This window comes from Scomber japonicus, chromosome 5, assembly GCF_027409825.1.
Source record: "Scomber japonicus isolate fScoJap1 chromosome 5, fScoJap1.pri, whole genome shotgun sequence".
Classification (NCBI taxonomy): Eukaryota; Metazoa; Chordata; class Actinopteri; order Scombriformes; family Scombridae; genus Scomber; species Scomber japonicus.
In genome coordinates this window covers 15,793,452-15,854,399 of record NC_070582.1, presented here as the reverse complement: position 1 = coordinate 15,854,399, position 60,948 = coordinate 15,793,452, and the positions used below count along the sequence as shown (strand labels likewise).

Sequence of the window (60,948 nt, the reverse complement as noted above, 5' to 3'; positions counted from 1 at the left end):
TTTATTTATAGATAAAAGTTGACTTTGAAACTCCATGCAAGCAGTCTTGTTTCTCTATATTCAGCACAAAAGAAGTCTCTGATACATTTACTGACTCTATTCTGTGTTAAGACTGAACTTATACTGTACAATAATTGTCAAATACAGTATTTGTCTGTTTGTTAATAATGTAATGTGGCAAAAACATGTTGTTAATGATGCTGTTATTTAAGAGCATTTATTAATTTGTGCAAAGGTCTGGATGATGTGTACAATGTACAGAAATAAGCATTTTTGGATAATTTTGTTGAGTTTAACATTTTAAAGTACATACTCTTTATTTTCTGTTTCTGTTAACATGCATTTGATTTTTTTTACATGTAAATCAAGGATTTACTAACTTTCTAGTCTGTGATTCAGTAAAATTGCTTTTACAGTATATATTTAGATTCGAAACCTTGCATTCTTTATATTTGTTGTGAAATCAATATATAATGTCTTTGTATTTCTCTTGGCATGACCCATTAGTCAATTTCTACTGTTTTTCTAAAATTCATAACAAGTTAGTTTTCTTTTCAGACATGTGTTTAACGCAAGGCTACAAGAAGGTGAAATTTAGTAGTGATGCTGAAGTACATACTGTAGTTTGAGTGTTACAGCTTATTTAGTGTTGACTGTTTTCTTTTTGCACATGAGCTGGAATGCCTGAGTCTCCTCTCAGTCCCACGGCAGCCCGTCAAACCCCAGCCAGCAGCCTCATCAGTCACATAGACAACATTGCAGGAGAGAGTGTAGCTAATGGGGACTCCTGCAGTGAAGTGAGCAGAGGAAACTGGCAGAGTCTCCACCATAAACAGGTATCTTCATCTTCCTCCTCAACCTTGTCCTCCCCCTCATCCTCGTCTTCTTCCTTCGTCTCTTCCCTCTCCTCTTCATAAGCAGGAAATAGAGCAGTCTTATGTCAAGAGAAATACTGCACGCCAACTCCATACTGGACATCCTCTGACAGGACACTAAACCCAGAGCCGGCAGCTCTGTTGACAGTGGCGGGCATTTCATATGAGATCTGATCCGAGTTGGGAGTTGACACACAGAACTCTGTTCTTCATTATTAGTTTGTGAGTCAGGGCCAGGGAGGAATAATTGTCCACAGACCTAGGCCAAACAGATGCAAGTGAAAGACAAATATGTTATTTTTGGTTGTCTGTTATGATTCCATCCCTGGGAATCTTTATTTAAGCGATCAATGAAACAAGACATATAATGAACACCTGGTCTCCACCCCTTCCTTCAGTCTGTTCACTCACCTTGTCAGTTTTGCTCTGCTCTTTTCTCTTAATTCATTTTCAAATCCTGTACTTGTTGTTGCTCTCAACTTGTGAGCCTACAGAATTTTAACAGTATAACTGAATACATTGGCACAGTCCCTGAAGGTCTGCTAGCTGTGCAACTATGTGAGCTGAATTTTTAAAGATGTAATTTTTATGTAATTTTCAGATGACTATAGTAAGTCATTACAACACTGCTGGATTGTTACCTCGCTGCCAGAGTGTGATTACAGTCTTCAAAATATCATAATAGCTGGTGATATGAAAGGTTTTCAACCTACAAGTTTTAGAAATTTTACAAATGGAAACTATTTACACTTAGGGTTGGTTTTCTCTCATAATAAAAAGAGAGAGGGCCTCCATCTGTAATATATTTTCTTCTAACTGCAGCATCCAATCCCGTGATTTGTAAAGCATGATACTGAACCCAGCTGTAGTGTACGCTTTTATAATTTAATGCAGAAGCAGATTCAGGACAGACACAAAAAGACAACTCGCAAGGTTTTTTATCATTGATTAATCTGTGGATTAATTTACTATTTGTATTGTCCAAAAAAGATATTTGATTTACAAAGACAGAGAAAAGTAAGTAAATCCTTGCATTTGAGAAGCTGGAACCAGTGTATGTTTTACTTTTCCCCCCTTTATAAGCGAGTAGAATAAGTGATACATTTTCTACCAATTGACTAATTATGTTAGTGCTATGTAACCCCAAATCAAACATGCATACAAGCAATACAGTTCATTACACTAGTTGTACCAAAGCAGGAATTCTTCATTTTGTATTTTCAACTGCTCTTTACTTTCTAGCTTTTCAGTGCAGTGGAAACAGAAAGGGGTCTTGAAGACTGATGAAAAATGACAAACTCAATGTCCCTGATGTGCTCTTCTTTCATTACATCCTGCAAGCTGCTAGGATATTACTCCAATATAGACAAAAGGCTTCAGTGACACTCATGAAGAGCACTAGGTCACATCTTTGCACATGCCATCAATTGACATTTAAGATAGAAAAACCTTTGAAAAGTGGCATTTGCATTACAAATGATTCTAGTAAAACTAAAGAAAGTGTAGTACCTTCATTTTCTTAATTCTAGCGCAGGTACTGACAAACTCTAGGTGATAATTCATTTTGCAGACGAGCATTTTAAACTAAATTGTTCAAGAAATAAAGTGTATAATTCCCAATAATGAACTGTGCTAATATTATTTTTTTTAGTATTGTTTGTAATACAGTGTGTTGAATTTGTTGAGAGGCTTTTGTTATTTATTAATGCAGTCATGGCTATTGCTGCTGCCTCTGTTTGAATAGAAAAGAAAGACCACTCTGTTATTTGTCACTCAATCAGTAACAGTCCAGATCAGTTATTATTCTGTGAGTGTTTGCCTTTATTAATACCCATACACTTCTATTAGGAGTCACAACGAGCATGTAATTATGTTGCTAATTAACTGGTCAGCCTATCTCCCATCTCATTTAGGGTCAATGACACAATCTAGCATGATGTTGTTCACAATAGGTTGACAGCACTCTTTTGTAATTGGATTGGAAAGATTCCCATTCGATGGTTATTAGCGGTGGGGGTGGGGCAGCACCCCATGGTGTCATTGCTATACTAAATATTTGGTACAAACTGAAAAACAACCTTGTGATGTAGAAGATTCCCTAACCCCCAGTAAGTTTTAAGATGTATATATAAAATGCTTTTCTTTGAATAATGATTTGTGTTTGATGTGTATTTTTCTGCAACAACAAAAAAAGTTTAAATTATCTTGTAAATATCTCCCTCGTTAACAAGTCTTGACTTTTCCTGCTGGAATCTCCTACTTCAATGTGAAGTCCATTCTCAGTTCACTGGAAGTTGAATATTGGATCAGGATTGACTTCCAACTATTTGTGATTTTATAGATCATGCTTGTAGGCATGCCCCTTAAAATTGGGTTTTCAATTAGCTCAGAGAAACTTTCCACTTTCCGCAGATGAATGTGAAAACAGCCTTCTCGTGTCAAAGTCTGCACATACTTCATCCTTCAAAAAGTTTGAGATGATAAGATATGTGCAAAATGCAGCTAGAGGCAGTAAGGCAGGAGATGAACAAGATAAAGGTACGTCTGCATTAGCAGTTAGCAATTAGATACCAAATAGAACTTAAAGCCCTGTCATGTTAATTAACAGAGGTCATTAACATTTACAAACTCATGGCCAAAATAATTCTCCTTTTATTTCACCAATCTTGCTTCAATCTTTTATAAAACAGCTAATTCTCAAAATGTTGATAGTTTCATGTTTTTACTACACATGTGATGGGGGTAATACACATGTAAACCCCACTCCCTATATTGTATTACAGAGATGTTTGCTTAATAAATGTTTATAATATAAATCATTTTCAATACAGAGTTGTTGTTTCCTTATCTTCTGAATCATAATATATAATGTAAATCTTAATTGTGCCTTTTACCAAACATGCATGGTTGTTTTCTGCTGACTGGGGCCCATTGACTGTGTCAGGTCCCCTTTTTATTTTTTCACCCATGCCCCTCAAACAGTCTGAGTCTGGATAAGTAACAACTGGTTATTCCTGGTCAACACTTGACTCTTGCCTCCTGTCTCACCTGCTCGTCCTCCTGCCTCCACTCTGTAGATTGTAGTCCTGCATCATTGTATCCTTTCTCTTCTTCTTTTTGAAGGTCTTCCTGGCAATGATGGCTCCTCAGCAGATGCAGCAGCTTCTGTCCCCCAACCAGCTGCAGGCTCTGATCCACCAGAAACAACAAGCCCTTCTACTCCAGCAGGTATTTAGACGATAGTAACACTACAACAGGCACAACTAGTAATATTACACCAACTCTTTCTTTGTGTTTTATGTTTCATTCTTTTATTTATCCTTAAGATGTATTTTATTCACTGTCTTTCTATTCCTCAATTTCCTATTTTGTAGTTGTAAAGTGTATTTTCTGTTTTTGAAAAGTGCTATATAAATAAAGATTATTGATACTAACTTATCAGAACCATTTAATTAAAGCTGAATAAAAACAAAACACTCATATTTTACATTACCTTTAGCTATGTATCCTAACTGACCTTCTAAATTTATTTAGTTTATTGATATTAGTGTAAGCTTGTTATCATAGCTTGGTAACCTGTCTGATGACTTTCCAATACATATAACAAGACGGTCAATGGGGGAAAAAAATGTATTATATTTATTTTTTTACTGCCTCAAATGTATCCTTTATGACTTTTGTTAAATGTGTTAAATGTACTTTACCATTACACTAATTTTGATGGAATTTGTTTGAGTATTTTTTTCTACATGTATAAGTATACATAACTAATGGTCCATCAACATTTCTTCAGCAACATCTTAAAGAGTTTTACAAGAAGCAACAACAACAAATCCACCTGCAGCTGCTTCAGCAGCAGCCAGGAAAGAAAGGCAAAGAGGTGGGTGGTTATTGTTCTATTCTATACCTAAAGTTTACCCAAAGATACTCAGTGTACTGCCAGAGAAGATTAAATAAACCAGAAATAATCACATGAGAAGCTGGAACCAGAGAATTTGGAAAAATGACAGATTAACATTAAAAAAATATTATGACTGATAAGTCATCCTTAACTTTGGTCAACATCTGCAGGCAAAGGAAAAATTAGAAGATTCGACATAGTAAGGTGATAACATGTTTATATGCTTTTGTGGTTTGGAAACAGCTTTCTAGCTTGTTAAAGGATTTTGTACTTTTTTAAAAACTGGGTGACTTGACAATCTCAGTTGTGATTGGTTTGGTCATCTTTAAAATATGGTACACGGTGACTTGAAATGCTTTGGGTCATTCAATGGCTGTGCTCTGCTGTATGTGGAGTAGAAACTGTGTCAAATGAATGAAGCCTTACTTTGCTATGAATTTCTTTTTTTTACTCTCTCCCTCTCTGTCCTCCAGCTCCCCGCACAGCAGCTTGTGTTGCAGCAGCTCCTCCAAATCCAGCTGCAGCAACAGCAGCAGCAGCAGCTCCTCCGGGTGCAGAGACCAGTCCTGTCCTCCCCATCCCTCTCTCCAGGTCACACCTTTTTTCATGAATTACAAGAATTTCCCTTTTTTTTGAAGGAAAGAAATAGTGATACCAGCTGTAATTCATTTAACAGTTTTTCAGTGTTGTAACTTCAGATTGAAGTTCAGATTAAATCAGTAAGTGGAGTTACAAGAAAATAGACAAAAAATTGACCTACATACAATTTAGTCACAGACCTCTACTCGAAAAAATCTAGTTAGTAAAAATGTATTAATATTTTTTACTGGGATCATTCAAGAGATGTATCTGCACTCAAAATCTGAAATGAAAATGAGTAAATGTTTGAATATGAGGAAGTAAAATGCAGTGATACCACTCTTAACAACTTGCATGTGTCTACCTCTAATATATCATTTATGAATAATACATGATACATTCCCTGATAATTAAACTCATATTTAGATATTTACACAATGTTGTATGCTTTTTAAATCTTTTAGCTGGTTTGAGCTCCGCAGAGATGCAGCAGATATGGAAAGAGCTGACAAATGGAATAACAGAAGCTAAAACCACAGTGAAGGCCAATCAGAGCTCTGCTGATAACAACATCAATCCAACTAAAGTCACCACAGGGAGACATACCGCTGACCAGCAGTCTGCCTCTCCTCGCAGGGTAGAATGGTATGATTTTTGTCTCTGTGCTGATAAATTGTGAGAACTCAGAGGATGTTGCCTTTTTGTAAACATCAAAGACTTGTCATCATTTTCTTTCTCTCGAGCTGCAGGAGGGGAGGTGTTTGCATTTGCGGCGACACTTTGCTTTTAATTCCTCTTGGGATGATATATTTTGTGTTGTTTGTTTGCTTTGTATTCCACCACCTGAAGTACCTAAGCAAAGAAAAAAGTTTACATGACTACATGTCCCAAATCAAAAGTAAATAGTTCTCCATTTGTTTTTCAGTGCTCCCCTCCACCTCTCTCTGTCATATTCTGCCACCAAAAGAAAAGAAAGCTCTCTTATATCTGTTTTATTGCTGTTTTTCTCTTGTTTTGTTGGTGTTGTCTGGCTGATGCAGTTTTTAATCATGACAGTGCTTTCTATCTCCTTATCCTCCTTCTCATTTAGTGCTGTTAAAACTGATTGCACTGCCACACATGTTCTCTACGGTCACGAGGTGTGTAATTGGCCTGGATGTGAGTCAGTCTGTGAAAACTTCAGCCAGTTTATAGAGTAAGTTTTAACTTCATCCTCATATCTTTCACTTTAAAAATTTTTTTTTTTTTTTTTTACATCTCTCTGACAAAAGGTTGTTTAGGTGTTTTTCACTGTTTTGAAGGAGTTTCCAGAATCATAAAGGACTTCTTTAAGAATCAGACACATTATTGTGTCTGTAATAATCTAATGAAATGTAATCTGTATGCACAAATATAAAGGACAATAAAGCTTATTAATTGGTCTTGTATTTTGGGAAATAGCTCACAAATCTATTTATCATGCAGCAACTGGAATATTATTTTATCCAAATGGAGAGAAGAGTCTGTGATGAGTCTGGAAAAAACCTTTATGGAATTGGCATATGTTGTCATCTTTCAGAAGAACTGAAGTTGAATTTAAGGAAATACATAAGAAGCAAATTGGGGCTAAAACATCAGCTTGGATATCAAAATATTGATAGACATTCCTTCAGCACAGTCCACTTTTCTCTGTTCTTAGTATGTTCAGAATGTTTGAAATGTTTGCCAAGAGATCATTTAATAATCAGAGCATGAATGGTTTGATGGTTTGAATTAAGTTTGATCATGACTTGGGGTCATCATTGGAATCCACTGTTAACACCCTTCATCCTCTGCAAAGGAGAACAAATACAAACTTTTCAGTTGATACCAAAAGGACAGATTTTCTGTGGAGTATTTCTTTAAAGCTCCTGTGTGTGTGTTTCAGGCACATATACAGTGAGCACACTCTGGATGACAGAAGTACCGCCCAGTGCAGAGTCCAGATGCAGGTGGTTCAGCAACTCCAACTTCAGGTATGCATGTGTCCTATAAAGATGTCCAATTACAACGAGGTTAGAACTGCTACAATTTAAATTGGATATTTGAGGCAGCTTTGATATTGCAATTCATTTTGTCTGGGTGCAGATTTATATTCATTTAAAAATATTTGCAATAACATCTGCAACATTCTGAATTTTTCACAATTTTTTAAAGTAAACACTTTTTTCTTATGGTAAGTATTCATGTAATGTTCAATCACTACCGCTTCCTTCCTGGTGCTTGACACTGCAGGAAATTGCACTACAAACTGTGTCTGGTTCACAACCCTAAATTTGAATAAAAAGTGTTCAATGATTGTGACACGGCCGTCCAGTCTGAAGCGTCTCCTTCCCTTCATCTCCTCTTACAGCTTTGCAAAGAACGGGAACGTCTGCGAGCGATGATGGCTCACCTGCATCTGCCATCTTTAGAAGCTCAGTCACTCTCTTCACCCGCGTCTCTGCAGTCACCATCATTAACCGTATCACAGTCTGATACAGCTGCTGACCCATGCAGTCCACAGGTAGATAGTGTTCAGTAATAGCTGTGTGAACAAAAGAGTGAAACTAACTGAACCGTAAAACTGTGTTTTGGAGCTGTAAGCAAAAGTCCATGTAATTTATGGTGGAGAATGAAAATAACACTTGTCTGGCTGCAGTCTCATCTTCTCCACCCTGCAGTGTGCACTGATAAAGATACTGCCCTGCTGTATTTGGAGTTTAGCACTCTGACCTAGCAAACATTTACAGTTGGATGAGTTGCAAACATATTGGCATTTCCTTAAAAACAAAGAGCACAAGGTGAAGATAAAAAACATCCATTTGTGATGCCACATTGGATCACAAACGTCCCAAAAGTTTTTAAAAAGTTTACGTAACTCTCAAATGACTCTTGCAAGTCATGAGCGCTTCCTTTCCATTCGTTGCCCAGCTGTATGGCTGCCATCGTTTTGTCAGATAGCAGGCATGCTCAGATAATGTGGAAGCTAATCATTTATTAATCTTGCAAATATTGCACCATAATCACAACACTCACCAAGCAATTTCACCCTATAATTAACAATAATTGGCTTCCTTCTTTTTGTGGTATTAGTGGAATCACCTCTGAAGAGGCGAATCAAATCGCTCGGTTACACTCTGTTGAAATTCTCTCTTTCTGTTTTATTTCTCTGTCACTCTTCTCATTTCACTCGTTCCTTTGTTAACTTGTATCGTCTCCCTGTGTCGCACTCAGCTCAGCTCAGTTTCCGTCAACAACAACCTGCCCTCACTGAGCCTGTCAGCCTCAGCACAGGTTTCCCCTCAACCTCTGGCCCCTGTCAGCACTCCATCCCAGGGGTGTGAAGAAGAGTCGCCCACTCATACAAGATGTGCTGGGGCCATAAGACATCGTCATCAGCCTTTGATCTACTCTCTGTCTTCAGGTAAATACTAGTCAAATTTACATTAAATTCAAACAACAGAAATATGGTTCATTGTATATTTTGTGTATCATCTTTTCATTCATTCTTTTTTTTCTTGTAAATTCAGAAAATGAATATGATCTCTACAAGAACACTGATATCAGACCACCTTTCACCTACGCAACACTGATAAGACAGGTACAGTCTGGGATTTATATTGTTTTGCAGGCTTGGTGCTTAAAGAATGAAGCTGGCATTGTTCTATATTTTACAGTCAAAAACCAAACCCAGTAATAAGTTACCCTGTCTCTCAACACTTCAGGACTTCTCTACCCTGTCTGCAGTTTCACAAACAGACAGATATTCTTGAAAACAGGTTACATTTGAAAAAGGCTCAATCATTTCCTAAAACAGTTGGCCACTGCAGTTTCTAGCAAAAGTTACTCAAAACAGGCAGAGATTGTGCATTTGTTGGGAATGATTTTCTTTCTGCAGATTAATAGTATTTACAGCAGCTGTAAACTGTAGGTGAGGTTGACTCAAAATGAACTACAGTGACCATGCTCATCTAATAATAGAACATGTCACCCCTTGTAATGGTATAGCTCAACTATGCTTTTTTTTAACTATGGAGGTCTATGGCAAAGAGGAATAAGATAGATAGATAGATAGATAGATAGATAGATAGATAGATAGATAGGTAGATAGATAGAGAGATAGATAGATAGATAGATGCTGGTCTTGAGCCCTCCAAAAGAAACAGTTTTTCATCCTTGAAGTCCGAGCTGCAATATTTCTGTATCTCCTTCCAGATGGCAAGAGGTTGAACAGGTGGTGGCTCAGGTGTGATGGATCTTTAATGATATTATGAGCCAGCTGCAGGCATCGTGAGGTGTAGATTGAGTCCAAGTCCGGTAGATGGGTCCAGATAATATCCTTTGCTGTGTTCACTATCTGTTGGAGAGATTTTCTGTCGGCCTGATTGCAGTTAACTTGGCATACCACACTGTCATGCAGTATGTCAGTATGCTCTAAATAGCACTGTGGTAAAAGTTCACAAGCACTTTTTGGGGTAGACTAGGTCTCTTTAATATACTCTTATAATAGAGACACTGCTGGGCTTTCCCTACTGTCACAGAAGTTGTGGTGGTCCAGCTGGTCTCATCTGTAATGTGCACCTCCCAAAACCTAAAACATGTGACCTTTTCCAAGTCTCCATTTAAGGAGTGGGGCATGTTCAGTCTTTAGATAGCAGACTTGTCTTTCAATCAGATTGGTTGACAATAAGAAAAACAGGATAATTCTGGATAACAGTGCCAGTCAGTTTTTTTGTGACTTTTTACTTTTTATTTTGTATTTGCTTGTTCCTACAGTATATAGATAATGAGTTTGGAGACCTTTCTTGTCTAGGAAAGACTTCTCTATTTCAATATCTATGATTGTCTTGTGAGCTTATTCATTTAAATCCTTTACATGTCAGTCAGATGATTTGACTTTTTGTTGATTCATAGCATTATAAATTAAAATATTGTGTGATGTCTGTGTATCTTTCCCTTCATTCTTTGGATTACAAGTCAGAGGGCTTCAATTTGATCTTGCAATGCGTTACAGTTAGTTTCCTTTTTATTTACAGGCTATTATGGAAGCATCAGACATGCAACTTACACTCAACGAGATATACAACTGGTTCACACGGACGTTTGCCTATTTCAGACGGAACGCTGCCACTTGGAAGGTATCACAACCTGCAAGATGATTAACTCTGTGATCCCAGTGTATGTCATACCTGATTTGTGCAGCATGTATTCAGTAATATCTCCTTCACTCTGATTTTCTCTGGATCAGAACGCTGTGCGCCACAACCTGAGCCTGCACAAGTGCTTTGTGCGTGTGGAGAATGTGAAAGGAGCTGTGTGGACAGTGGATGAGGTGGAATACCAGAGGAGGAGATCCCAGAAGATTGCGGGGTAGAGTAGACAGATTAAATGACAGTTTCTGAATTTCTCTCTCCAAAATACTGATGTATAAATGGCAAAAAAAAAAATGTCTTTACTTCAGCCTCCAAATCTGACCCTTTTTGTTTTATGCTTCTACTAATTTTGATGCGAGTCATGGTCACTATGACTTAGTTCTGTGCTATTTTACATTCAAACAATTGCTTTAAAAATGTAATTGTTGTGCGAAATTAAAACTAATACAGACTGAACAAATATAGACTTTTTTAAGATTTGAACTGCTGCAGATCAAATACAATACTATAAGATATTATAGAGAGTTATACAAAAATCAAGCTTTTATAGGATCTTTAAGAAACATGGGGGATGCATTTTTTTCATACAGTTCACATACAAGAAAAGATAGTAGCACAAAGATTAATTTTCAACTTTTAATTCAAGCAAACAAATGTATTGGAACTCTATTTTCATCAGGATCAAAGTGGACAACATGTACAGTACAGATCTGTGTGCAGTCCTGTTTAGAAAAATTGGTTCCATATTGTATCTATAGTATTAGACATGTTTGCTTCTTGATTATAAGCATGAATAATTGAAAGGTAATATATGATTGGAATCATTATGGAAACTGTTTCAAGGCTCTTGTACAAGGCCCTGTATTGATAATTTATTCAACTGAATTATTTGTCATCAAAACTGACCTTCCCGCAAACTATCACTGTCTTCCATGTTGTGTTTTGTGGAATATGTACAAGTATTGATTTTTTTTTTGGTATGAATTAAACATGTATTATGTACGTTTTGAAATTGTGTTATCTTTGTTACTCTGCAGGAGTCCGTCACTGATGAAAAATGTTTCCTCCAGCCTCGCTTTCGGGGCTGTTCTGAATGCTAGCTTACAGGTGAGCGAACAGTATGACTTTTAATAAACTGCAGTGTCTAGTTAAGGTCACAGTTTGAGTTTTGATCAATCTCCTTTGTAGACAGCACTCGTACAAGCGTCACTGCCAGGATTTAAGAAGGAGTGTACAAGCAGAAACTCAAGCAGGAGTCAAATACAAGAGAGCAGAGAACCAGACAGCAGCAGCACAGACTCCTCTGCACAAGTCCAACAGTGAGTTGTATCGATGTCGACTCCAAAAAATCTGTTAAATTATTGCATATAATGTGCTGCAGTAAATGTACATAATGCCTCTTTGTGTCATCTCTTACAGGTCTCCTTTCATTGAAGACAAAATGCTGAATCTGAATGACAAAGAATCTCTGATGCAGACTGTAGACCCGGTTGATCTGCAGCTCGACATGACTGAAAACGACAAAGAGCACTTGTTTGACCTTGAATGACTCTTCACACATTAAAAATAATTATCTAAAAGGCAGTGAAGCATACCTTAGTTGAACATTCAGGGATGTAGATCACAGTTTACTTACAATATCTTTGTGGCTATATGTTAATCTTCTTAATCTGCTGCCAGATATTTGATATGAGTATTTCATCAGATTCACATCAAGCTTAAGCAATTAATCATTTTTTTAAAAAAATATTTAAATTATTATTTCAAAGAGATGAAAAAAGTTCTGTGAGTTAAGGTGATACATAAGAATGTACAAACAAATATATGCTTGTTTTCCAAAGGCCAAAGTCATCTACAGAAATATTTGTAATAATGTAGAAAATGAATGTTATCTGTATTTTCTGTAATCGCCTACAAGTAATAGTATAAAGTACAGAGATTGTGAACATTACATACATTACAACCAAGATGGAGATGTTGTATCTGTGTCAATGGTATATTATCTCTGTTTTCTCTGTACAAAGAAAGATTCAGTTGTGTGAAGTGGGTTTTATTTCCAAAAATAAGCACAGACAGTATGTCTTACTGTATATGTGTTTTCCTGTTTCACTGTGTGTAACTTGATTGTTCCAAATATTTTATAAAACTTTGTGGGTTTAGAGTACTCAGAATAATTGTTGAGTACATACACCAGTCTGTATTTATAAAAATGTGTTTTTTTTGTTACTAAAATGTAATAAATAAATGTTTTATGCTTAATTTGTAACAATGTGCTCTGCCATAAATAACTGATAAATAACATTGTTGTCTTTAAATCCAATTCAGTAAACAGACTAAATTGAAATGTTATGCTCCAGTAAACATATAGACACACTGCCATTAATCTGATATGGTTAAACCTGTTAGGCTGTTTGTTCAGTATTTGGGATTTTTACAAAGAAAAATAATAAATTCCTTGAATACATACACTTGTTGTGGTGTTATGTTTGGACCTGTAAAGTTAAGCTGATATAATAAAAAATAAACTTGAATGTGTAAAATTCTATTATTTTGCTTGTTTGAATGTAATGTATAATACACTTCTGATGCTCAGGGTTGTAGTTTAGTGAGATTAATGAAGAAGCATCCCAACAGATCACATTAAAACATTTTCCACATTTTTGACAGTGGTCGAATAATTGACAGTATTTGGTTGTTTAATAATATCTATTGAATGTTAAAGTCAACACAACACAAACCAGTGAATGCACCCACGTTTCAATTACAGCTCAAATCATTTCTGTTTAGTAGGATTAAAGGTAAGAGTGTGAACTGTATAAAGAGATTAATATCTATTTCCATTCAATTTAGAGTACAATACAAATCCCTCATAATACTGATGCAAAATAAATGTTTATATAGTAATCTTTAAAACTATAAACTAATTTAGTTTATGTAGTTATTGACATAAATGCAATGAAATGTATATGACAGTGAAAAATGCCTCAATACATCCAGTGCATTATTGATCATTTTGAAAAACTAATTTAGATAATATTCATTCATATTTATATCTTCATTTTAGTTTACCATCTTTTTAAATCACGCCACTATATAAAATGCTAAAATAATACCAGCATCCACAGATAAACAGTCCCAACTGATGATCACCATAAAGTGAAGCTGAAACTGCAGACGTCACTATCAAATGCAGAACAAAGGCCTCAGATTTTTCAGCTCCCTGTTTTGACTAATGTCAGTAATTGTCTTGGCTGATAACGAGTTAGCTTTAAGCTTGCTGTTGCCTCTCAGGGCTTCCTTTGATTCGCTGTCAACCCATTAGATGACATTTTCTTCTGATTGCTTCCTCACGAGGCGTGTTTACTGACTGAAAGTTAGCATGGTGCTAGACAACTTCAACGGCTTCACTTATGTGTTGCTTTGATGTGCCATATACTCACTGTGAGGCGGGCAAGTCAACATGTTTTGCAACGCAGCACTTTTGACAGCACTTATCAACAGCCCCTCCAAAAGGGTTGGTCTCATCTGGTTCATCTCCTCATCCAGATGTAATGATGATGCTGTCGCACATTTCCAATCATGAGGTTACCTAGAGGAAAACAACACTTTCACAAACCAACATACATGTCACTGTGCCTAAAACTAATTATTTCATTTTGTTGTGGGGGGTTATAGCATCAAAACTCACAGAATTAATGATTGATTGCCTTTGGGTTATTAATTATTTGTAAATAATTATTAAAACACAATATTTTATAACACACATTTTACACTTAAACATACTGTAGGTTTAAAGGTTGTTGACGATAACACATTTAAGCCATGGACATGGAGTTAGTAAACTGAGGAAGACTGTGGGATGCTGTTTAAAGTGAGTAAGTGGACCTTGAGTTAAAATGTTGTCAAAGAGACGTAAACTTATTCGTGTAACAATTATTCTGTTCTATTTTTATTTGAAAATAGCAACATAAATATGAGTTATTTGAGTATATACTAGTGGATATAATGTTATAATTGATTTTTTCATTTGGTTTATGTAAAGAGCAAATGTTACATTTTTTATGTTTTGCTTATAACAGTGTCTTGTAATCGTCTTTGGGATGGGCCTAATGTTTGGCATGACAGAAATAAAAGTATTAATGTTTGAATTAAATAGACAATAGTCAATTTCAGAGAATTCCTATGACACCTACAAACATTATTTCACATAACTAAAACTCTTTTGTGAGACAAGGTGATGCACTGTTGAATCACTTGTGTTCATTTGCATACTAAAGGGACTTTGACAAGGTTTGTGTGTGCTTGCGTGCGTGTGTGTGTGAGTGCGTGGGTGTGTGTATGAGACAGAGAGCGAGAGCTTGAATACATATTCATCTAACACACTTGTGGGGCATGTATCTTCATTGTGTTAGGTGACTAAAAGCAGAACAGAGAAGGCACCCTAAAGTCCCTAAAGGCCTTAGCCATCTGTGCTGTTCTACGATCAGCTTGTTAGTAGCGGTCAGTCTGGGATCGGCTGGGAAGGGGAGTGTTATTAAGTCACCGGACAACAACAAAACACACACACACACAGTACAGCTCACAGTCTCCTGAGTGGTGACTCATGCCGGCATGGTGGGGGTGTTGTTTGGAGGTTTCCTGACCTCTTGCTGTGGACAACAAAAGCAGGAGGATGAAGAAAGTGATCGGTTGAACAAAATGTAACAGGGATCCTGAGCAGTCATGTGCATCAGACATGTTACCAGGAGAGAATTTATCTGTGGACGGCACAGAGGAACTAAACAACCTGGCAAAAGGCAAGTGCTCATGTTCTGAACTGAAATAAACTATTAGTCAGTCTATTTTTTTTTCTTTTAAAGGTGACAATTTGTATGCCAAAAGCAGTGCAAGATTTGAGTGTTTCCCTGATAAACTGTATCCTTTGCAGGGCGGTAAAGCCTCTGAACCACCTTACTAATTTATATGAGGGTCAGGAGGCTTTTAAGGCAGAACAGACTTTGTATGTACAGTAACTGTGGTCAGCAAGGAATTTTCTCTTTTCCTGATATTTCCAACATCACAATATTCTGAAAAAAATATTAGAGCTGATTATAAATTTGACATTTTCTCACCTTGTGCATCAACATCCAGTTTACATGTAAACTGTATGGCTTTTTGTATCAACTAATGTAACTTTCTTTTGATGGTTTTCAAGGCAGTGCATCTTTAAAATCAGCACAGGAAATCCTTTCAGCATGTGGTCCAATCAGCGGAGGAAATACCATCCCAACTGACCTCATCAGCAGTAAGTGGAAACCCTGAGACCTGTACAGCAAACAATATAGTGACCAACGTCAAATGTTGACTCTTGACAAGCGATTTAATGCAAAATAAATATATTTAATTAAAGTGATGCAGAGCTAGTGAGAAGTAATGTAAGCTGAACTTGGACAGAGAGACAGACAGAGTCAGAAATTAGGAAAATGTTTAGGGATCCCCCTTATTTTATGTTTTTACTTGATTGATGCAGATTCCCTATCAGATCACAATTATGAAAGATGTAAACACAAACAAATCTGTCCCTGAGCACTCTAATTTTAAACATCTCTATTCTGTTCCTCCTCTGTGTTTACCAAATAAGACAATCTTTACTTTACATCTGTTTTGCCCAGCCCAACCTCTGTCTGCTGCAGCTCCACCTACAGAGGTCTCACAGGAGGCAACAGAGTTTCAGAAGCCGCAGTGTGACATCCACAAGCCCACCTGCCCACAATGTGGCTTCACAGTCTCAGACAAGACACTCCACCCTGTCCCCCCGAGCCAAAGCCTACTGCAGGGCTCCAGCTTGTCTGTGCACAGAAGCAGCAGCAGCAGCAGAAGAAGAAGTAAGAGCAGGCATAGTGTGGCTGGCTCACATCAACCTGCTGCTACACCTGATGGTAGGCACAATAATGTGATAATACATCTGTGCACGGCCTTTCCTTTCCTTTTTATATGCTTGCCAGGCTTCCTTACTGTATTATCAGTTCATGTTTTCAGATCTCTGGCCTGGCTGATTGATAAGTTGAACATTATTTTAATGTCAGTGATTGTTGTAGCCTCTTTGGGACTCTTGCCCACCAATAACTTCCCACTTGAGCGGCTGTGCAGTGCAGCAGAGATAGATTATCCTAGCATATAATTACTAAATTTACCACTTACCCAAATTTGTTGTTGATCTTGGAATCAGCAGTGTCAAATGGTGAGTTTTATACAGGTATGGATTTGGCAAACAGATATGAATCACTGCTGTTCAAGGTCAAAAATGGACTTTGAAATGTGGGTCTCAATGTTGTCAGAACATCCTTAAAATGCTCATAAAATATGGAAATTTTAACATCTACATTTCTGTGACAACTCAGCTTTTTGATGAAGATCATTTGATATGGTCAGAAAACCCCCCAACACAGCTGCTTAATGGACCTGGAGATGAGGACCCTTTCACCCTTTCCTCAACACTGTCTTTTCATAAACATCAAAAGGTTTTTAAGTGAGACGTCTTCTTAGACTTTCTGTTGCGCCAATCTGGATGGCATTTTAACGTCCCCTGTAGCTGTCGGTGGGGCTGTGGCAAGAACCATATAGTTGTAGTGGGTCTTCTACAGCTTCAGTCCCACGTATGTATTTGTTTTAGTTTGTAATTAGGTTGGAGGAAGGTGACACGCCCATTTTGAATTCCGCAAATTAAGATCTCATTAGTCAATTGTTCCTCTTGTGGAAACTTGTGGAAACAGCCATCAATCCACATGGTGATTTAGAGGTCTGGAAACATGCTATGTGCAGCCTGATGGGAAATCAGTTACATTAAGTGAGCATTCAACTGAATCGTGTAGATTCAAATGAATTTCCTGTGGCCACCAAAAACAATCTTTCTATATAAATGGAGCTCTAAAAGTTTCCCTTGAATTCTTTCCAACTGCTGCACTTTCTTCCAGTTTTATCAAAGCATGTGATGAGCCGCACCTTGTTTGTTCGTTGTGTTCATGTTGTAATCTCTATGAAGTTACGCATTAAATCAATACAGTAGCCACACATAATGTTCCTTTTTCATCTACACACAGTTATTAGCATATGTTGTATGTGGGGGGTGTATAATTCAGGTGGCTAAGCAGGAAAACGATGAACCTCACTCCCCAGGGAATTCTGCCATCTCCTTTTCATTTACTTCCTTGAGTAAACAGGATAAAACAGCTCGATTTGCATGAGCTCTCTCACTATCTGGTCCGTGTGAGGATGAAAACGGTAACTGAGTAATAATACAACGGTGAGGGTTGCGAGAGATGCACTGTAACACACCAGAGGGGTTAATGTATGCAATTTCATGTGCACCTAATTTGAGTAGGAGAGCAATTATCTTGTGACAGCTTCTTCCCAGTTGTTGTTCATCACCAGGAGCCTCTGTGGCCTTTCTTATTCTCCCCGAGGACTGAATGAAGCTCTGTGATTAAGTACACAATCACACTTGATCACTGCAGCAAAGTTGTTTGTCTTTTAAGTTCTAGTTGGCACAACACACAAACATGCGAGAGATTAATTTAGGGTTAATAGAATCGTTAATCCTGGTTTTTCATTGTCTGACAGGTGTTCAAAGAGCTGTTTATTGACCTCTGATATTATATTTGCGGCTAAATCACTTTTCTGTCTCATGTTTCCTCACTATGATACACACAGACTTGTGTTTTCACCTGCTGCTGGCGTGCCTCTGGTGTCAGTGCTCCATGCTGCTCCTGGGTCTGCTGGAGGCCTGCTCCTCTTGCCTCCACGCCTCCTGCTCCTCCTGCTGCCGCGCCTGCACCTGCTGCTGTTCGGCCATCCAGGAGACACCCATGGAGGAGCTCAACTGCCACGCCCACTGCCACTCTGTCCTGTTCGAGTCCTGCTGCGAGCCGACCGAGTGTCTTGAGTTTTGTCTGGAGTGCTGTGAGATTTGCCATCGTGGCTAGCAGGCAGCGTGAACCAGCAGCTGAGGACGACTGTTCAAGACATTTCAAGACTTAAACTAAAGACATTAAAACTAAAAATGGGATCCATTAGTTTTAGAAATGACCAAACTTATTGACTTGGTTGTGTTCATCAGTTGTGGGTTGTTAACAACACAAACAGCTGATTAGTGCTCACTTTTTGTGACCACCAATACATCCAGAGACTATTCTTATACCAAATGCTGCTAAAATAACACACAGTTACTTACCAAAAATGTTAGATTTGTGTCACACTGTCCTTCAGGCCTTGTGTGTCTTTTAAAATGCTTCAGAGATTGAGTTTGACATTTTGCTACATCTGTAAATTAATTTTCATACAGACAGAATTATATGAGAAGATTGGCACTGCTACATACTCTGTCAAGTATGGAGCTGAAGCAGGACCTGATAAGCTTAGCTTTAAGACCAGAGGAAGACTGACCATTAGCATTATGTGTTTCTCATCTACATCACATCTTCACAAACCAGTCAGTGCACATAATTATTAATAATAATTATAAAAAAAAATATCAAATCTCTGTTTACTACTAAACTAAGGTAAAGTGTGACTGTATGAGTGAGAAGTGGGTTTTGGTGAGGCAAAAAGAAAGATAACTATGGTAATTAAAATGTTACTGTACAAAAACAGAAACAATATGCTTTAGAGTTTTCATACTTAATATTAATCTTAAATATCACAAAGTAAGTGCAGTTCCCAAAATGTTGAACTATCAATCATAAGGACAATAAGAAGGAATAAGTATATTATTTATCTCCTATGTGATTTTGGGAATTGGATTCAAAAACAGAAAAAGCTTTTTAAATATTAAAATACATTCACCAAGGCCATTTTTCTGTCTCTTAAGCCTGTTTGGATAACCACGATGAAAAAATTGAAGCCAGGGTATTATAAACAAGTACAAACAACTCAAAAAGGCCTACACTGCAGCCTGTATAGAAACCACAGTACATGAGATTCCTTTATTCAACAAAAATGCCTTTTGTTTGTACATTAAGTTGTATTTAATGACTGTAACCCAGGAAGACCCTGAATGAGAGGGGTCTACTTCTCTCCTCAGTTCAGTACCAGGTCTCATGTTATCAGATTGCTGGTTTGACTTCTCCCTGCACAGCTCTTTGCAGCTGAGGAACAGGGCGACACAAAACCTGTCAGCTCTTTCTTGAATCCCTTTTCATATTTGTCACATAAAGCACTTAGAACATAAAAGAATACTTATTCTCTCCAGATCTTGAAGATCCAAGCCGGCTCCTTTATTGTCGTCGTGTGAGATGACAGCAGAGAGGCAGAGTAAACAGCCAAAAATAAAACAAAGCACAGATAAAGACAACGCTGTCAATCTGTCCGGGGCGAGCCAAGAGGCTCATTTAAATCATGTTAGAGCGAGTAAATCGAATTTAAGTATCACTTTTGCCCACAACACATTTGGATTCTGCTGGTGACAGGAAAGAGCGGAGACGTCTAATTTAGAGCATGGAGAGCATACACCAACAAATAAACACTCAGGTTTGTTCCACTTGTCCCCCTCAATTTGTTATACCCTTTACGCACAGCTGATGTGTACCTCCACTCATCACAACCAGCTGGTAATGTCACAGTGGATTCAAATACCTACATATGTTGCAACCACAGCTTAGCAAATTGGTTTGAGCTGGATGGCTATATGTATTTGTCTTCTGAGTTTTGCTTTTTTATTTTCTGGTAGGAAAAAGAACAGCAGCAGGAAAGGAAATGCAGTCATTTTCTTTCCATTGGTCAACTGACCAAACAACAGAAAATTGGCACTAAACTAATTAATGATTTAAATAATTTTGCAAATAAAGTTGTCAAACATTCCCTGGTTCCAGCTTCTCAATTGTGAAGATTTCCTGCTGTTCTATATCCTATGTGATGATACACTGAAAATGTGGACTTTTGGAAAGAACAAAAACTTTTGTTGTAAGAAACCATGATGGGATTTTTTAAAGAAATACAAAAGAAATAATGAAAAATTGTTTCATTCATCAATCATATTTATAGCAAAAATAAACAGGATCATTAAAGAAAGAAAATGTAGAGGGAGTAGCCTATTGTACTAAAATGAACCTTTTCTATTTAAAGGTTTTATATGCAAGAATTGTAAAGCAAATCTACAAAGCATGACTCATATTTGTTTTTACAATGAGTGAATTCATTGTAATGTAACTTAAAAAACAAGACCTATATATAATCAGTTGTCCATTCCCCTTCAAACTCCTGCTCAACCTTTCTTTTAAGTTTAGAAAGAGACATTTTATTGTGAAGGGGTAAATCAGAGCACGGTTTGTGACAACTCAAATTGAGCATAACTTGTTAACTATGAACTGAAATAAAGAGTCCAGTTTTTGGGTTTGGTTTCAATTTTGCAGTCTTACTAGAAATGTTATTACCCAGAACTAAAAAAGTGGGGGAAACAAAAATGGAGAAATGTATTTGTAATATTTTGTGCCTGCTGATTTAAGACATAAATGTATAAACAGAGATTTAGAAGAGAGGACTCCAAACTAAAACACAACACTATGACATGGTGATACATTTAATTAATTAGTCGAAAAACACTGCAAGATAAACAAGACTAGCATGAGAAACACAGCAGGACATGCCAGGAATGCAAGATCTACTTTAGTGTTTCAGAGTTTCTGCAGAACTTCATGTTATGAAATGCATTTACCGAGAGTGAAATAATTAAAGTGAATAAATAAAAGTGCCCTTTTGGTGTCTGGTCAACATTTTTCTCATGACCACAGCATTTCTAAAACCCTAGCTGTAGTCCTATAACCTCGAGCAGCTTACTCATGTTGATATGGCTTCAAAGATTTTTTTTAAATATCTGCTATTGCTACTTTGAGTCATTCTTTGATTTATGCTACAGTCAGAGTTTGATAATACGTTCCTATGATTGTAGTAAGGGTTATAAATAAAATGGCCTGTTCAGTTGACAACCTCATCATGCGTCGGGAGGCTTGAGATTTAAAACGAAAACATTGTTTTTCTTAACAGCTGCCGTGGTGTGTTGGACTGGCAGTCTGAGATAACAAGACTGGCCATCACAGATAGAGGATGACCCAGTGTGAAGCGGTTTGTTTTAAACCTGCAATGCTTTTCAAAAACAACCCTTTCAACACTTTTTTTAAAAACTCAGAATCTGTCTATTTGTATTCCCGTCTGCCTCCAAAGCTCTGTGACAATGGTTGTAACCTCCTCAATCAAAACAAGGTTTATGTGTAGTGTATGAAGTGGTGTCTATTGAAAAAAAGGGGAAATAATAACACCTAATAGTCAGTCTGTCAGATGAGCCCATCTGCTGTAAAGGAAACAAAAATAAATGTAACCAGATTTGAATATCTACCATTTGAGGCTGACGCAGAGAGGATGGATCAAAGCGGAGAGAGACATACTGGAGGGGGGGGAGCAATCATAAACACATTGTCTCATTTTAATAAGTGAGGGGAATGGTTTCTAAACCACGCGTACCATCAAGTTTCATGCATGCGTGTGTGTGTGTGTGTGTGTGTGTGTTTGTGCGTGTGTTGGGGTAAAGTGAAGTATATCAAAACATAGCTAATGAGGGTTGGGTTAAAAATGGGTGTGTATGAAATATTGATGGCAAGCTGCATTTTTATCTTGAGAATAAGACACCTGGTTTCCACAGCAAGTTATGAACACAATAACAGCAGCGTATATGAAGAGCAATGACAGGGGTCAGTACTAAAAATATACTGCTTTTCATCCATCAACCATCCATCTCCAGCTCATCTGGGTTTAATAAGCAAATACAGAAGTGTAATTTCCAGCTGTTCATAACTATTCAGGCAGGCACTCACAATCTAGGAGTTTTTAAAAATGGGTGTAAAAACTTTTTAGTACATTAAATGTGAGAGAGAAGAACTAAAGTGTTGTGATTTATTAAATGTATTTTTTTGTGTGTAATGAATAATACCTACAATAATTTAATCTACATGTCACAACATTTAAAGGATGATTTCACCATTTTTTCAGGTCTGTGTTAAAACCACATTCAGGTTGAAACAGGTTTTGCTCACTGTAATCATTTCTCTTGCTCATATTGGCCATTGGGAGATCACTTCCTAATGTGCTTTAAATGGGAGTGATGGAGTATGAAGTCCACAGTCCTCATTCTGTGTGGAAGTGCATTATAAAGTTTATGTGAAGTTAATATGAAAGAGGTCATATGATTTGACTAACTTGGATTTCTGAACCCTTGTGTTAATTTAAAACTTGGCATTGCATGCGAGTAGTTTTCCGTTATTTAATTTCAGTCAGTCCATTTAGGGCCAGACAGAAGTATTTAAACATCTATTGGATGACTTGTCATTACATTTTTGACAGAAAATTATGGTTCTGAGGGGATGATCTTTTATGAGTACAATCATGTGGTGACTTTTCTATTGTGTGAAATGTCTCATATTTGATGGGTTGTTGTGAAATTGTGGAGAAGACATTAATGTCATTCCAGGATGAACTGTAACAACTTTCATCCAGACTATTCATTATCATTTATCAGGTCAAAATTTCAGTTTGTCCAGTACTCAACCAAAAACCTGCAAAACATTTCCATCAGCCTCAGCTGTACTTTAACATTTGGCTCAAAGCTCCCAGGGAGCCACCAGCACAGCTGCAGACTCATGCTCATTTCATACAAAATGTCTATGTACTGAGGCTTTTTTTGGCTTTGTTTTGGGGTTCTTTCCCTTTTTTTCATATTTGTAAAATGTGTTAGAATAAAATCGGTACACTTAAAGCTGCAGTCTGTAACTATTTTTGTGTTATATTTGCCACTATAAGTCCACTTTTTTCTAAAACTACAGACTGCAGCTTGAAAGACTTACAGCAACATTTCAAACAAGTGAATGTAACAGAATCATCTCTTTTTTTTTTTCTTCTTAAGATTTATTTTTTGGCTTTTTTTGCCTATATCTGACAGCGGGTGGCAGAGACGGCGACAGGAAACGGAGAGAGAGGGGAATGACCTGCAGCAAAGGTCCCTTGCTGGAATCAAACCAGGGATGTGGTTTGCGCCTTGACCACTCAGCTACCAAGGCACACCCATCATCATCATTCTCATGTCCACTTATTATTCACACATCACAATAGCTCACTCAAGTTCAGGGTTTTCTACAGTTTTATTTACAACTTTACAGTTTTTTGTAATATACTGGCGTCGTGAGAGTTTTCCAAAATGTATTTAGTTACAGTATTTATTAATAATGGAGAAATAACAAGTGTTTCACTTTTGGTGGCCTTAAAAGCAACGTGGTCACCCTGTTTCAAATAGCCAGAGAGTTTTCTAGCTCGTCTTATTCAAGTATATCATGTTCATTAAAAAAAAGAAAGAATAAATAAAATCATAAACACAATCCTCCAATGAGTCTAATGAAATAAGACAAAGACGGATATTGCACCATTTGATGGCACGTACCAAATGTTGTATCTTGTCAAAATTATTAATGATGCATACATCAAATACTTATAAATTCAAATTTAGCAACACCAATATTCACAAATAAAAACCCAAACCACGAGTCTGTATACATATATGTATATAGTGCTAATAGAAACATAATTGTTACAGATTGAACAGAATAAGTCAGAATGAACAAATACCTTTGAGGTTCTCTCTATTGTACCCATCAGTAACTATATATGACTCATGCCCTTTGTTCCTGAGTGGTTAAGTGCAATGTGCAATATGTTTGCTTCCTTTTATAAAAGGAGGGAGAGTAGATATATATGGAGTTGGATTTGTGGTGGGAAATAACTGGCTGGTGGCTTTGGCCTTAGTATTGGTGCAGTGAGTATTTAAAATTGCTGTGGCATGTGGTCAGTAGAGAAGCCCTTAGCCGATCCAAAGGATGGATATTAGGGCAAATCAAAAACAGCCTAAAATGAATGTGATAATGTGCCAATCCTTTATTAAGTGTAGTTCATATTGTTCACCTCAGCCTGCTAGTTTTGTCACGCTGCTTTCCATCACAACGGCTGGTCCCTACAGCACGAGCATTTTGTTGTATTATGTGAAAGGTGTGTATGATAAGTTATTTAATTATTCAGGCACACCAGTGCTACTGATTGACACTGAGGTTGGCAAAAAAAAAACAGATTTTCTAAGCTCCAACGTCAGCTAATCTGTTACCCTTCCTCTCTCTTTATAAGAAAAGATCAGTGTACAAAATATTCAGGTAGCAGCTTATCATCTTTAGCTGCCACTTCACCGTTGACATGTCACTGGTGAAATTCGTAGCAGCTGAGTAACTTAATAACAGGCCACAATTAAGCTTTAAGATAATTTGTAAGGGAAAAAACTCCACTTTGTAACACCACTGTACAACTGAGAGTGGACTGTGTTTTTTTTTTAGTTTCCACAGCACCAACATAGTGCTACATCACATCTGTTTCAAGGAGAGGATTGGATTTGGTATCAGCTGATATTTGAAATTAAAAGGACTTGGATTGGGATTTGGGGCTAGTGGTCAGATCATATTGTTCTTCTTCAGTACCTCCAAGTACTGCTGCTTTGCCCTGCTGACAGGGTCCAGCTCCACCCTCGAGGCAGAGCCCACTGGTGACATACGGGCAGAAGCAATGTCCAGCTCTGCTGTGGCTGAGGGGCAGAGACATCACACCATGGTTACACACCTTTATACAGCAGCGTGTCGCATGCTACACCTACGATTTCATGAGAGAAACATGGGAGAATCTGTGCCGTGTTTCAGGCTTCAGGGCACTCACCATTGTTTAATTCCTTTGATATGTTTCGATCCAACTCGCTCTGCATCTGGAGGGAAAAAAAAATCAAAAATATGCTGTTAGATTTCAGTTCTGATGCTTTGGTGGTCAACGTCAGCTAATACAGGCTAAAAAATATGATTTAGAAGAGAGGACTCCAAACTAAAACACAACACTGTGACATGGTGACACATTTAATTAATTAGTTGAAAAACACTGCAAGAAAAACAAGACTAGCATGAGAAACACAGCAGGACATGCCAGGAATGCAAGATCTACTTTAGTGTTGAGTTTCTGCAGGCTTTTTGATGTTGCCTTTTACACCTTACAGCCAGCGTCAATACAGTCAACTGAAATCACATTTCTCCCCTAATGGCAGAAATAGTCTTAATATTGTGGTTTCAATCTAACTTTAAATTTGTTTCATGAATAGTTGAATGAATTAAACACTATATTAGATTTTTAAAAAGTTGGATTTAAAGCTCATTTTAGCTTTACTTCCTTAATTCATCTGTTTTCAGTCCTAAAATGAAGTTGAAAAAAACAAAATCAAAGAATGAGAGTAACATTCACTCAATTTTGTTAGTGCAGCTTTTTTTTGTAAATCAAAAAGATTTTCTTTGTGTTTTCCTTTAGGTAGGTGAAAGGTAAAATACAGTACAAAGATAGTGAACTCCAAAATACACATTGATATAATTATATTAAACATAATAATATTGTACAATATACAGAATGAGTGTATGTCATATGTGTTGGTATGAAGTATGTATCAATGTGTGTGGGATAGCCACATCTCTGTATATACAGTTCTTTATGTCTGTGGATTGATTTGCTCTGATGTGTTTTCTTATGCCGGACAATGATTTACTGATGTTTGTTCTGACTCAATATCAATTAGATGTCCTTTTCTGTAAAAATCCAAAGGCTTCTGATGAAGGGCGAGAGATTAGTTGACCCTATGATCCTCATGTCAAATGCTTGCTGGTGGTGATGTTCAATCATGTTTAAAATTGACATTTTTACCAACTACAAATCAGCACTTTAATAAATGCTGCATCATTTCTTCTCTACCAGACAACCTCAAAGCATGGAGAAAGCCGACCCAATGTAGAGATTCAAGAGGAGGGATTAGAAGAAACACAGACTTAAACTAGTAGAGTCAATCAGATAACAAGCCACACAAAAGGGTTCCTGCACAATCATATTAATCTGGGATATTCCACGTTAAGATGCCTTTTAGTTATGATAAACAATAAATAGTGTAATGGAAATTTAAAATACAACTGTAGCTTTCTCTACCTTTTCAAAATAGGTGATTTCAATAACAGGGTTAACAATTTTCTTTTTGTACTTTACCACTTAAAAAAATTTATGAAGCTCATTGGCTCGTCAACTTTTACAATCTGCAACTTCTCCAGTCTCTTTTTCGCTGCATGAACCCTGAACATCATGGTTGCATGTACGTGTGGGCCCACCAGCAGGGTGAAGTGAACAGCAGCCAATCAGACAGTGAGCTAAACACATCTACACACCTGGTTATGAGTCTGGCTGAAGAGAGGAGAGGTGAGAGACAGACTTTTGAGCTAGAAGCTAAAAAAGTCAGAAATAGAAGACAGGTTAGGTGTAAAGTCCCGCTACCGTGAAGAGAAGAGACAGTGTGAAGAGGAAACAATGTAAATGACGAAGAAAACAACAAACAGGGAGAAGAAGTAAGCTTGGTTTTTAAGGTCTTCTTGGAGAGGAAGACAGGTGTTTTGGAGAATTTAGTAAGCTGTTAAATCACTTTCATAACTTATCTTTTAAAAGATTTGTAGGATTTATTGACATGTAAGGCCCTATTTTAACAATCTAAAGCGCGTGGTGCAAGTGCCTTTGGGGCGTGTCCAAATCCACTTTTGCTATTTTAACGGCGGAAAAATGGTCACTGTGCCAGGCATGGTCTAAAAGGGATTGACTTAAGTCCCCTCATTAATCATAGGTGTGTTTTGGGCGTAACATGTGGTAAACCAAGTAGTAGAGTATCATCTCCCATTCCCTTGCTATTATAACGGCGCATTTACCCAGCAATGCGTTTCAAAAATAGTTACTTTTGCTGAAAGGAAAGTTGGCTGATGAGCTGCTAACCTCACATGTAATTCATATAAAGTCACAAACATGTCAGTCAGTGGTGTGGGACTTCTTCGGAATAATGAGACAGATAAAACACAAGCCATCTGCAATCTATGCAACGGGAGCATCTGCAAAAAGTTTCAACACAACAATGACGACATTGATCGGATGGGTAAATTAAGACATTACAGCCGACCTCACATATTGCATAAAATCCAAAATATCGGCCGATCCGATATAGCTGATCGGATCGGCGGAAAGGCTAAATATTATATTACATTTCTGCTGTCATTCTGTTCCACTAGATGCCACTCAATTCTACACACTGCACCGTTAAACATTTTTTCCATGATCTGAAATATTTTATGTATTAATGCCTCAAAACCCCATAAATGAATAAGTATCTGGACACTAACCTGTGCATAAAAAGCAACAACTTCAAAGAAAACACCACCAGTTACACAATAACAACACTGGAGATAAAAACGGCCAAAAGCAATCCAACCTGTCTACATAAACAACATAAATGTAATTTTCATGACTGAATGGATGTGTAAATTAACAGCTGAACAAACCTTGGCCAGGTAGTCCTCCACCCTGCTGTTCGGCCCCTCAGTCACAGGGCTGAGGAGGGAGATCCCCAGGCCAAGGCTCCTGTTGAGGGGTCCCAGTGTGGCCCCATAGTTGGCAGGTGAAGCCAAGGAGCCCACATCCAGCGAGGGCCCTCCAAGGCTACCGTTTGCAATGCTGCTGGTGATAAAAGACCTGCTGCGCTCATTAAGCAACTTGGAATTGGCTTCTCCGAGCCGACTGTTGGCCCTGTGGAAGTTAAACATATCAAATTACCACAGCCTGTCTGATTACACCATACCATACTGCCTTTAGTGTCAAGAGTACTTGTTCAAAGATAGTATATGTGAAATGAGTTTAGCAGTTTTTCAACCCTTAGAGACCCTGTTTACACTTGGTTTTAAAATGCTGTTGGGCGATCAGATCATAAATGGACAGTGCTAAATACAAGTGAGAACGACCATCAAAGCGCATTGTGATCCAATCACTCAAAAATCTAATCACTTTGTACTCAATGGTTGGAATAGCCTGTAAATTTATATTAGTTCTTCAAACACTTTTGTTTTCTTAGCTAGCCTATGTGAAACATATATGTCGCTTGTCTGGCAACACACTAACGTAATAACTCTGCTTTGGGACCTTGGACCTTCGAAGTACAAGTGATGTAGGCAGTGACAAAATCTGAACATGAGCTGAGCACCTCGGAGATGCATGACACACACAAATACACAAATATGAACGGTAATGTGTGTCGTCTGTCCTCTTGTGTTCGGATCACCGAAACACATTTTAAGCCAAGTGTAAACAGCCTCTTAAATATGAGGCAAAAGCACTGGCTTCTGCAGGGCCTCATCTGGAAATACTGGTAAAGTGTAAATTGTTGATTCAAATGTTATTCTTACCTATCTAGTTTGGCATTCAGGGACTTGCGGAGGCGCAGCTCCTCTGCGTAGAGCTGGCGGTATCGCTCTAGCTCTGTGCGTGTTGAGTCTCTTTGGCTGACACTGTCCTGCTGAGTGGTTCGGACCCGTCCGAGTTCCCCCTCCAGCTCCCGGATCTTCTGCTCCAGTTGGGAGCGCAGGTTTGCCTCATTGGATGCTTTAATCTGATCCAATGCTTCTTGGGATGCTGCCTGGGACTGGGAGATGAACAGACACCATCATATTCAAATCTGTTACTGATGTTTTAGTAGACATATAGTAACTGCCACAATAAATATGCATCATATTTTATTCAGTAATTTGTTTTCTAATTTCTGTTTACCTTTTATGTTTCTGTTTTTATTGTGTTACATAAAATGTGATTGATATTTACCAGTACTGTGTTTTTTTGGACAATTACAATCCTAAAACAACATAAAAATGTATTGACTAGATTTTTTACCTGCAGAAAGAGGTTAACCTGCTCCAGTTTCTGTTGTATTTCCTGACGGGCCCTATCCTCCGCGTCACGCCGGTACTGTTCTGCGTGGCTCTGCTCTATCTGAGAGGATTCCATTCTGCGTCTCAGGTCCAATACCTCCTCCTCCAACTGCCTCTTACTCCTCTCCAGTTGGTCATTACTGTGATTCAAGCTCTTCAGGGAGGCCAGCTGATCCTTAAGCTCACTGTTCAGCTTTTCTAAGTGGCTGCGGCGGGATGATTCCTTATCCAACTGTCCCTGCAGATCGTCCACCTGGTGGATGGTGGAAATGTCTAAGGTCAAAGGTTTTTGTAAAAGCGGAGGTCTCAAACTCTACAACATACAATAGTACAATAAATATATTAGTCAGACGCTTAAACCTAAATCTACATTAGATGCACAAACCTTTTCTTTCATTCGTCCAACGGCACCCTCAGCCTGGCTGTGTCGGCCTGCGTCTATCCTTTGACTGCTCATTGGAGAGGCAAACTCAGCTCCACCCGTGTCCTGATCCCGCAGTTTCTTCTTTGCAGTCTTTAGTAGAGTTCGCAACCTGATATACATTAGCATAGATACAGTAAACTAGTAAGTAAATAAAAAAATCAAATACACAAAATGAAAATCCAATACAAACCTGTTTGATAAACAACTTCTAGTAATTAAGTGATATAAATATTAATATGCTGCACAACACAGTTAAAGTTAAAATATGTTACATAATAATCTCTTTTAATTTCTTCTTTTGTTCCAGTACATTACATATAGCCTACAACCAAGATAATTATGTGTGACAAAAAGAATGAAACAAGTTCAGATTTAAAACACACAACCTCTAACTAAAGGCAAATTTACAGCTAAGAATTTCACTTCAATGTAATACGGTACAGCAACAAAAAACAACCAATATACATTAAAAAAATTAAAAAACAAACACCTTACACCAGATGAAAACACTGATGAGCCACAGCCACATAAGCCAGGAAAGACTGCGCTCTACTGATCCTGGGTGTGTCTAAATAGTAGGAAGAGGTTCTGCCATAGGTGAGGAGGGTGCGAGGAGGAAGTTAGGAGTCACCTGTACATTTCTTTTTGAAGTTCTGCGTTTCTCTTCATTTCCTGATCCAGACGAGTATCTATAGCCTTCTTCTGCTCTGATATTTTCTTGGCTTTCTTCTTTTCTATCTCCATCTGGAACACAAGCCACAGGCAAATGACTCTTAGGACTCACAGTATAACATCTTTTCTGGAGAAATGGGTACTCATTTTATCCTATATACTATTAGCCTGCAAATTAATTCACAGTTATGATCACCTGTGAGCTGAGTTCTCCTTTTTCCTTTTCAAGCTCTGCTAGACGCAGTCCTAACTTAGAGCGACTCTTCAGCTCCTCCTCCCACAATGCCTGAGAGTCCTGGGCTGTGTGAGACAGCATGCTCTGCTTCTGGACCTAAGGGCAAAGAGAAAAAGGGAGGTAGTTCTCAAATAAAAATATTTATTTGTCCTTTTTAAATTGTTTGCTTTTATTAGACACGTGTATTACATGCATTATAGTTTTGTATTATAGTGAGGAAACAAAATATGTCACCAACCTCTCTGCTGAGCTGGTCTTCCAAAGTCATCTTACTGCTTTGGAGGTTTGTAACCAAGTCCTCCAAATGACCTCTGACCTAAAGAAATAAAAAAAAGGATTAAAATTATCATTTATAATGATGTTTCAATTTGTGTTTCTGCCGTGATTTTTTTGTATAATCACTTTAAAAAGTTGAGGACACTTTAGACTAAAGGGAGTAACATGCATCATGCAGCTCGAAACAGAAGGAGGAAAAGACCCCACATACCAAGATCAAGCTTGAGGGAGAACACATTGTGATGTCACAGAGGAAAAACCCAACCCAACACATACCTATTACAATCTTTACATGTTTAAATTACTGGAAAAAAGTACACAAAGCCCAAGTGCATTTGATTTCTTAATACAAACTGTATGATTCTATGATTTCCACCAGCTAATAGTATTTATGTGAATTTATTATGAAAAACAGAGGTAAACCCACACAGAGAAACTAAGCCTACATCCACAATACCAACCCCTCCTCCAGTTGCGCTGTCAGATAGCTGGAAAAAGATTGCATATCTTAAAATGTGACAGTGACTCTGTAATGAAAAAACAACTATCTGGTTTATCAAAATTAAAAAGTATTAAGTTATTCAATTTTGGACATACCCTCCCATTCACTTAAATGAAAAAGCGTGTCCAAACTTTTGACTGATATATACACACACACATACATACATACATACACATACATATATACATATACATATATGAAAATAAATGTGTGTGTGTGTGTGTGTATGTGTATAGGTAATTAGGTTAGATTTGCAGCACTCACCATGGTAGCCTCCTGTGCTGTTTTCTGAAGCGCATTTATTTTGTTGGACTGTTGTTTTGCAGCAGCCTCCAACCTGGCGTTCTCTATCTCCAGCCTAATGTGACATTACATTAACACTGCATCAACAGCATTCATAAACTGTATATAAAAACACATCTTAACTTATGGCCTTAAAATGCTTTTAATTCATATTTAAAAATCATTACAGTACTAAAGTAGAAATTTTATTTTACATGATTCATTAAATTGATTTTGCATATGCGGCATCTGATCAAATAAAACAAATTAGTGCAATATGATGTGTGTGTGTGTTAATACACACCTTTGCACAGCTTCCTCTAGCTGTTTGATTGTGGTATCAGAGGCTGCTGAGGTGGACAGTGCCTCCTGGAGTTTCTGAGCAGCAATGGCAAGTTCCTTTTCCCTTTCATCCAGACTGTTCTTCAGACTGTTAATGCGTCTCTCAGACTGCACATATTGGTCTTCACTTTCCTCTAGCTATGTGACAGAGACAGCATCCAAATCATCAGCAATGTCAACAGCAGACTCAATTCAGTGTATAAACAGGGTAAAAGTTATACAGTTTAATGCATTTGCATCACAATTAACACATCTGGTATCAAAGATGTGCTGAAAATATGCAGACACAAGGTGGCACTGTCACCTGCCTTTACCTTTCCTTTGAGCCTGTCCATGTCTTTGAAGAGCCGTGCTTTCTCTTCCTCCAGGTCATTGCGATAACGTGCGTTGACCTCCAGAGAAGCTTCACTCATAGATCGCTTCTTTAGGGAGTCAGCTAGCTCCTGCTGCAGCTGCCTTAGACTAGTCTGTACTCAGAAAGAATCCAGACACAGCAGGGTTTGGTTAGATATAGTGTGAGATCCTTAACTGGAAAGGACATGACATATGGAAGAAAGGCTAAAAGTGGGACTAGAGGAAGAGGTAAGGTAATCCTCTTACCCTGCAGAGTCCTAATCTCACCTCTCTTTCATTCTTCTCTTCTTCTAACTTGAAGATCTGATCTCGGAGATCAGCTGCCTTACTGGCGAGTTCCTTATTTCTCTCCTCCACCAGTTGTACCCTCTCTTCACAGTCAGAGCGCAGCTTGGACAGAATGTCACTGAAGCGCTCTTGGGCATCTGTGACAGCACGCTCCTTTGCAACACCTTTGTTTTGGGCCTCCTCTAGCTGTTGCCGTAATAACATGCCCTCACTCTGGGCTTGGGCTAACCGCTCCTGCGTAGTCTCTTGGCGTGCTCCAGCACGGCTGACCAGATCCTTCTCAGCTTGCAGAGCCATTTCCAGCCCCTTTACATGTGAGACTGCCTGGTCCTTCTCCCGCTGCAGGACGTCCAGCAGCAGGCCCTTCTCTGTCAGCTGCAGCGTGCCCCGATGAACTTCGTTCTCCAAGCTGTTGGCACGTGCCTCTGACTTGGCCAGCTTCTGAGACAGGCTGCTGACTGCCTCACGCTGACTGGCTGCTTCACCTGTTGGAATAAATGAATGGAGTGACAAACAATCAGTCCAGACCCACCACGCATAACACCGTCTCAAAGAGCCACTCAGTATAAGCAAAGATACAAAAATGTATCTAAAATAAATGCCTTGCTTGACATGAGGAAGTGATTCATAAAATGTCAGTTATCACCATTTACAATTTAAACTACAAATTTAAAAAGTGGGCTGTTAATGGTAAAAACTACTTCAATTACTAACTTGTGAATCTGTCTTTAAGACGCTGGTGTTCATCCTTCTCCCGGAGCAGAGCTTTCTCTGTGTCTGTGTGAGCTGCCTGGCAACGCTCAGCCTCCTGTATGGCCCCAGCCAGACGGATACGAGCTGAGTCGACCTCTGTCGCCAGTGTCTCACGAGCCTGCCGCTCATTCTCCAGGCGGGTTGTGGTTATAGCCAACTCTGACTTTAAGGTTGTCATCTGGTTATTGCAGGTGAAGACAGTCTGGGTCAGAGCTTCATTGTTGAGTTTCAGATCTCGTCGGGCATCTTCAAGCTGTTCCTTGAGGGCCTCGTTCTCCTCCAAAAGATGTCTCTCTTTGAGGCTGTCGTTGGCCTGCAAATGTTCAAGGTCGGTTCTCAGAATGCTCAGCTTTTCCTGTAAGGTGGAATTCAGCTGGAGCAGCTCTCTCTCCCTGTCAGTGGCTTCAGTGAGCTGAGACAAGGCCTGTGGACAACATTTTGGATTTTGAAGTGCATTACTTAATATCAAGATTTGATATATACAAATACCATTAGCAATATCACACGGTATCACTCTTATTTTACAATTTCTAAACTTTTTAGAAGCATAAAGCTACACAATTAGTGAAAACTTTTACAATACCTCATCTAAACCATAAACCAAGGGAAAAATGTTCTAAATTGATGGATGTCACTTTTGTTAGAATTACCTCATTGCTTTTGTTAAGGTTTCTTTTGTTCTCCTCCTCGATCTCCTGCTGCTTACGGAGATGGCTATTGAGCAGATTCTCCTGCAGGGTCCGTGCACTGCGCTCCTGAGCCAGCAGCCTCTGAGTCTCACTGTGGTCCTCCTCAAGCTGGGTGGTTGACATGTTACTCATTAATGCAATAACCATATATAAACCAAATAACTACCTGACAAGACAACTACTGATAAAACACTCATAGCACTCCCATAAATTATGAATCTCAGAACAATTGCTAAGCCAAGTTATATATGAAAACACAGTCATATCAATACAATCAAATCATTATGAAAAAAAAAAAATCACAGCACTACAGATGTTTACGCAGGTGTACCTGTTTCATGTTGTTGACCAGTGTTCTCATCTCAAGCTCCAGGTTTCGGAGGGTGAGCTCCACCTTCTGTCTCTCCTGAATCTCAAACTGCTGCTGCTCCTCTGTCCTCCTCAGTTTATCTCTGGTGGTGTTGTACATCATAGTGGCATTGCGGCCATTTTCTTGCTCCTGCTTCAGCTGAAATCTATACAAATTGTCCGATGTTTTAAAAAAAAAAAGAAAAAAAAAAAGAGGCAAAAATAGGTCAGGCAGGTATTACGTACCAAATATGAGGAGACAAAGACAATGTAAAGAAGTGACTACACAGTACTCTACGCTTTCAGAAAAGGAAGTAGTTCTTACTTGAGGTTTGTGACTTCAGTCTGCAACTCCAGCTGGTTGCGCTCCAAGGCAGACTTAACATCTTTGACTTCTTCCAGAGAGCTCTTCAACTCTGCCCTCTCTATATCCAGCTGGCTCACCTTGTCTGACAGGTATGCATGACGGCTTCTTGCCTTTTGGATGGAGCGCTCGTATTCATGGAAAATGTTCTGCAGTTTCACCATACTTCTGGAGTCTGAGAGATATAATATGAAAGTGTTTGAAATGGAGTCTTATGAGACTCTTTAAACCAGTTCATGTTTCAGAGGTGCATTATGTAAATGTACAGTGCATATCTTGCAAAATAAATGCACAGAAAGACACTTAATGACAATGAATAATTACTAGCTCCTAAAAAGCTGAAATAATTAAATAAATAATTCAGCATTAGAATCTGCTGAATCAGTACCAAAAGTGGCTGAGTCCAGCTTCTGAATGAGGAGGGACGCATGACGATAGCCTGAAGTGGGAGAGTCAATGTCATCTGTTGCCGTGTCTGAAGACTGAGTGAGTTCATCAAAGTCTTCTGCCATCTCCATTTCTCCAGGGTTCTGAAGATAAAAAGAATATTTAGTCTTATATTAATTACTTTTTCTCATTATAGACTGCAGTTAAAAGAGTCATTTTCAGAATATGCAAATTGGTTCCACACAGAACTTGTGTTTTACCTCGTCGTCTTTCTGCTGTTCACCAGTTGGCAACCTGGCGCCAGCAAAAAAAACAAAAAAAAAACAAGAAAAATGGGAGTTATTTGGGAAACAGATACTTGCGCATCTCAAACTCAGTATGTTTGAGATGTGGAGAAAAGTTGTTGGAAGTGTAATGGTATAATGCAGTATACGATTCCGTTTTTTAAAAATATTTGTGGTTAGTCATGCAATTATTTTGGGAAGAAGATGATCAAAATCAAGAAAAAGTGATTATTACCCACCACCAATAATATTGAGGTTTGTTCGGACTGAATGCAAAGTGAATTTTCACCTCAGTTTATATAAGTTCATGCCTAGAACAATACAATATTGCAGACAAAATGTATCTCCCTTTTCATCATGTCTATTTATTTTTCACTTTGCATGGACACCTCGATTTGCACTGCCTGGCGCATCTGTGTCTGTTCATATTTGCAGGCTACTTTCTCTCTACTTTGTAAGCAATCATGCTGCCTCCATAATTCACTCCGCGTTCAGTCTGAAGTCCCCCTCTGGGTTAGTGACAGAAAAGTGAAACAAAGGTGGCATACTGCATATATACCTTCCTTCATCGTCCGACACATCACTTAAAGTGCTATCATCAAACACAGAGAAGGGATCCCCATTAAGATGGGTGTTGGTCTGAGGGGCTGTGCTGCCCCCTCTGACCAGCTCTGGCTGTAAGGTCTCCACTACAGCTTGTCCTTCCTGTTTGCTGTTATTGTAGATCTGCTGGAGTGGGAGCTGCAGTTGCACTGGTGCCCTGCTGGTGCTATAGAGAGTAAACAACCTGATAGTCAATGAGTTGTTACATCTACACTTTGGAGCCCTGGGTGCTGTAGTTGAGGAAAGACCTCATTAAATTGAATCAATAAAAGACCATTTGGACTGGGCTCTTCTGATGAATGTGTCATTCAAAAACAAATGCATCATTTCTACAAATTGAAGCAAAAAGGCGGGGGGGGGGGGGGGGAGGGATTATCATAAACTCTTGTGGATGATATCTGCTTTCTAAATTTAGAGGAGGTTCTTGAGGTGTTTTTAAAATTAAAGAGCAACAGGTAACATCTGCTAATAATGTACGTAATAATAATAGTAAAGTAATGTACAAAAGTAAGAGAGTTCATACCTCTTGGTGACTGCAGGTTGCTGTTCCTGTTGAGTGGCTCCAACTTGACTTGACAGTTCTTTTCGGCATCCTAGCCTGGAGTCAGGTTTCTCTGTACCCACTCCTTCTGATGCCATACCACCAGCATGCCAGGAAGCATGTTTTTTTTGCGCCTTCATATCAGTCTTGACTGTCTCTTTGCCAACCTGAAATGACAGGAGTAAATTCGGTCATTGGATTTTGATCCAAAATGAAATAGACCAGGGCCAGCCTTTTAAGATGCGTACTTGTACACTTTGTCATACATAATTTAGTGTCACCCCTCCCTTTGGAGACCTAACACCTAGTGTGGTTACTCTATTTGACATAGTATTTTGAGTTAATTACAAGGACGCACAATTCCATGAATTGCAGTGCTCACTGTGATAATTTCAATAACTGAACCAGAAAAACTGCATCAATCTTGAAAAGTCTGAATCAAATGCAAACATCCAAAAACTAGAGGAAATTGTTTTATAAGAGCTTTCCAAACCTAAACCTCAAATCTAAAGAACGTAGAATTCAAAGGCTTTTCCTAATGAGCTAAACACTGAGGCATTTCTTTCTTTTACCAGTTTATGTATGCTGTCAATATGATCATATCAGTGCTGTGGTTCAAACTTTTACATTAGGTAGTAAAGAGCTTATTTTTCTACAAACACCCAAGCATTAAAAAGGCTGGCCAAAAATAGCGTACATACATCTGTTCATCACGGGGGGGGGGGGTTAACCTTTTTAGGAAATGCTGCATTAATAAAAGGCAAACTTCAGCACAACATGCGTTTCCAGGCGGAAAACATATCAGCGACAGCAACACTGTCACAACCGCTCTTCTTTAAAACACAAAGAAGGCTGTTAGTTACATCATCTTCACACATCACCAAGAGAGAGTTTATGCAGTGTATGCAACAGAAGTTATTCCACATAATGACACATGCAAAGCTCATGCATGATGAACAAGTCATGACTAAAGAAGAAGGAAGACTGAACTTTCTGTAGTTTTGGACAACAATAAAGAATGCCCAAAACAACTAAACATCTTAACAACAAGACATTACCAAAGGGTTCTTGAGTGCAAATGACTTTCAACTATTGTTCAATTCTAGATGTATTTATATTTGCATAAAATGACACAAAAATGGAGGGAGGAACAAGCAAGACCGACTTTTCCACATGAAATCACACAAAGCAAAACAAGTATTAAGACATGAAAAATTAACATTTTTTGTTTGAAAGAGCTGATTAAAAGAAATGAAATTAAGTATATGTATAAAACAAAGAGAAAGAGAAGCAATCTAGAAGGGACTACTGGAAAACGGGTCGGCCATCCTCTACCTCTTTTTGGAGTTGGGCCTTTTCTTTCTCCAAATCCAGGAAGACAAGCTTCAGCATCCCTACCTCAAATTTAAACTTTCCGATGTCCTCTTCTAACTCTTCATTAGAAACACCTGGGATAGATGCAGAACTTCTGCTTAGCGAGCGAGGCTTAGACTTAGGAAACTCTTCAGGATCATCTGAGGGGCATCCTGAGCAGACAAGGTTCTTCTGAGTATCAAGCTCCAGTTGATGTTTGTGGAATGGCCCAAGTTTGGTCTTGTCTTTTGTAAATGAGCTCTGGTCAACATCAGACATGGGTACAGTGTGATCATCAGTAAAAGCTGTGATGGCAGGATTTAAATTGCTGTCTCTCTTTGCTGTGGTGAGTTGACATGAGGGAGACCTGCTCTCCTCCATAAAGTCCTCAGCTACAGGATGTGGCTCTGGACAAATGGTGGTCTCTTGCGCTCTAGCTTGGGGTTCAAAGGCCTGCATCCCCTCTTCGCACAGAGAGTTATCAGCTGACTCTGAGTCTTCCAGTCCAGACTCCCTCTGCTCCGGTATGGTAAGGAGGACTGTACCCCTTGCTCTGGCTGTGGGGCGTATAATAACTTCCCCTTCTTCTTCTTCTTCATCATCGCTGGAATCTTCTTCTGCTGAGGAAGACTCAGCTGTGGCCTGCTCTTCTTCTGTGACATCTTCTGCAGTACATCCAGACTTAATCATCTCTCCAAACTTCTCTTTCAATTCGCCAGCGACATTCTTGAAGGTGGATTTTACTTCCCTTTTCTCTACCTCTACCCAGAGCTTCTCGTAACGTTTCTCCCATGGAACTTCACCTCTGTCCTCAGGACTGTGATGAAATCTGAACTCATTATCCTTTTCTTCACAGTCAGAGCCCATATAGCCAGATGGGCATGGATTATCTACATTTAACTCATATGCAACTAATGCATCATCTTTCTCCTTTGATGGCATGGTTGGACAAGAAAAACACAAAACAGACAAGACAAAAATGCTAAAACCAAAATTTGACTTCAATAAAAACATCAAATATTAACATAAATATGTAGGCATTTCAATACCACATCCTAACACACCTTTTCACTTACAACGTTAGCAAATTACACTTTCGATACAGATACGACTAAAGTTATGTTTATTTTTATTTGAGATTAGCTACAACTTGCTTGTCATCTATTTGTTACACTAAAAAAAACCCTGTGATTTCTGGTGCAAAACATTTCTTCTCCTGAACAAGTTGTTAAAAGTCAGTAAATGTATAGATGAGATGTATATGTTGCTTATTGAGAGGAATTAAAAAGGAAAACACAAATTTTGAGGATCCCCAGTGAATGAATGGCCTACACTCTTAGTGATATGTCCTTTTGCCATTTGAACTAATGTTTTGTATGATTGGGAATAGGTGATTCTGTCATGTCTGGGACAACAGTCACATAGAGGAATTCAAAATACATTAAGATTGTGTCAGAAATGGTCATTTTTGAGTATTTCTCACCTTTTGTTGCTCCTCGTCAGATTCAATATTACTTTCACTGTCTCTTGCCTCTGGTGAGACCTCAGGGGAGCCTAAGAAGGGCATAGACAGCTTTATAAAAAGAACTGGGCATTAGTACACAAATAGGCCTACTTAAAATGATGAATGAGCCTTACCTGGCCTAACCACTGCCTGAAGCCCAGCTATATTTTGTAGCTGATTGTCAGTTTTGGCTGTTTTGCTAGAAGATGCTAAGTTGTCTGGCTCCCAGTCTGATTCTGAATGAGAGCAAGAGAAAAAGAAAATTATGTGATTAAATCCTTTGTTTAAATGGCATACACTTTCTTTAAAGTTATTTTAAAAAGCACAGTAAATATCTGACTACACTGTACCTTCTTCACTCTCTGGTTTCTGAAGCACTATCTTCCTTGTACGAGGTTGGGGATGGGGCACGTGTTGAGATGAGCTGAGCTGTTTCTTGTTCAAGCTGAAGCTCCTCTGAGGTGTAAGTGGTGCCGCTGGAGAGGTGACTTCCTCCTCCTTCTCCTTATCAGATGGGTTGGCACATTCTGGGGTTTCCTCAATTCCAGGAGAGGCCAGTCTGCGACCAGGCAGGGTTCTCTTACTGGTAGTACTGGCTGTGTCCCAGTCTGATGCATCTGTAGCATTAACACAATGATAAGTTGTAGGACAATGTGCACATCATGATATCAACATTGCCAGGAGTAGGGGGGGTGATACTTATTAGGACTACCACAATAACAACACACTTTGAAGGACAGGTTTGTATTTTTTAAAGTCTGTCTTAAAACAACAGTCAGGGGCCCACATGAACATTAGAAAGGTTTCTGTTGGCTGTAATCATTCCTCCTGTCCATACTGGCTCCAATGTAAGTGACAGTGGTATAAATTCAGAGTTGTTCCATATTTTAATGTTCATAGGGCATTAAGTATGACTACTGCTGTAAAACTACAAACAAACAAAAATGTGCATACACCTCTTATTATTATATGATGCACTTATTCATGACAAAGGAATCTGCTGTTACACTATTGCACTGGATCGAAATGAGGTCTCAAAGAAAGAACTACACCAACATTAATCTTAATTATCTTCATTACCTAATCAGCTAATTTGTATTTACTAACCTGGTTTTCGGGCTTCAAAACGTTTGATGACAGAAACATATAAAGGGTAGAAAAGTCAACGTTGCCAAGCGTCAACTTACTACTTGAATCAAAAGTTTTAAAAGAAAAGACATTTACCCCGTAGTATTTTAAAGTTTTAATAATGTGGATACTTGGTGCTGCTCTGAAGGTAAAAGACAATTTACTAGCGGGCAGACTGAGGCACTGTAGAATCAAAAGCAACCGTATGATCATACGAACAAGCAATTAGCTTTTCAAGTTAAAGAGGGACAGACCAAATTAAAGTGTAGAATTGAATATTTCATCTCACCTTCAAGATCATCAACATCACCAAGACCGAGCTCTTCCATCAAGTCTGTAATGAAGGAGTAAAGTACCACATTAGTCCTAATTTATATAGATCCTAAACAAACAAGAATCATGTTGCTCAACACTATTCCATTTACCTGTATTTTGGTTTTGACCTCCTTCAAGTTTGCTCAAAAGTGGTTCCCATTTTGCCTTCTCAGTCTGGTAGAGAGGAAAAACATTGCTGATTCCAACAAATCACAATTTTATTTATTTTCCATGACATTTAGATGCTGAACCTACCTCTTTCTGTGCAGTGTCATCTGCATGAACATGTTCGCCTTCATTATCACCATTACTGCCGATTACAGCTACAAGAGGACATATATGTTATGTTTGAGGCAGTAACTTATTCGTCAAAACACAAAACAATATTCTCATGATGTTGGATGAGTTTTCCCACAACACTGTGAAAAGCATTCCCATGCAGCTGGGCTCATGGTTAATCAGCATGAAGACACATGGTTGAAAATCAAACAAGCTATTTGATATTCTGGTCTGGTTTTATTAGGACAGAGGTTCTGCATCAGCCAAAAATTCTGAGAGGAATTTACTAATTAACTTTCAATATCATTCAAGCCAAAACCTACTGAGACCAAGCAAGCTAAGCAATATCTGTGATCCTCTGGACAAGTTCACATTTCTTTCAAGTCAATCTCCAAAAATTACAAACATGCCTCTTAGTAGCTGCAATTATTGTTCTTGAGTGAGAAGAAGAGATGGGAACACTCCAAAGTGCAGCTGAAACTAATATGAGGCTTTACCTAAACTGAACATACATTTTTGCACAGAATGAGGGACGCATGTTTTGTCCCTCATCACTTACATTAAAATTAAAATCATCTCTTGTCAGCCAGAATGGACAAGAGGTTCAATTATAGTGACCAGTAACTGTTAAAATGTACATGATGGCATGTTAATAATATTCTAAGACCGACTTGAAAAAGTGCAAAACTATCGAGTCCCAAATTTGGGAAAATGGTGTTCAAGGGGAGCAGGCGGGATGCAGTAGTGTATGCTGCATGCATTCTCTTATGGTGGTCATGAGATGTACAGTAACATGCTGTTCCTCCGACCTAGGAGTCAAGACATTCATACCCTCTCCCTGGCCGCCTCTTGGCCTGCCTACACTCCTGCAAGGCTCTAGTTCTGCCATCCTATAGCCTCCTTCCCCTCTTAAAAAAGAGGGAATATAAAACAAGTCTACAAAAGAAATGTAAAATAACGTTGAAAAGGCAGTTTTTTTCATATTCATAGTCAAACTGCACTGCATATTCATTGCCATATATAGACCAAGCTTGAACCATTATTCACAGACAATATGCAAGCATTAATACAATAAAGCACAGTTTTCGATGTTTATGATTACATAAGGTCACTACTTCCGTAGCATGAAATGATGCCTGAAATGATTTGCTTGCCTTGAAAAAGGGAATAATTAAAACAGGCTTACTTTCTTTTATCTCCTCTTCAACGGGGGACATCTCTCCCTTATTCTGACTTTCAGAGGTTTGTTTCTCTTCGTGCAACATAGTGGGGTTTTCAGAGTGGGACTGAAAAGGAAACATCGATCTCTGAATATGGTCTGGTAACCATATAATCCTAGCTTTTCCAAAATGTGTTCTCACTGTACCTCAGAGTCCCAAGAATCCTGCTCTTCTCCCTTTTCCAGACCCAGCTCAGAAAGGAAATCTATGCATGAAATTTTAAACAGATGTAGATTCAATATGGTCAAGCATTCGATGTGAAAAGTGATGGAGTTATACAGGGGCAGCAAACATAATACACATAAACATACAGTAAAACAATTACTTAATTATTGACAATCTATCATTAAAAATCATGATAGTAATAAATTAAATGGCGCAAGTTCCCTCACTCAATGAAAATATCTTCATTCAGGCAGAGTGCAAACCAGGAGGAACTTGGCTCCTCTTAATAAGACATAAGCTTCCCTGAAAACAGGATTTATGAAATTTGGAGGGGTCTGTAAAATATCGATGATATGCTATTTTTGTCATGCATTTGTATTTTTCCACATTTTCTTCATCATGGATCATGCGTAAAATTAGTCCATTGTTAGTCTGTAAAAAAGGTACTAATTCGGACATCTGGCAGTACTTTGGGTATCTGCCAAACGAGAGAGGAGAACCAAGAGACACGTCTGAAGTGGTATGCAAGATTTGTAGTAATGTTAGGAGTACGAGCTGCCAGGTCACAAATATTTCTCAAAGACCACAGTCCCGAAGCTATACAATGACCTCAGGGAGAACATTTCAGCAGTGCTAGAGGATGTGGACTATTTGGCCTTGACAGCTGACATGATGTGGTCCAGCTGCAACATGATGCCGTATATGTCAGTGACGGCACATTTTGTCAGCAAAGACTGGAAACTGGAAACAAAATGTTTACAAACAAGCTTCATGCCGGAAAGTCATACAGCCGACAACCTAGGAGAGGCACTGCGGGGGACCTTACACAATTGGAAGGTCGAAGAATCAAAAATCACCTGTGTAACAACTGATAACAGAGCCAATATTGTGGCAGCAATCAGACAGTTACAATGGTCATGGCTAAGTTGTTTTGGACATAACCTGAACATTACCATAAACAACGCACTTCAATAGCAGAGGGCCAGCACTGATGGTGCGTTCGAGGTTTGCCGGGCAATCAATACGGCTTTTTCCCACAGCTGGTTAAGTAGACGTGAGCTGCTCAAAGCACAAGAGGAGCTGAACCTCCCTCAGCACTCCTTGATCACAGTAATTACAAAAGTGTAACTAATAATGAATAACTAGTAAGTAATTGCAAAAATAACTATCACATTTCCAAAATGTAAAACCAATAACGCACAACACACACTAAATAGCGTTGCAAACGTAGCTATATAAAATACACAACAGTCTATTACAACAGCGTAAGCAGCAGCAGCAAACATGCACAGAAATGTGAATAACTAACTAAGCTTATATGTTAAGGTTGTGATCACACCTAAGGCTGAATATATTGACTGTGCAACACGATGGGGCTCAAAACAACAAATGGTGAAGAGAATCCTGGAGCAGGCGCAAGCTATCAAACGGGAGTTTGCTGAGGACAAAAGATTCTGCCCGCTCCCGCAGTTTACATGGCAGGACATAAGTGTTCTGGAAGCAGTTAACAACGCGTTGAAACCAGTAGCGGAGTTCATAGACATTCTCTCCGCAGAAAACTACATTACAGTTTCCTCACTTCTGCCCATGTTAGTCCACCTGGAAGGTGTGCTGGAGGTGTCAGAGGAGGATATACAACTCACAGCTCACTTGAATCGTGTCATCCTGGAGAAGATGGAAGGGAAATATGACAATGATGCCACCCAGAGGATGCAACACTGCTTGACCCAAGATACCGAGGGGACAACATGAAGCCACCTGAGCTAAGTGATTTAAAAACAGAACTGGCAGCGGAGATGGCGGCGGCAGCAGAAGCAACACGCGCAAGTCCGACACCCGGTCCTGCACAAGTGAGAGAGGAAGAGGAATCCGGTGCTGGCACCGCGCCCAAGGAGAAGAAAAGCTTGCTTGGCAGCTTTCTTGGGAAAAGATCAGCTACAGCAGCCACTCTCACACCAGATCAGAAAGCCACAGCAGAGATGACAATGTACCTGCAGGAAATGGCTATTGATGGAGAAGAAAAACCTCTAACTCGGTGGAAAACTAACCAGGGACGGTTTCCACTCATGGCCAGGCTTGCACGTAAATATTAATGCATTTGTGCTACTAGCGCTCCATCTGAACGTGTGTTCAGCACAGCCGGTAATGTTGCTATCCCACTCTGCAGTCGTGTTTCTGGCCAGAAACCTTGACCTTTAAATTTGGTTGATTTCCTGACATTGTCGTTTTGCATTTGCACTTTTATATAGCAAAATGTCTAGTTTATCCAGTGCAGGCCAATGTAAATAGTTTTTAACTTTGTTCCTTATTATTGGTTTAAGATAACTGCATAATTAGTTTTGAATTTCTTTTTGAATTTTTGAGTGTTTAATTAATCATTGATTTAAATCATTTTGAGGGGTGGGGGGTGGGGGGGTATGCCAAAACTTGATATTTTGTCTGACCCCCAGACAATATCAATTACACACTGAAGAAGTGGCTGGAGGGAGGGAAGAGGACAACATGCAACTGTCCAGAGAATGTTCAGGACATGATGAATGATATGCTCCTTACCTCTTTTCTTATCTTTAGAAACTTCTGCCTCAGTAACAGCTGATGTGGCATCAAGGGAGTCTCCACTTTCTTCAGGCTGATCATCTTCATCAGAGATATCCTCCTCCTCCTCATCATCCCTGTCCACCTCTTGGTCATCATCATCATTCTCATCCTCACTGGAATCTTCTTTCTATGTAAAAAAAGAAGTTGTTTGTTTATAATTATATGCTTTAAAATGTAGTGTGTGTCCACAAGGCATCTTTAACCATTAGAAAAAGCATCTGGGGAAAAAGAAAAGCTGCAGACAGTTTCTATCAAAAAAGACTACTGGTAGACACCAACCCTTCGACAAAAATGAACATTTCAAATGAAAGTGTTGGCACAGTTGGTGTATTTACGGAGGCTTTACTCCAAACAGCTACACTACTTCAGAAACTACATCACTACCACACAAAAACAGTTTTACCTGAGTGACAAGCTCTTCAATGTTTCTGACCTCTGGACATCTCATGCCTACGTTTTCTCCCTCATCAGGTGAGTCTACATCAACATCATCGATGTCAGTCTGAGGTAATACTTCATCTGAGTCAAAGTGTTGAAAAGCTTCATCTCTAGTTTCCCCCATTGCTTCTTCACTGAAGTCATCTGATGGCACTTGCTTCTGAGGAACAAGCTTAACATATGCGGTTAATCTAGCCTCATTTTCATTTTCATATTTGCTGCCTAGTTTTCTTGATGGGCTACCATCAAGATTTTTATCAAAATCATCTCCCGTATCAGACACTTTGACTGTGGCGCTGACAAAATCATACTGCAGATTTTGGTCCTTGCTGTCAGAATCCTCACTTGTCTCATCACCTGACTGCTTTCCTTCGTCTGGCCTGTTATCGTCTGGAGACTCATCGGGTTCATTAGGTTTTGAGAGCACTATTTCAGTTTCTTCCTCTAGCATCTTATCCTTTGAACTTCTGGGCCTCGGCTTTGGTGACAGTAAATTGGATGGGGTGGAGCAACGACTCTTCAGGGTGTCTGCAACTTCATCATCAATCATCTGCTTTTCTGACTCATCACTTTCATCTTCATTATCCCAGCTACTTTCATCATCTTTCTGATCCTCTGGGTCTAATGTTTCTTCCTTTTGTGATAACTGACCAATTGATTCAACCTCATTGTCATCTAATATGTGATCTCTGATTGTATTTTCTTCCTCAGGTACTGGTGACACAGCAGGGGAAGGGTCATTTGACTCTTTCATAAAACTGTCTTTATCTTCAGCATTAAAAGAGACATCAGATAACTGCTCCTCCCCCGTTTGATTTGCAGTTAAATTTGTTTCAGGAACTGGTGACTGCATCTCAGGATTTTCAGAAAAAGAATCCCACTCTGACTCATCTACCGTTGCTTTAGCTGCTCTTTGTTTGGATTGAGGAGTGCCTGTTGGAGAAAATCCTAAAGAAGATTTAGGTTCATCTATCATTTGGTGGGAGGAGATGCGTTTTGGAGATGGTACCACTGATGATGAAGAATCCCACGAGGAAACTGGATGATCCTCTTTTGGTTGCAGTAATGTGCTTCTCGGATCTGATGCTTGAGCATCACTTTTCGGATCATGAGTCTCGTTGACCTCGTCCTCTTCTTTGGGTGAGTCACAATTGTCACCGTCACTTTCCTCTAAAGAAGAGCCCCATGAGTTTCTGCGTTTGTCTTTGTTTGATTCATTTTCAGCGTTCGAGGTACTGTCTGTATTTTCCACCCCTCCATCAACAGGTGCTATAGTTCTTCTATTAGAGAGTACCGTTTTGCGACCTAATTCCCCTGTTTGATTATCGTCATTATCATCACTGTCATTCCAGGAGTTATCATCATCCTTTTCCAATTCTTTCTCAAACTCGTCCTCTTCAACCTTGCTAGTTGAACCGAGGTCTGAAATTATGTTTTGATCTGATGACAACATACATTCCTTCCCAACGCTTTCGTCTTCATCAGAAAATTTTGATTCTACCCTGATGGCTGACACAACAAAATCGTCTTCTACACCTAATGTCACTGGCATTGCAAAACTTGATGATCCCGCTTGATTAATGATGTCATCATTTTGAGTCTCAGAATGCAGTATGTTTTGAGCATCAGCACCGTCAATAACCTTAAGAGCACCAGTAACGGAAGGTTTCTGTATATCTTCAAACTGAGTGTTGACGTTGACAGAGGCCGCATAGCTGTCTTCCTCATCCTCTTGTTCATTCTCTTCATCCTCTTCTTCACTTTCCTCATTACCAGCTTCTTCTTCTTCATCATCATCATCTTCCTCTTCTTCATCCTCCTCCTCCTCCTCTTCTTCTTCTTCATCCTCATCATCATCATCATCATCGTCGTCCTCCTCCTCCTCTTCTTCTTCCTCCTCCTCCTCCTCATCCTCGTCATCAGATTCTTCAGCTTCTGGGCTTCCGTCCTGAGAGTCTGACCTTTCTTTACTACTTGAAGGCTGCTCTTTTTCATGTTTAGCTGCTTGTTTTAAACATTTGATAGAAAAATAGAAGGGGAGAATGATGTCATAGAAATGCATGTTTGACAAACCTTCAACACAAATATTTTACCTTTCTGTAGCTTGGAAGGGGGGTAGAAGTCATCTGGGGTGTTTTGGAAAGGAAGGAAATGGGAGAGGGATCTACTGGGTGCTGTAGGGCTTTGCTGGGTGGTAAAGCCTTTGGGAGGGATGGGATTCTCTTGATTCTATTCTCACTGTCGGGCTCAGATTCTGTACCACTCAAGGACCTGTCAGGCAGTGCAGAAGCTACAGGGGCAGGGATAAAAGATTACTTCCAAAAATCCAAAAACTACAGAGGGACACTAAAGTGAATCTGATTAGTTTACAAGTACCTGCTCCCTTTTTTGATGCAATCATTTTCCTCAGGTTTACCTTCTGTGGTTTCTGAAAGACAGCGTAAGAAATAAAGGTCAGAATTAATTTTCCATTCGGTGACAGATGCATAAAAAATTATGTCACCCTTCCCCTACCCCAGATTTAAGTTGAAACAAAATTAATAAGAAAAAAACAGTACAACCCACCTTTTCAATTGAAACCGATTCATCATCATCTTCGGATGAAGGCCATTCATCAGCAGCACTTTTTGAAACCCTGCAGATTGAACAAGAAGAGTTTAAACTGGAAAGCCAATTGTAACTGTAATTTGTAGATCAATGAAAAGCAAAAATGTGCTCACCGACTTAATGACTCAGACTGAGAATTGTCCTCAAAATCTGTAACAAGGAAGAATAACTTTTTTCAACTGATTTTTACCTCTCTGGTCAGCTGTTAACCTCATCTGAATCAGGTTCTGACAGGTATACATTTTCATATTTACACTATGAAAATACTATAGCCAAAACATGAAAGCATCTCAGTCTTAAAAGACTGAAAACAGTGTAGCAAACAAAGAAATACAAACCAAGCAACATAAAAAAAGCAGGAGCAGGCTAAGTACCTATTCTTAATAAGTATTAATTATCTTTACTGGCAAGATATTGACAGCATTTTTGCAAGCAAATCTACTTCTAAGCAAAGTAATACCTCCCCCTGCTTCATTTGCTCCATGTTCTAGTTCCAGTCAAGGGGTATTGCATGAGGAATGAATGAAATAATCAGGGTCAATAATGAATAGACACAATAATAGTACACAACTACCTTAAAATTTCCTCACTCTGCTTTTATTCATTATCATGTGGAGAAAACTCTCCATTACCATCTTTGTCAGTGGCAGGTCCTCCCAAAGAGAAGCCTGCTTCAACATCTTGGGAAGGACTGCCCAGCAGCGTTTTCTTCTTCTTTTTGCTCGGACCTTGAGATAGGGAGGGACCATCCTTCCTCTGCGTACCATGCTCAATTATCAGGAGGGAACAACTACAAGAGAGGCAAGAGACTGAAAATGTCATAATGTCTTTTGAGAGTTTGTCTTGAACTTTCTTCTAGTGATTTCAGGTTTGCAGAGGCATCATAAGCATTTACAAGGAACAAATAGGGAAAAATAAAGAATAAAAGCAACAACAACAAAAAAGATTTCTAATGGAAAAAAGAAAATCAAACCATACACCTCAAGAGGAAATACTGTTGTAAGAAAATATGAGCAAAGAAGATAAACTCAGCTTACGGATGATGCCCATTCATCACTGCGTAGTCATCAGCTGACCATCCTTTGGTATCTTTTAGTGTAATATCTGCTTCATATCGCAAGAGCAGACGTAACATAGCGATTTGTCCATTGCCAGCAGCTATCATTAACGGAGACCTGCAAGTAAAATGACCAAGTGTAAACAAGCCATTCAGCAACATTAAGATCATTCTAAATGTACTGTATCACAAATGTGTCCTTGTTTAGTACTGACCTTTGGTCTTGGTCCAAACAATTCACATTAGCACTCTCCTTCAGGAGAAACTCAGCCATCTCGATATGGTCCTCACGGACTGCCACAGTTAAGGGTGAGAAACCGTCCTAAAAATGTGATTATAGTTAATTCATATCGTCATCTACTCAAATCATGTGCAGATTTAAAAATCAACAGTTAGGGTTAGGGGACAAATGCTAAAATGAACTGTCTCACAACAAAAGGAGTCAATCTGTGGGACAACTGTGGTTAAGAAATTAAAACACGTAGAACATAAAGTAAGTTTAAACAAATCTTTAAAAATAACATGGACTGGAATAATATGATTTAATACAGTGTCTCTTTGACTTGTGTTGTTTTTTTGGTGATATTGTTTCTTTATTCTAGTTGTCCTTATTCTTGTGTGTTGTTTTGAATGTTTTTTACATCCCAGTACAAATGCTCAGTTTTATTTTTCAGCTCTTTGGCATTTTTACAAATTCAAAGCAGTTTCATAACATTAAAAAAATATTTATTTACCATGACCACTTTCACAGTGGTGACATCATCAAGCTAGATTCAAAATATTATTTTTTTTTTTAATCTGGTTGTATTTTTGGGGTTATTGTCATGCTGCAGAATACATTTGGGATTGATCAGAGGCCTTCTTGATAGTACTGCATGATGGATACAAATCCAAACATCTCAAGTTCTAAATGACTTAAATTCTGGCACAGTACTGTATATTGATGATAATATAATAATTGCCTACAGCCATGCCAAATTGTAATACATTAAAAAAAATCAAGATACATGAGTCTGTCAGTCACCTTGTGTTGTTATGTTGGATCTATGTACAATTCAAATACATATATTTAGAAAATTATGCTAGGTTTTAATGAAGCCTCAGTGTGCATTAATTGAAGATTGTCTTGATATTGAGGCAGAGAAATTGTGCTGTGGTAGACAGCCAGAGGGAGTTACCTTATTTTGGGCATTGATGGCTGCGTCATGCTCCAGAAGCAGGACAGCAGTAGAGAGAGATGGGATGTTTGCTGCCAAATGTAGAGCAGTATTGCCATTGATGTCCACAAGGCTCGGCTCAGCATGATTCTCCAGCAGTAAGCTCACACAGTGCTCATGCTGGCCCTGAACGGCCTAATATAGTGGAGAGTTGAAATTAATGCATAGACAAGGCCTGAAACAAGGCTTGACACAATGTATGACAATTTCTGTTTTAGATTGAAATTAAGAATCACTCTGTCTTGTAGTGTCACCATCCAGGATTACCTTCATTAAGGCGGATCTATTTTGATTGTCGCATAGGTTAAGCTTGGCTTTGCTCTCAACGAGGAATTGCACCACCTCAACATGGCCACTGGCACATGCAATATGAAGTGCTGTTCTGTAACAGTGAAGGAAAGGGTTTATTATACGCAAGAATTCCTGTTCTTACCAATAAAATTAAAAAAAAACATTATAACAGATTATTACTATTGCAAATCATATCATACATTGTGTGAAAAAATTGTGCTTTATTTGACTAATTTAATAGAAGCTGGTATAATTACAATGTTTAAAAATAACCTTTTCAAATAGGCAAATGAATAACAAATATTTCAAAAATTAAATTTCAAAGAGTCTGTAACTGTAACTAAACCTATTTGTGCTTTGGCTACTGGGGATCTGACAGCCTACTAATTTTCTCTATTAGAGACCATTTTGTAAATTGCCAGGTAACTAGATCCCACCTTGTAACTTAAGTAGAAAAGATAGAATGGAGTGTCATGTACATTTTACTCTGTGCTTAAAACAGCTGGCACTTTGCAGTCAACTGTCAAAATATGTATGCAAAATATGTTTTCTTTTCATAATGCAGCACTGCCATGAACAATATACACTAGGGCTGCTGCAATATTCATAATACGAAAAAGTGTGCCTTCTTATTTCAGAAGCCCTAGAGTTTCAAGAGCTCTACAAGGCTGCATTTATCTTTAGATGGGTAATATTATTGGAAAAACTATTTGACAAACTCTTTAAAGCCTACTAATTGATTAATCAAATGAAACCTACAGCTATATCCTATGACAAATGGTGAACTCATATTTTGTTAATCAAGAAAAACTTCAATATAAAAGCTGATAATAGAGTGGATAAACCAGGAGCTTAAATACATTGTTAAAGGAGATAATTAAATTAGGACATCTTGTTAACTTATTGACATGGACTACAATATAAAGCAGGATCATGGACAGCATTTAATCCAACAAAGACGACACTTTCTGGGATGTGAGAGAGCTGCAACAACTACACTTACCTATTTTCTTTGTCAAGCTGATTGATATCATTCTTCTTAGCAAGCTGCTTCAACTTTACCACATCGCCCACTAGGGCAGCCTTGTGAACCTTCCCGAGGTCTTTTTCTTTCACTTCATACCCAACAGAAAGCACACTCCCATTGTCAGGAGTACCAGATGGGTATTTCTTCTTCTTAGTAAAGCTGAAAATTTTCTTCATTGTACACAGCAGCACAACATTGCTTTTGCACAGTCCCTACCTACCACTCATCTGGTGCTGAAGGATCACCACAGGCGGCTCTCCCATCCCTAAAAATACACATCAAGACGTACAAAACGGATTAGAAGCCTATAAACCGCAGTGAGAGCACTGTAGCATTTCTACGGTGAAAACTGACACATAAATACATGAGCCCACTTTTGCGCACACGCGGCATATTAATCATTTACACTATGTTGGAAAGCAAGCATAACGTTTAAGATAATATCCAATTACTTCAGCTGTCGTGCTAACGGAAGAATTGCACTAGCACTAGGCTGCGTGTCCCCTCATTTTCACCACCATACCTCACACCAGAACGTCCTCTGTAACGCTAGCTTGGGATTGACAAAGCGTGTCAACGTTTCATTAATACGACTATTTTCTAATATGCGAGAAACCGAGCACGTCGTCAGGAGCCGGCGTTAGCGTTATATCTTGTAGCTTGTTACCATGGTAACTGACTGTACATCTGTTAGGGGTTATCCAATTTGCTGCTGTTGACATTTTGATACACGCAATGCTTTCTCTCGTGATTATGTGATACACTACATATATTTTCACCTTCTGAAGAGAGAAGAAGAAAGTTATGGTCAGGGTGTTATATTTTTACACGGGATCATTAGTTGCCTAGCAACGTTAGCGTTACCTAACTTCACGAGCAGTTGGCTCCGTGCTGCGCCTCCCACGTCGTCATTTCACAAATGATGCAAACCGCGACATTTAAAATGAATTTGTTGCGCAGCCGAGCAGGACAGCAAGTGTTGGTAGCTAATGCCGAAGACTCTATTCTGCCCGAACGGTCAGTTCGGCCAAAAAAAGTGTGCAGGAGTCGTCACCTAGTGTTAACGTCTTAAGTTAGCTTAGAGCTAAGTGAAAAAATCTTAACCCTGCTAACTTTACTCAATGCTAAAAATCAAAGCCGAGATGGTTACGACTACGAGCGATTACTTTAAGACGAAGACAAAGTGCGCGTATGGTGGTGATAACTTCATTCACACATTAATGTTAGTAATCATATGATATCTACTGTATATTAACTCAAACACTCACCCTTAACCTGTTGATTATCGACGTCAGACCGCAACCAGAAAGCTAAAGCTACAGATGGTAAACCTCAGAAAAGCTTGCTAGCTGCTGTGTTACTAACAAACCAATCACAAATGACTTCGAAGAAACGGCTGCTCTATCTGACCAATGGGCGGCTTCAGATTGAGTGAAGGTTGGTTTACAGGCCAATTAAACAAGAAAAACCCAGTAATGTGATGGCAAAAGTTCACCACACGATGGCGACATTTGTCTTGAAATCATATGGTTGCCAACCATAGAATTGTACTTTCGAAAGATGCATATATTGGCTCTTATTATAGGTTAGGTCCTCATGAGTCCTCTCGATACAGCAATTCATATTCATAAATTCCCTAGCTGTCAGTCATTAATACATGTTTAATTAATCGTTCTGTTTGATTAAAAAGGCATTCACAATCTTTATGTTATGGTCCAGGAGAACATTTTATGGAAAATAATGAATACAATATGTTTGAATGCTGATTTTTTTTTAATGAACACAGGTCAAATTTGTACATTTGCATATACTAAAATGTGTATCAGCTGCACAAAAAATTTAAAAAGATGCATTTTATTTAAATTTTCTTATATAATGTGAGTCACATTAAGAAAAATCAGAGTAAAATAAATTGGGAAAAATTGACCCTGAACAGTATGTAAGGGGTAAAACAAAAGTCAGGTGCCCATATGAACACTGACAAAGTTTTATCCTTGCTCCTACTGGCTATTAAAAAAAAAACCTCTAGAAGTGCTTTCAACATAAGTGATGGTGGCCAAAATCCACAGTGTCAAATTCTTTCAAAAGTGAATGTGAAGCTTACATGAGGCTTCATCAGTCTGAGTTAGTCATATCAAGACGATATCTGCCACATTTACTGTCTCAGCACAAAATTCCCTCTTTGTGTGTTCCCCGGATAGCGTTTCTCTGCAGTGAAGAATAGTAACAAAAAGAGGAACTGACACTAAAAAGACTGTAATGTTTTTTAACATTTTAACATTTTAAACTTTTAACTACATTTTTGTAGAGCAGGAGGCCTGTGGATTTTGGCCCGCATCACTTTGACCTACATTTATGACAGACTTGAAAAATTATGAACCCATCCATTAAGGTCATTAGAATATGAATCAAAGTTGTGACAAAATAATGAACCTTTTTGTTTGTTATGCAGTAGATCCAGCCAGTCTGTTTGCCAAACTAAATTGGGGACTTAGTTGGGATATGACGGGATAATAATTACTTGAAAATAAGTTCTTTGTGAACCCAAAAGAGTCTGGTTTCTGGTGAAGAAATTATATGAGACACTTTATATAATGAAATCAACACCACAAACTCAAAAAAGGCCTTAAGATTGAATCTAGACCACTTTAATACAGTGTCAAGAACAACTGAACATTATACAATTCATGAAGGCCTGTTAGTTGAATTGTATTATACAAATTGTGTTACTTTGCCTACCACACGAAACCTCCTTTAAACTTAATGGGTGCTTCTGCTCAACCATTATAGGGAAAACATTGGTTATAGTTTTACTTTTGGCTGTGTTAAGGTATCCAACATATTTTCTTTGTGCCAAGAAATGTAGGTTTTACCACCAATAACTAAATTTTGCCTACAAAGAAGCCAAGTCATAGTTTCAGTGTCTTCCCACCGGGAAACCCAAAACTAACAAAATGGTTTTAGAAATATTAAAATGAAACTCATATTTTTTATTTAGTGTGTAATGATATTAGCTTGACCTTCAAATGTCTCTTATATTCAACTTTTCAAGGTAAAGGTCTGCACACATGTTTAGTTTGTATCATCATTCATTTAAGCTATATTGGATCCAAGTGAATTGCAGTAGTGCCTTTCACAATATCTCAGACCACGAGTAAATGCTTGAATGATATTCCATATTTGAGATGCAGGACAGCACTCCCCAGTCATATGTTTTACTTTTTAAACTGTGATTTGAGATGTTTTCTGGAAACATTAGACCACAGGGGAATGACTGTTTCCAGAATACTAAATAATTCATTTTAATGTCACCTGTTTAGAGGCTACTGTCTTGCCAAAAAACTGCTTGAATATGATAAATCATAACATAAATCTGAACATTCTTTGTTTTCCAATATTATGGGTCACCACATACTGGATTCTGACTGTCCTGATAATTTGTTGTCATATTGTTTACAGGATGGCAGGTTTACTTCCACATCTGACAGTGAAGCATTACACAGGGAATTGATTCTGCTTGGCATGAATACAGTTTGGATAGCAAATCACCAAATGGAATAGTAATTTTGTGGTTACCAACATGAACAAAATTATAGCCCTGACAAGATGAATGCAAAGGAAAATAGCAATGTGACTACCATACATCTTGTCCACCTGCAGCAGTTATTTAAATGAAGGTTGAGGAAAGCTGCAGAGTTTACAGGGTGTAAAGTAGGAGCCACCCCTGACTGGTTTTTTCCAGGTGTCTTATGATATTGCGGTGTAATTTAAATGATAATTGAACAAAATGACACAAACTGGGAACAGCACAGATCGCTGCAATACAGTCATTGAATTGGCACAAAGTTCTTTCACCTTCATTGGAGCACAGCGACTCAAAATTGCTTTGTGCTGCAGAAGAACATGATGTAACAACATAATTCAACATTATGAAATCATCATTGCTATTGTGCCTTTGTGGTGGGAAGCAAAAGTCTCCAGGGAGGAAATAGATATTGTGTGTTAGACTTCCAAGAGTTTCAGAGATATAACGTGCATCAGATGATAACCAAATGGGAAAAATTTTCCACACAAAGAAAGAACTTTTACTACATAAATACTGTTAGTTAGACACCAAAAAAAATCTCAAATCTTCAGAAAAAGCTACTATGTGGACCTTAAATTATGATTTAAAAATATTCATTCAATAAAAATGTTCATATTTAAAATCTTACTAAATAGAAAAAATAATATGATGTGTTTTATTGCATGCTTTATAGCCTATAGACCATATAGTATGTTGAGTAATGCTTGACTGATGCATTGCTGGGCCACTGTGATCAAATACCCTGACACTTAGGGACAATATCTGGAGTCAATAGTTATTAACAATCCCTGCTCCTGTTGTTGTCAGTTGCTGGAATCTGGGATATTTTTGAGCCAGGAATCAATGAGTCAGAGTCATATTTCATTTCAGTTGTCATGTGCCTGTGATCTGTGAACCATCATCCAATCCCTCTGACAACATGCTGTCAAGATGCAAGGTATGGCATGCATACAATCAAATCAAATTACAAGAATAGTAGCGTATATTTATTTGGTTCTGCAATAGCTTATTCTTTATTTGCACAGAAAAAAAGTCTTGTGTTGGTTGAATTTGTCTCAGATAAACCAAAGAATTTTTTATATCATTTGGTCCTTAGTTCTGTTTGACAGATGTGTTGGCCCAGACTGCCATTATATCAACCTCCAATTTACGCAACATACAGGCGAATAATGGAATTCGTTGAGGCATTTTATTTTTGTCATGACAAGATATTTGAGAAGTAATAGACATAGGCTCTTCACTACAGTGAATTCCCCCAAAATCCATCTGTAAATCATAGTGATTTAACCACCTACGAGGAAGCTTACATTCTTCAGCGTATCCTACCGCGCACATTTGTTCATGAATCATCTTTTCATTTAAGGATTATGTTTGGCATCTTAAATCAGTTACATGGGGATAATTATACCATTCTAAATATCACCATGTACTTACTTTTGATGAACCAGAGCTGACACTGGAATGTCTTTGCAGGTCTGGACTGTGGATGACAACCAATTATCCAATTTTGAACCCATCAGACAACCACGGATGAGGAGTTTTAATGTCATGCTGAGCTGAGCTGTCAAAGCCCCTTAGCCGTTGTTGCAGAAAAAGGGGACAGTCTAGAGAGTAGTAATTTACAATTACACACTTTACACTTATTCTGCTATGGTCTTGCGTCCTCTGTTATTCTTTGGACACACACTCACAAAGGTGCTTTCAAACTCTACTTCTTACAACGTCCACCTGTAAAGTAGTGATTCAAAGGTATAGAGCTAAAATCTGATCCCTAAAAAACTGAGTTCCCAGGTTTAACCACTTAACACACGCCCCTGTTTTTATGCTGTTAGCCTAAACGACATGCCCAAGTTGTGAGCAGCACAGATCCCACATAGTTTGAGACTCAGAGATGTGTCTGGTATCATTGGAAAGGAAACACTCTCAGGATTCTTGTAAAAATGTCTGTGTGATTCTGTGACTTACTGACAAAGAGTGGCAGAGGTTACAATGATGGGGTTGTTTACTCGCCCATAGGTTTGCCTTTACAATGACATGTGTACAGACATTCAGGGACCTCTCAGCAGGATATAGACACAATGAGGCCACAGCCACATGTCTTGGCTTCATGCAGTCCAAATTTGGAGTCAAAAGACCAAAAGATGAATTTTTCAGAATTATTTTTCAACAGGTATGTCCATGCGTTTTCCTCAGGTCCTTTTTGGAGACTCCAAATGGACACTTGGTTACCAAAGCTGTATAACCACAATCAAACACCTATAACTTCACATCCCCTTTGCCTACAATCAAAATCTTGCTCTCTAATGAAAGCTGACACCATATTATTATTATTATTATTATTATTACATATAACCATATTTTTTTGTTTGGCCATATCTATCTATCTATCTGTTTATTTTGGTATAAGTCATATGTGAAGTCGAAGAAGAACCAACCGTGTACCAAAATGCCGAGTGCGTAATGATATATGGTTCAACTCTTTTACGCACAGGGCGCACGCCGGTTACGCTTGGAGTTTGTTTATGGACAGCCAAACTTAATAGCTTAGTGTCATACACCGTTGGAAACCTCTGACTATTGGCTAAAAGGTTATCAACTTCATTTCACCGAATATTTCCATAGGCTAGAATAGCAGTCAATCAAGGCTCACGGTCGTAAACATCTAGTCACGTGTACTCTGAGATGGACGTGCAGGTCAGGAAATGACGTAAACGGACCGTATATGGTTTGTTATTTGTGTTATTACGTTACGTGTTGGACTAAATACATGGACATATTGAGGAAAGTATTCCGGTTTTATGGAAACGGATTTCATATTTCACAAGAATGGATACTTGGCGAGCTGTACAGAAAGTCCTGAGTCAAAAGATGAACGTTGTGGATAAAAGGAAGACTTTGAAGGTATGTAGGCATTATAGCTTTTCTTACTTAGCTCAGGGGCTAGCCGAGCTAATCGCTAATACTATTACGGCTGTGAGCAACCATATAAGTCGTGAGTGGTCTTGAATGAATCAGGACAATTTAAGCTTTCCAACGATGTACGGCATGAATATATATGTTTAAGGGTTGGTGTTTAAAACATTCAGAAGAACTTGTGGCTACCTCCTAACATCCGTCCCGTTCCGTAGACGGAACAGCGTGCGTTAAGTGGTTAAGGTTAATTTACATCCTTAAAAACTAAGATTAATCAAATTATTATCTGACATTAATATAAAGACAAGATAGAACACACCACACATCATACATACTCTGGCAATAATTTCTAATACTGGAGGAGATGGAGGGGAAGACAAAACATCAGTAAGTGAGTGGCCAGTAGCTTGAGCCTGCCACTGTATTCAATATGTCAGTCCACAATATATATTTGTGTAGAGGATGTCTCTCATCCCCCATAATCCGAAAGATTATCTTCTATAGTCCATTATAGAGGACTGAGCCCACTATCTCTCTATGTTGCCTGCCTCTCAGCTCTATATCCTCTATATTATTAACTCTCTCATCTTGTCTGTGTACATAACAAACATAAAGAACATCTTAATCATGTCAGCAGTCAGCATATTAGATTGCACAAGCTTGTTCATGTTGCATCAATATGGTTTTATCTTATCTGTAATGTGACATGTAATCACTCATTGTCAGTTTTATGATTAACATCTGCACTGAGGTACACAGTATGAGGAGTTGACTGATCAACAACAGACCCCTTAACTGATATTTAACTTGATGTAGATCTTGAAGCGATGAACCTTAAAAGGTAAACATACATTGGATGTTGTGAGGCAGTGCTTTGGGCAAAATGCATAAGTCGGTATGGCAACATGCTCACAATGGTGTGGAGATACTAATGCTTAGCAGGTAGTTTTAAAGTCACCTTACGATTATTATTTTTTTTTTAGGTTGGCTAATATTTGGTAATTAACACAAATAAAACACATGGCTGAAATTTAGCTGGTATTTGGTCATAAACTAAAGTTTTGGACATATGAATTTTAACCTGGTAGTGCAAGATGAAAACTCAAGAATCACCTATGTTATTAAAAGGATCCTGTGGGGGACATAATGTGCGAAGTTTCATGGCAATCCAAGGCAAAATTACAATTGTTGACCTCTTGGTGGCACTAAAAGTCAGGAAATCAACAAAAGTAGATAGTATTCAACCTCTGGGACCATGAATGTCTGTACAAAATTGCATGGCAGCCCATTCAATAGTTGTTGTGATATTTCAGTCTGGACCAAGATTGCCCATGCTGACAGACCACCACTGCCATCCAATAGAGCCATGCTACTTGCACGGGTAAAAAATTAGATTACTCTTACTAGCTATTTCAAGGACAGGGGTTGGATAAGCCAGTCTGAATTATATAGCTTAATATGCATGCCAAAATTGGCCAAATAAATAAAACAACCCGAACAACTTGAGTGGTGTGATTCCATTTAACTGACAATGTTGACACAGAAACAGCTTGTACAGTTCCATCCTGTTAATATCATGGGAACACGCACACACATGTTTTCCTGTCAAAACACTACCGCACTGATGGCCCCGAGTAGCGCCTCACAAGACTCAGCCTTTTCTCACAAGGAGCTAATCAACATCTCATCAAATTGACTGACAGTCAACAAATGGTCCCTCTACAAGAGCTGTGAAAGGTGTTAGTGTTAATGGTGGATATGAGACTTGAGGAGCAAGAAAAAACAACATTCACATATGAATTCAGGATCAGTAACCTTTTCAGTGATTCACAGCTTTCACACCCCAAGAGAGGGTGGTGGTAAATGTTGAGGCAATACTGCAAACGGAAGCTTGCAGGTTATTTTGATCTGACTCAGTTGCAGTTTATGCACAAATGCATCTCAAAAACAATGTCTCAGTTTGAGTATGCTCCAGTAATAATTCAATATGAATTAACATTTATCTTCTTGTTTGCAATATATGCAGAATAATTTCTCTCTATCACCAATTATCACCGTTTCTGAGGAAAAGTCACTGTCTCTGTTTATGTTTCTTGCAATTTAGCAGCTGGTTACTAAATGTCGTGCCTGACATTTCCTTGATGATCCGTGAGTGTGTACATGATATTAAAATGGAAGTTGGGAGCCGAGCAGGGGCACAATATTCCCATGAAGTTGTCTTTTGGTCTGAGGCTGTTGGGTTTTAAGCAGGAAGTCAAAGATGTCCCTTATCTGGGCCATCTGCTGTTTTTCATCTAAGAGCTGATGTCATTCATGTTTGAAAGGCATTTTGTTGTAACTTTGATTAAAGCAACTCAAGTGGCTTTAGAGTTAAGGCCTGTTCATTTTTAGCTCAGGATGGGATAAGCTTTAAGGAAGCGCATGTAGAAATATCCCCTTCCACAAATTGTCTTTTATTGCTCTCCCCATGACCTCAAGAATGCATGGAAGGATATACTATGAATACTCATATGTATATATATACATATGTTATGT

At 38.5% G+C, this 60,948-nt stretch overlaps 2 protein-coding genes and 1 long non-coding RNA gene across 3 annotated transcripts; 2 read left to right on the top strand and 1 right to left on the bottom strand.

The window, feature by feature from the left end:
• The first annotated feature begins 680 nt into the window (after positions 1–680).
• LOC128359398 (forkhead box protein P2-like) lies at positions 681–12,057 on the top strand. Its single transcript, XM_053319892.1, has 15 exons — positions 681–836; positions 3,999–4,103; positions 4,669–4,755; positions 5,250–5,367; positions 5,820–6,000; positions 6,446–6,550; positions 7,262–7,349; positions 7,727–7,879; positions 8,590–8,779; positions 8,886–8,956; positions 10,392–10,493; positions 10,604–10,725; positions 11,546–11,615; positions 11,697–11,827; positions 11,928–12,057. The coding sequence occupies exons 1-15, from the start codon at positions 681–683 to the stop codon at positions 12,055–12,057; spliced, it is 1,809 nt and encodes a 602-aa protein (XP_053175867.1).
• Positions 12,058–15,292: 3,235 nt separating this feature from the next.
• On the top strand, positions 15,293–16,194 carry LOC128359547 (uncharacterized). The gene is made up of 3 exons (XR_008321439.1): positions 15,293–15,308; positions 15,707–15,792; positions 16,160–16,194. It is a non-coding gene; the product is annotated as an uncharacterized LOC128359547 (long non-coding RNA).
• An 8,396-nt stretch (positions 16,195–24,590) lies between these two features.
• si:ch211-272n13.3 (ankyrin repeat domain-containing protein 26) lies at positions 24,591–53,239 on the bottom strand. Its single transcript, XM_053319891.1, has 44 exons — positions 53,183–53,239; positions 51,891–52,179; positions 50,864–50,978; positions 50,558–50,731; positions 49,595–49,701; positions 49,360–49,497; positions 48,924–49,112; positions 48,436–48,474; positions 48,281–48,350; positions 48,092–48,143; positions 47,809–48,005; positions 45,233–45,404; positions 42,661–42,719; positions 42,481–42,580; positions 42,126–42,230; positions 41,271–41,338; positions 41,126–41,189; positions 40,990–41,034; positions 39,923–40,189; positions 39,707–39,808; positions 39,552–39,622; positions 38,051–38,998; positions 36,698–36,882; positions 36,131–36,340; positions 35,548–35,581; positions 35,289–35,430; positions 34,862–35,075; positions 34,520–34,703; positions 34,150–34,296; positions 33,461–33,923; positions 32,726–33,231; positions 32,419–32,571; positions 32,067–32,242; positions 31,745–31,838; positions 31,425–31,466; positions 30,941–31,018; positions 30,664–30,798; positions 30,427–30,539; positions 29,757–29,904; positions 29,334–29,624; positions 28,853–29,088; positions 27,956–28,199; positions 25,275–25,320; positions 24,591–25,146 (listed from the first exon to the last, which is right to left on the bottom strand). The coding sequence occupies exons 2-44, from the start codon at positions 52,088–52,090 to the stop codon at positions 25,016–25,018; spliced, it is 7,254 nt and encodes a 2,417-aa protein (XP_053175866.1). The 5' UTR covers positions 52,091–52,179; positions 53,183–53,239; the 3' UTR covers positions 24,591–25,015.
• Between the last annotated feature and the right edge of the window lie 7,709 nt (positions 53,240–60,948).

Coding starts and splice junctions, on each gene's coding strand:
- LOC128359398 (XM_053319892.1), top strand. CDS start 681: ATGCCTGAGTCTCCTCTCAGTCCCACGGCAGCCCGTCAAACCCCAGCC. Junction 6,551..7,261: donor AACTTCAGCCAGTTTATAGA/GTAAGTTTTAAC, acceptor TGTGTGTTTCAG/GCACATATACAGTGAGCACA. Junction 7,350..7,726: donor TTCAGCAACTCCAACTTCAG/GTATGCATGTGT, acceptor CTCCTCTTACAG/CTTTGCAAAGAACGGGAACG.
- si:ch211-272n13.3 (XM_053319891.1), bottom strand. CDS start 52,090: ATGAAGAAAATTTTCAGCTTTACTAAGAAGAAGAAATACCCATCTGGT. Junction 39,623..39,706: donor TCAGGCAGTGGTTAGGCCAG/GTAAGGCTCATT, acceptor TGCCCTTCTTAG/GCTCCCCTGAGGTCTCACCA. Junction 30,540..30,663: donor AAGGAGAACTCAGCTCACAG/GTGATCATAACT, acceptor CTTGTGTTCCAG/ATGGAGATAGAAAAGAAGAA.